The sequence below is a fragment of the Amphibalanus amphitrite genome, unplaced genomic scaffold, assembly GCF_019059575.1.
Source record: "Amphibalanus amphitrite isolate SeventyFive unplaced genomic scaffold, NRLGWU_Aamphi_draft 000155F_arrow, whole genome shotgun sequence".
Classification (NCBI taxonomy): Eukaryota; Metazoa; Arthropoda; class Thecostraca; order Balanomorpha; family Balanidae; genus Amphibalanus; species Amphibalanus amphitrite.
In genome coordinates this window covers 267,042-332,829 of record NW_024881650.1, presented here as the reverse complement: position 1 = coordinate 332,829, position 65,788 = coordinate 267,042, and the positions used below count along the sequence as shown (strand labels likewise).

General features: G+C 48.6%; 1 protein-coding gene and 1 long non-coding RNA gene across 2 annotated transcripts; one reads left to right on the top strand and one right to left on the bottom strand.

Moving 5' to 3' along the window:
- Positions 1–2,693: 2,693 nt before the first annotated feature.
- Positions 2,694–14,039, bottom strand: LOC122383101. Its single transcript, XR_006256778.1, has 3 exons — positions 13,966–14,039; positions 13,203–13,652; positions 2,694–2,759 (listed from the first exon to the last, which is right to left on the bottom strand). It is a non-coding gene; the product is annotated as an uncharacterized LOC122383101 (long non-coding RNA).
- A 27,887-nt stretch (positions 14,040–41,926) lies between these two features.
- Positions 41,927–49,114, top strand: LOC122383095. Its single transcript, XM_043369214.1, has 5 exons — positions 41,927–42,088; positions 42,377–43,209; positions 44,239–44,486; positions 45,028–46,909; positions 47,787–49,114. Exons 1-5 carry the CDS (start codon positions 41,927–41,929, stop codon positions 48,724–48,726), a joined length of 4,065 nt encoding a protein of 1,354 aa, XP_043225149.1. The 3' UTR covers positions 48,727–49,114.
- The last annotated feature ends 16,674 nt before the right edge of the window (positions 49,115–65,788 follow it).

Genomic DNA, 65,788 nt, shown 5'->3' with positions numbered 1-65,788 from the left:
CCCGTGCCGTCCAGTTGAGCGGCTCTCACTATTTGTCTGACAGGATGTTGCTCCGGTAATATTCGTCACTGATGGTGGTCTTCTGTGGCACAATGCACAGCTGGAACATCGCAAGCAGCTGAATATGCTCCAGATCTGGATCTTGGCCGGATGATTGACGCCGGTGACGGCCGGCACGTTTGAGTTACTGGCAGTCAACACAAGGCCGCTTTGACGATTCAAAGGACAATACAGAAATTGCGAACAGATATGGCGAAAAATATATGTTCGAATAATTTCGTTACACCCTAAATAGTAAATACTCTTGCGTGACATTGACTTTGGGGCGGCCTTGGACCGTAACTTTACCCGCAAATAGGGGACTGATAACGATAAGTTTTCAGCTACTTCAAAACATTTGCAAAGACTGCTTTGCAGTCGTCGAAACTTGTACGGACATTCCGTACAAGTTTTCGGGCCTTCCAAAACTTGTACGGACACTGCCCGTAGTGTCCGTAGTGGTGGCGACGCCCATGGTCATGCTCAACCTTTTTTGGTCGAAAAAAGTTGTCCACGGATATTTTTCTTTAGAAAATCAGAACATCAACTTAGACACAAAAAGTTAAACCGAAGATACGGAAGAGCATAGCAAACAAAATGCCCAACTAAAAATTTCGAAAAATGTAGAAATGTCAAGTTCTTGAGATTTTCTAACTCAATATTTAGATTTCTTGAGATACTTTTTATTCGGATAAATTTCCAACAAAAATAACGGAAAACATATCAGAGAACATCTTACTGCCTTTACACATGTTACACATGTTAGGTACACATGCTACACATGTTACTTCAACAAAATATCTCTGAAACTCCCAGAGATACAGCCATCTGAGTAACTAAAAATAATAGCAACTGTTTGTATGACGACACACTGTTTTCAGTACTTTTACTCAACATTAGTCTAGGATGACATTTATGATGCTTATCCATCTTTTCCTGACTAAAGTTGAACATTGTCGTCCCTTTTACGTGGCAAAGGTCACTTTTACGTAATAAAATGTTTGTCATTGTAAACTGGTAGTCTGAACTTTTTTGACTTTCCTATGACGTCATAGGTCCAAGAAAAATGGTAAAGGAGAGAAGTTTTTTGGTGCCTGCATATGTATAACATGCCTTCATAAATTTACAATTCAGCATGCCGTTCCATACGATTCACGAAAGTGTTTTCTGATTGATCGAGACTGACCTCTTTCGTGACTTCACGGGTAATCACCCATTCAAATGACTATCCAGATGGCAGATATATGATAACCAAGGCCCTAAATACAAGGTTGCACGGACTTATTTCTACTAAACCTACCAGAATATAGTTTCACGGTTGATTATTTAAATAATTATTCAATCAAAATTTCTTTATTATTATCTCGTAATCATTTATAAGCAATTTTATAAATCAACTTTCAATTTGCTTGCCTTTTACTAGCAAAATAACTTTTCTAGTATTGGGTTAACATAGTGGTGTAGCAGTAGGAACCACATCTGGCAAAACCCCAATGCCTACATACAGCAGAAAAGCAGCCACCAGGTGTCGCCACAGTCGCCACTTGGTCGCCACACAGATGTCGCGCGCGTCGCCAATCGCCACACTACCGATTTCCATAAGGACGCATATGTACGGATATGTATAGAAAAGTCGCCCTTAAGGATTACGCTTACATCCTTTGCTTATGAGGTCGGTGGTTGGAAATTGGGAGGGGCTCAGGTATTTTCGACCACGGATATGCCTTTATCACATGATGAGGTACATGCTGAAAAGCGTTTTATGTGTCATAACAGCACAAAAGTATTTTTAATCATTTTTCAAAAATAGCCGTTCTGCCGTATCTTTCAGTGCAAGGTGTCGTCGGTCATCCCCGACGTGACGTCACGCAGGGAATTTGCCAGATTTTCCTACTAGACTTCGACACCCCCTGATGATAACTATACAGCATACCCAGACCCACTTTAGATACCTAGAGCGCTCATTTATGACCGACCTCTCGTTGCAAATTGAACCGATTTAAACTTGTTTTGAACTGCCTGTGACGTCACAGGTCATATATCGAGGTTATCAATAGAATCTTGCGCATCTCGAAGAGCTCTTCTTTCCAATACCATTTTAATTTTTCCGATCCAACTATTGGTTCCGGAGGTACGACGGGGCGCCCTTTGCCCCCCCCAAACAGAACCTGGAACCTGCCAGACCTCAACGGGGCGTGGGTAAGATTTCTGATTTCTTACCTCAAGTAAGAAATCAAGATCACGTTCCTATTGAAAAACATCCAACGATAAAAAATTTTGCCAGGTAAGGGTCGACTTTATGCGCTTGCCTATGCCTACACTGCAAATAAATGTAGGTACAGCTTCGACACTAGAATGTGCCTGATACTGGCAAGGCATCCGTCCGTTGTAATGTTTCACGGCCAGTAGAATTTCTGCTCTGTCTTATTAGCTTGACAGAAGAACTTCTGCACTAACTTTGCCAAATTCAATTCAAACTTTGCTAAAACGGATAAAATCACTTGTAACTGTATTGAACAATTTACAGTAAGTACTGGACAACAACGATAGCAAACATAAGAAGTTTACGCAAACGCAAAACGCATCGTTAGAATAAGTCTAGATAATCTCACCCTATAGAGCCTTGATCTCACCTTAGCTAATTCGGACAGAACACGTCGGGACCTCGCGTCGTGAGATGTCTTCTCAACCTTTCCAGGTTCTGAGCGGCATCCTTTCTCCTGCAAAAGGATGCAATGATAATCAATATTTCTGCAACCCGGTACGTAGGTACCTACTACTTGGCTAGTGGGTACTACCTACTCATTGCCCACATGCATAGGCATATGACGTGTAGGCTCAACTTTTTGTCGAGACTTTTACACATAAGTATTGCTCCTGTATGACTTCAAGATCGAACGCTTTAAATCAGTCTTCCTTCAAACTGTGGGTATCTACTATTGATTTGTTTGCCTGACAGTAGCTTCAAAACAATACAGCAGAAGCCTAGTTTAGCGGCGTTTTGATCGTGTTCGACTTAAATCATCCATGACAAGTCATAAGACCCATTTGAATGTTTGGGAAATAAAGCGCCAGATTCCGCAAAGGTCACAGGGTACCGGGGAGAACCACTGCAGGCGGTCACAGGCTCTTTGGTCAGCTTTACCGGCAACTGAACCGTGCAGACTGACTGCACCTCATATCGGTGTGCCTCGCCGCAGGCTGGGTGTCTTTGTTTCACAGGTACCTACACAGAATTCTCGTCTCTCGAAATTTATTCGTAGAGCCCAAATGGTCAATTCTAGTAGGTCAACGAGCAGCCTGTCAGACCTACCACTACTATGTATATACCGCCATTGGGCTGCTGTTACGGTGTCGAAATTATTTAGTAGGGTATATTAACCACTAACCGGTCCCTTACGCAACGACAGTCGACACCGAGCGATGGTTTGACTGCCACTTGCACAAGCCAACCGCGCGAACTGCAGCTCCACACCGCCGCGCCCGACCCGCGGGGTGGAGGGGGTGTCTCTGTCCTCTGCCTGGCCCAGGGGTGGGAGTCTCTGTCCTCCGCCCAGACCCGCGCGGTGGGGGGGGGGGGTGTCTCTGTCCTCTGCCTGGTCCAGGGGTGGGAGTCTCTGTCCTCTGCCCTCTGCCCAGCCTCTGCGGCGCGCGGACCGCAGGCCAGCCCCGCCTCTGCGCCAGCCGCCAGCCGCCTCCAGCAGCGCTCCGATCCCATCCGTTAGGTCCGCCGAGGTTCGGCGCCACGTAACTACGGCACTTGGTCAGATTGGACCTCTGAGACGTGACCAGCCTGGGCCGATATCGGGAGACGGCGCTCTCCCGGCCACGCCTCCGGCCTCCCGCACCGGTGTAAGTTCCCCAGCTTCACCGCCCACCGCTCACCGTCCACGACTTTACTGTCCGCCGCCCACCGTCCACCGCCTACCGTCCACCGCCTACCGCCTACCGTCCACCGCGTCTACCGCCCACCGCGTCTACCGCCCCCGTCTACCGCCTACCGCCTACTGCCTACCACCCACCGCCCGTCTACCGCCCTCCGCCCACCGCCCACCGCGTCTACCGCCCACCGCGTCTACCGCCCACCGCGTCTACCGCCCACCGCCCGTCTTCCGCCCACCGCCCACCGTTCACAACTTCACCGCCCACCGCGCCTACCACCCTCCGCCTACCGCCTATACCGTCTACCGCCAACAACTTCACCGCCCACCGCGCCTTCCACCCTCCGCCTACCGCCTATACCGTCTACCGCCAACAACTTCACCGCCCACCGCGTCTACCGCCTACCGCTCACCGCGCTCCGTCCACAGCTTCAGCGTCCTCACCACTACCCACCGACCACAACTTCACCGCCCACCGCGTCTACCGTCCACCGCCTACCGTCTACCGCCTACCGTCTACTGCCCGCCGCCTAACGCCTACCGTCTACCGCCCACCGCGTCTACCGCCCACTGCGTCTACCACCCTCCACCTACCTTATACCGCCCACCGCATCTACCGCCCACCGCGTCTACCGCCCACCGCGTCTACCGCCCACCGTCCACAGCTTCACCGCCCACCGCCCACAACTTCAACGCCCACCGCGTCTACCGCCCTCCGTCTACCGACCACCGCTCATCGCTCACCGCCTACCGCCTACCGTCTACCGCCCACCGCGTGTACCGCCCACCGCCTACCGTCTACCGCCCACCGCCTACCGTCTACCGCCCACCACCCACCGCGCTCCGTCTGCACAGCCTCAGCGTTCTCACCACCACCCACCGGGCCTCAGATCGTACACAGTATCTGTGATAAAGCAGTAAACGGAGCGGTCTATACCTCTCGGTCGTCTGCTGCTATTGTTGGCTGATATCGTCTTTTATATTATGTGTTAGCGGCTGGGCTGTCGGCAAGACTGCATTGTGTAACTGTTTGCTGACCAAATCACGAGTTTAGAGCAGCTGGCATTAAAACATTCGACAAAATATGTACGAACGAGTCCGGAGTCCCACAGGTTGCCGAGCTACGCTAGTAATAAAACAGTTCATAACACGCCTTATAGTGACCATTTAGAGCGATAACTCCACTAAATGCTTTCATAACATTTCGGCAATGTTGAAGCATTCCAGCTTGTGTCTTATCAAGTCCTACCTAATAAGCACATAATTACCAGAGCTTACGAGCTTTCGTTATATAAGTTTAACTATATGTTTTCAAACGATACCTACTTCTGAATAGAGAAACATAAGAGTTAGGTTCGGGCTAGAACAATAAATGGTGTCGTGTCCACACTATTGAATGGACGCTAGCTTATTGAGCATAGCTAATGCACTAGCGCCAGCCTGGAGATGTATAACAAACATCAAAAATACTTGTTTTAGACTGATGTAGCTCTGACATAACAAATAGACAAGCACAATTAAATCTTTATTTATTCACTTACGGATAGTCAGTTCCCGGTTAGCAATAACCAACTAAAAATTACCACCTTTGACCTTTAGTCTAGACCACTGCACTGCACAGACTTTTGATCACGATATCAGCCGAACTTCCACACTGGAATATATGACAAACTTGGCCAGTTCATTCGATACTCTGTAGCCGGTAGATCGATACAGTAGGAAAACCAAGACTCCATCTGTGTCTATGGCCGTTGGGCTGGCTGGTTCTGTCTGGCTGTCTGGACTCTGGGTCATGCTGTGGTGATGGATTTGGCACCAACTGAGAGGCAGCGAGCTGACGAGGACCGAACGTGGCACTGTGTGAACTGTCTGTAAGTTGCTGTGGATCTAGCTGTGCGACTGTGGTCTGTGGTGATGGATACGTTCATTCGACGCGTCTCGGCAAGAGGAACACGATTCTGGCAATAGAAATGTCGTGGCTTTTTTTTAGTCAAAAGTTATTGTCGAAAAACACTTTTCGTAAAAACAGCTATTTTGGAGTTTTTGCCCTCTGGAGGCTAAACCGTTGGCCTGAGGTCAATTTTGATTATGACTTTATCAAAAGATGAGTTCAAAAGCTATCGATTGCTTTTCCATGCGTTTTTCTAGCTATTATAGTTCCTGAGATAAATGCATGTTTTCTGAAAAATATTATGACATTTGGCAAATTTTGACCTTTGATGATCTCCAGTGACCCCAATATTGCTCTAAGATGAAAAATGACCGAAATACTTTCAAACGTACGCATTGAGAGCTATCGACTGCTTTTTACCACGTTTTTCTAGCCCTCTTCGTTTTTGAAATTTGAGTTAGAGGGGGGGTGATAACATATGCCCCCCCCCACCTCTAACTCAAAAACTAAGAGGGATAGAAAGACGCAGTAAAAAGCAGTCGATAGCTCTCAATGCGTACGTTTGAAAGTATTTCGGTCATTTTTCACCTTTGAGCAATATTGGGGTCACCAGAGGTCATCAAAGGTCAAAATTTGCCAATTGTCATTATATTTTTCAGAAAACATGCCGCTATCTCAGGAACTATGGTAGCTAGAAAAACGCATTGAAGAACAAACGATAGCTTTTGAGCTCTTCTTTTGAAAAGGTCATTATCAATATTGACCTCAGGTCAACGGTTTAGCCTTCAGAGGGCAAAAACTCCAAAAATAGCTGTTTTTACGAAAAGTGTTTTTCGACAATAACTTTCGACTACAAAAAGCCACGGCATTTCTATTGCCAGAATCGTGTTCCCCTCGCCGAGACGCGTCGAATGAACTATAATTTGACCTTGAAAGGTCAACTTGAAAATTTGACCTCAGGTCAAGGTCATGACCTGACCTGAAAAGGTCATGTTGCATATCAGTCGATGGGTCTCAACAAGAAAAACACAATGAGACCATCCCCAGCGTTCTATCTCTTTCCAATCGCGAGTTATTGGCAAAACACTGTTTGTAGCCTCAAGTGACCTCAGATGACCTGTCTAGAGGCTATCAGCAAAAATGACACCTTGGTCATCACGAGTGGACTAAATCATTGTGATTCTGAAATATTTGGACTGTTCCCATGCGTACACACGGATCTAGAGGCATTTTCATTTTTCTCCATTGCCTTATAATGGTAAGGTCACGCCACTGACCTGACCTTAGGTCAGGGATATGAAAAATCCGAGATATACAAATTGTAGGCGCCCATAACATCATGCAATCCACCAAGTTTGAAACCTTTCTGGCAAACACTGCAGGCTGGACATGATTGCAAACTTTTTTAGGCTTGGTCAGTTAACTTGACCTGGTGACCTGGCCTGACATGACCTGGGGTCAAAAATTTCACACATTGTCCAAAATTGATGTACAAAAAGCTACCCCAAGCGGCGCGGCGCTACGCGCCGCGCTTTTTTATTTACACGCGAAAAACGCGACAGGGTGGTAACATATGCCCCCCCCCCCCACTGGGGCGAAGGTTAAGAAAGATCAAAAGTGAATATCTACTAAGTTACAAAGAACATATTCACCGGTTTATGGATATAAGACTGACAGATGTCGCGCGCAAGGTAGTATGTAAGTACCACCAGAGCGATAATTATCTTTTGGGGGGGGGGGCATATCTTTTGAATGCCCCATCGATAATGGGGCATTCAAATGCATTAGCCCATTAGAATCAGAAAACTGCAGGCTTTGAAGTTATTTATCTCTGAATTAAATATTTTCTCGATGTTGTGAGTGCCCAAACCGGTAATTGCGAGCCAGGGACCCCAATTTGGGGCTATTTCATCCCAAAACTAATGTTAAGGTGGGGTGGTCAGTTTAAGCGTTCACGAGAGGTCAGCCATTCACAAGCAGGGTTTAGTGAGAAGTGCTGACACTCGCTTTTTGGGCATCAGTTGCAAGAGTTTTGTTCTTTCGTACGATCGATAATTTCAGGGGTGGGCAGAATTCGAATGAAAGAAATGCAAGAGGCGCCACCGCATTCAAGCAGTTTGACCCTCGCCGGAGCCATCGGTTTTCTGAACAGGCTCCGATCGAGAGAAAGGGGTGGGAGGGCCCCTCCTCACGCAGTCTTGTCCATAATTTAGGTAATGTTTCGCAGAATAAACCAGCCTGTGTGTCGCAACAAGACGCAGCAACTGGCAACTTTTAGGCTTCAGGTCAATCGGTGACCTCTAAGGTCAGGTCTTCCTGGTCAGGGCAATGGCACTGCGGCGGGCGGCGGGGGCGGTGGCCACTCAGCGGGTGAGTTATCTCATACTCGTATGTACCCTCGTTCACATTCGTCTTTCATTTAATTTGTGTTTATGTTGGTTTGCTATGTTAGTCCCGGTGGTGTCATGTTTTGTCAGTTATTGTTTACTGTCGAGTGGTACCTTGAGTTAAGCTTCATGCTTTTGCACCAATCCTATTTGTTTTTGTGTACCTTTTTGTTTGCTTTGTTAAGTTAAAATAAATGAGTTGCTTGGAGTCAGAGTGTCCGTTTTTTATAGCTTCGCCAAGCATGGTTGCAGAACTATGACTTTTACACCATTCTGCTCCTAATGCTCAGGCGCGTCTAATGGTATGCTTGTTTATTTGGGAATTAAATCAACATAGAACGTTGCTTTGGGGTGCAAAGCAACGTCTATCAAATCCGACTATCAAATACCTATCTATCATCATCAAATCCGACTATCAAATCTTTTTTCGGTGCTCCATAAACGAAATCTAAAATGAGAACATGCCAAGCATCCCAACACAAAGTTTACTCAGCTAAACGCCAATAACATCTGAGCTACAGTCATCTGACGGACTTGAAATACACACCAATCAACTCCTTGTGACATTGCAAAAGTAGCTGCACCAGAAATAATGCATGTCTACAGTCGACTTCCCTTGCAGGAGGTGCTCCAAATGGCAACCCCTGCGCCACATCAGCATAGGTATTGGGTAATGCACGGTCTCTAGGGGCTCTGTCATTTTTTTGTGAAATCTGCCAAAACTGATCTGGATTTTTTTTTTTAGTGCTTCATGATTTATGCGCGCGGAGACACCATTGGTGTCTTTCAAAGGAGCATTCGGGTAGGTATATAGGGCCTTGAGCATGCAGACCATGCCCCCTCGAAGACCCAATATTTAGCCCAATGCGCCCATAAAGTGCATGGAAACAAATGAGCGGATGACCATTAACTTGGACGATTACCCGCATCCATTCAGCCCCAATGGGCAGCCAATAATAGACGCGGTCCCCTTACGTGTTCTTACGCAAGTTCTTGGCTGAAGAAATGATATGGGCTGAAGTCTGGAGGTGGAGAACAAGGTGCCTGATTCACATTTGCTTTCAAGCTGATGATCAACCCATGAGGAGGAGTCCTTCCTTCAGCTTATTAGTGTCATTGTTGGATGTTGTGTAATCCGGGTCGGCGTTATTGGAACGAATAGTTTTAAGCACCCATACAATGTGAACCATGTAGGTCCACATGATCAAATCTCTTTTAGGTGATCAAATCTCTGATCATGATCAAATCTCTTTTCACATGATCAAATCTCTTTTAAATCAAATCCTACAGCACAGACGACGAAAAGCGTCGAAAGATTTGCCCAAAATGAATGTCTTAATGCAAAACAATTCCCCAAAGTTGCTCGACAATCAACATCCTGAGTAACTCGGGAAAACCGATCGGGAAACGATCGAAAAAAGCGTGCGGCAGAGGAAATCATATTTTGGTGGTCAAAGTTTGGTCAAAGCTGACAAGCTAATGCTAAATGATGTGGAGTAGCAGTATTTGTAGCATTAGCTTCTAATCGATCAGCATTTGGTGGGCATAAGCTGATTAGCTAATGGAAGATAATGGCATATAATACCATTAAACGGACACTAGGAAACCCTAGCGACATTTACGCAGCACAGGAACTCTGAAAACTTTGGCGACTTCTTACAAATAAATGTCGCTCTATGCTGTTTTTATTGCCGAATGTGATTGTTTCTATGGAAGATGAATTCAGTGCTCACTTGTGTAGCATAAGGAGTATTAATAACTTGAAATTTCTCTTTGCACAACATAGTTTGCTGTATCGAATTCATTTCAACAACAACTTTCCTCGCGTTTTCCTCGTCGGACCCCGTCCGCAAACCACGGAATGTGACAGCAGCGAAGCATCGCCTCACCTTATCATTATGTCCCTGCAGTTCCACAAACACACAGTCCGACCTTCATCTGCGTCCTTCACTACCTTACCAGCGTCACCAGCGCCACAAACGTCATCACCGCTCCACAAACGTCACCAGCGCGTCACAAACATCCCCCACACGTCAAGCGCACGTCAGCACGTGTCGCGGATTGGTGAGGTCGCGCGGCACTGGTCGGTCGGGCCTGGGACGGCGGTCGGCGCGTCCTGTCGCCTCAGCTGGGCGGCCTGAGTCAGCGGCCGACCATCGTCGCCGCCGCCGCCGCCGCCGCCGCCTACTGCCGCCAGGCCCGGGCGACGCCGGCGAAAATCGATAGGGGGCCGGGCGCGTGCGGCGGCGGCGGCGGCGGCGGCGGCCCGGCCCGGCTCAGACGGCCCGCCGGCCAGACGACGCGAAACCGGAGCAATTGGCGCCGCCACCAATCAGGCGCGCCAGTCACCGCCGTGACCGTATACCGACGGCTGACGGACGGCCGCGAGCCGCGGGGCATGGGCAGCCGACGGGAGGGCAGAGACGGAGCGAGAGAGTGGGAAAGAAGGACTTACGGTGGTGGGTCGAGGCCTGCGTATACGCTTCACCTGCCTAGACATTTTGTGTTACACTAGTCGATTCAATAGACGGAATAAACGCACGTCTTGTCCTTTCTAGAAGCGTGCAGTGAAGCTCACGAGGTCGACAATGGTTACGTAATTAGACATACCTTACGGCCGTGTCATGCCTGCCATTCTGACGGTAGGTCACTACAAAGCCATCGCTGAGCCAACTACCGGCCGTCGGGCGGAGTTCAGTCGCCCGCGGACAGACTGCACGGCGAAGGTCGTCAGCGAGCGGCTGGGACCGCCGGCCGTCCGCCGGCCCAGTTAGCGGATCGGATCGGACCGGGGACAATGGCCGACCGCAGTGGAAGCCCGACTTAGCGCTGAGGAGCGCCGCTGAATGAACGAAGCCTTTGAAAACGTGCATTGTGAAACGATGTCCGCCCGCCGAGGAAATGATGCCGAAGAAATGAAAAAGGAAAGACGTCATTGACAAACTGAAGGCAATACCTCCGGTGCGTCATTCAAAATCAAAAGTCATCTGCACTCCTCAGGTAGATGACATCCACTACCTAACTCTCCGTCAGATGTTGCTGAATTTTATACGTCTTGCTCGTTTCGTTCACCTGGCACCGAATCTCTCTCCTTCCCTCCCTCCCTCTTTCCTCTGTGTCGGACACACCTGTAACCGGCCGCGCCGGTGGGTGTCTGATCGCCCGGCCCCGGCGGCCCGCTGTGTTTACCCTCACACACTTGTCGGACCGGCTGCCGGGTATCGGTGGCCGCTGGTCCGGACGGGCGCCGCTCCGCCGACCAGCACCGTCCCGGCCAATCAGACAGACACATAGTTAGCCGCGCCATCACTCCTCCCCGGCCCCTCTGCCCTATCGTTCGCTCCCTCCCGCCGCTCCTCTAATATCCTCCTTTATTGTCCTGTGTTTTTGTGTTTCTCTCTTCCTTTCTTTTCTTCTTGTCATTTTCACTTTCATTTTCCTCTAACTCTTGTCTCACATATTCTCTCTCTCTTTTTTTTTCTCTCTCTCTTTCTCCCTCTCTCTCTCTCGCTCTCTCTCTCTCTCTCTCTCTCTCTCTCTCTCTCTCTCTCTCTCTCTCTCTCTCTCTCTCTCTCTCTCTCTCTCTCTCTCTCTGTCCCGCTCCACGTCCGGATGCCTGCAGCGTCGGAACCTCGGGTCGCAGTCTGTGGTGCGGTCAATATCCCATGATCCCGGTCGACGGGGCCGCCGCCGCGGACACCGGCCTCCGAAGTTGGGGCACGAGACAGGTCCGGTCGACGGGGATAGAATGCCGCCCCAGCAGCAGCGGGGCAGGCCGGAGACAGAGCAGCAGGACAGGCGGGACACAGCGATAGAGCGAGGGAAGCACTGTGACAGGACAGACGGGACAGGGGCGGGGCAGACGGGACTTAACAGCTGAGCGCTCGGATCACAACTCCCAGCAAGGAGTCCCACTGTCCAGTAGGCAATGCAAGCGCATGGTCTTGGATGGCATATTTGGGACACTTCTTAACCCTCGCCCGTATAGGGGGGGGGGGTCGAACGGACCCCCCCCCATGGTTTTTCGCGAATAACTCGCGTAAAAAGCGGCCGATCGCAACGAAACTTTCAGTACCCTCGCGTTGATCAATTTTACACCCACCCTGAAAATTTCATGACCCTGACCCCAATGACCTTTGACCTGTGACCTACTTTTCGAGACCATGTTTGGCCGGAATCGCGATTCGGCGTATGTCGGCTCGCATTAGCCGCGCGTTTGCAGTCTTTTCGTGGTTTCAAGCGTTCAAACATGTGATATGATGTTGCCCCCATGCATTAGGGTGGGTGTCAAGGTCATCTGAAGGTCAGGTCAGGTCATTGACCTTTGGTGACCTCGGTTCACTTTTTCGAGTTTTACATGTTTCTAGGCCAGTTTTTTTAGCTGAATTCGAATTTAGTAACCATATGAACGTTTACGAAGTAGTTTTGGTACCTTCGTAACATGTTACGAAGCTGTCAGAGGCGGTTGACACCTACTAGGAATACCCGGCAGGACCCCTACTGGTTGACCTGACCTGACCTGACCCGACCTGGACTAAATGCATAAAGACATCATCTGTGATCAAAACTAACATGATATTCGTGATCGGCGCCCCGAAAACCCCCATAGCAGCCACACTTTACGACGTTTTAACAGGTCCCGATTTTCCCGACTTTTGGGTCATTGACCTGACCTGCAAGGTCAACCAATGACCTAGGACCTTAAAATTAGGTATCATCGGCTTCCTCTCGTGACGGGCAACACGCTCGTTTTTTCCGCGAAGCTCTAGCTCGATCAGGGGCGAAACGGCAAGGGGGGGGGGGGTCCAACGGACCCCCCCCCCCTTATACGTTCGCGGCTGGAAAAACACCAATACGGGCGAGGGTTAATATATGATAATATAAATCATTTATATGCCCGATAATATACATGTATCATGGCGTATGTAGGCTGGACTTCAGTTAAATATTTTTCAAGCTAAAATAAATGTTCAAAAAGATGTCCCACGTAAGAGGGTCCCTTACCTGTCGGTCGGTGTCAGTAGGGCTCAGTCGACTTGCTGACACCTCCGGAGACCCCGACCGTCGCCCTTCCCGTGGCTCACAGTCGCTCAGTGACAGCAGAGACCGGCTCTCCGCGACAGCAGCGTCAGGCTGATGGGATTGTGCGCTGGTTTGTGCGCACATCAGTTGTGTAGCAGATAGTTCCCTTTTCTCCTCATTTGTTAGCTTCTCTCCAGCGCTGGTTAGCTGCGGAGGCGATTCGTCCTTCCCCAACGGCTCGGCTGGTTGACTCGTAGCTCGTGTGCGCCGGACTGCTGGCTTTCCTGGTCTGACAGCAGCCGCGGCTAACGGCGGGAGGGATTTTCGCGGAGGTGCGACGGCCGCTGAGCGGTGTCGAGCTCGGAGTGGTAGATGGAGCAGAGTCGCCGTCTGAGACCCAGTGACCTCTGGCCTTGTTCTCTCGCACATATCCTGAGGGGATAGAAAACGTCACACGTCATTGGACTGATCCTAGGTCATGAGGCTATGAAACAGATCTTTAATAACAAGATATATATCTAACTCAGCTTGTTTAGAAGGATGTTTTCACCATCAGAAGACTTCGAGGAAGATGAAATCGGTATTTTCGTAAATTTGATCTAGCCTGTTCATGAAAATCGAAGAGCAAATATTAAAGGTAGGGTTAAAACATCACAATTAACGATGAGATTAAGGACACAGTGATAAATGACTGCATTCAATGCTGGATACCGTACCAAAAAAAGTATATGTAAACAAAACATACTTTTTTGAGTTCCTGCACTTTTTGTTCCAGTTTGCGCGTAGTTGTTGCGAGCTCCAGGTTTTTCTTTTTGAGTAGAAGCGCCTCTCGACTGGTCTCCACGGCCCTGGCCCTGGCTGCCAGCGGGCCCTGACGCTCCGCCTCGATCGAGGCCCTCTGTCAACCAGCACCGGCACTCAACGTCAGCATTCACTGTTACTTGCAAATGCATACGCATTCCTCTATTTCTAATGGCAAGGCACCGAACATGAACTGTTTGGTTACAGGCTATTTTCAGTAAGACAAGGGAAATGCATCAAATTCAAAACGTGATTGGAAATGTATTGACGTCTGATCTTACATTACGCACTGGCGGATCCAGGGGAAGGGGGCATTTGGGGCAAATCCCCCCCGCAGCGTCTGAAATCGATGAATATTTACTTGTTTTCCGAGAATAACACGAACACTAAGCAGCTTTTATTGGAAACAATTGTTTTAAACTGCATAACAGTGCGTAAAGAATCGAAAGCCGATGAGTTTTTTTTTAATTTGGAGACTTTTTGGGGAGTATGTCTCCCGCAACGTCCATGACCACCTTTCTGGATTCGCCAGTAACATAACGAACGTTCTGAAAGATCTGTTATTTCTCGTTCCTGTTTCGTTCAAGCCTCCCTTGTGCTGCCGACTAGCCGCAGCCGGGAATCGGCGAGTCAACTGACAGGTAGACTGTACCGCAGGACACCGGTGTTTTGCGGTACGGCCTACCCATCAGTGGTTATCTCCAGGGGCCCTGTTCCGCGGCTCGGCGCAATAGTGCGCTAAGCGTATCGGTGCATTGGGTTTCCATGGTAACATCAACAACCTCGGACGCTTGCTACGCTGGCGCGCCCGAGTTTGCTGCGACCAATTCGTCTCAAACGCCGCACCACACCGTAGCGCACTGTAGCGTCGTGCCGTGAAACACGACAGGCCCCAGGCTGCCGGCCGACCTCAAATTGAAATGGGCGGACGGGGGTGATCTGGGGTGCCCAATGCCCACTGTGCTGTGCGCAGTGGGCACTGCTCGTATATACCTATAGCTGGTGGGTTACAGGCAGGGGCTTTGAACCACCCGATAGCCTGTTTTCGCCCCGCGGTCGGGCCCTAAATCGACCTCCGATGTGGAGGGGACTGGAAAATTGGTGTAACTTATGAATGAAAGAGAAAATGAAGCTAACTGACAAATATAGTGGATCCATTTACCACTGCAAGTAGCACAGTTTCTATTTACCGCAGACATATACACGGCCATTTTTTGTTGGCTTTTAAATATCTTCCCAATTGTTTAAAAGTGTTGAAGCATTTATACCATGTCTGTTAGTGATGTCAATTACGGAAAATCGATATGCCGATACCAAACCAAATACCAACCAAAACTACGGGAAAATACCGAAACCAAACCAACGTGAGAAAATAAGGGAAATACCAACTTTTTACCGATTTCTTACCGATACATTAGTGAGGGTTTATGATACCAACAAAATACAAAACACATTACGATTGAAATACCAAATACTAAGTTGTTATCGGTTTGGTATCGGTATGCCAAAAAGTTGGTATCCGATTGACATCTCTAATGTCTGTATCTAATACTTATCTCCAATCTTAAACCTAATTGTAGAACATCTTATCACATTGACTCAACGAGTGCAAAAATCAATGTTTTTTTAATATTTTTGATAAGGTCTTTTATACTGTTCAGGCGCATTCACAACCCCTATCGTTTGCCCACGCCTAAGAATGCTCTGAAGCCAAATCAGAAAACATGACTACATGTCAGCGGCCCCGCCGATCAAGTCAAGATCTCTAAGACAATATCTGAAAACTTCAGACAGCCTACCGAAAAGTTTCAAAACTGACTTCCGATAGGCATGAACGAATTGAACGCTGCCTTGTTATCGTCAGTAGATCTTAATAGTTTCACAGCGTACATAGTTACACCAAAACATTACAGGAACGCTACCACGATATTCTGCTCAACCTTTATTGTGTAAATACAATGTCAATGGTCATTTTTACATAAGATGACAAAGAAGTCCTTTATTTTCAGGTTCAGTGAACGTGGAGAGACATGTTCTTTCAAATCAATTGGTGCATTTCTATAAGGGGCTTATGTCAGCTACGAAACCATTCGAGACAGGTCAGACTCGGATTTCGTCTCCATGACCAGACCGTAGCGTTAGTGCTACGTCGCGTTGTGATGGTAGAAAATACCCCAAGTAGTGATTACATATATGTATGCATATAAAACACTTTAAATACGGGGGAAATATCATTCAAAAATATGCATGTATAATAATTTGTATATTATATACGTTTATTTAACCCGCTGGCGGTTTTTCGCAGATATCTCAAAAACGGCGGCGCAAAGCGCCGCCGTTTTTGGCACATCTATTTGTGCATCTTTTCCGCACATGTTGTGAGAATTTCAGACCCAGGTCACCTTAGGTCAGGTCACCAGGTCACGCCAAGTGACCTCACCTCAGAAAAAAATAAGAATGCTCGTCTTAGCTACACCGATTGATTGATTGCCTTAAAACTTTCAGCGATTGATTGGAGTAACATTATCTATAAAATGTATATCTCGGAAATTTGATACCGGTGACCTAAGGTCAGGTCAATTTTGCGACCTCTCCATTATAAGTCAATTGGAGAAAATTGAAAAGCGTCTGTTTTGCACGAACGCTCTTCTAGACACTCTCAAACACCGAGTTGTAGGTAAAATGGACACACTGAACCGGAAAATGGCAACTGTGACCCCTCGTTATGTCCCCGAGGTCATCTCAGGTCACGAACAGAATCTAACAGTTTTTCGCTAATAACGTCTGATAGAGACGTGCTAGAGCGCTGAAAACGTCTTAGATGTGTTCGGCTCGTCGTTGCGGATCGACTGATATGCAACATGACCTTTTCCGGTCAGGTCATGACCTTGACCTGAGGTCAAATTTTCAAGTTGACCTTTCAAGGTCAAATTATAGTTAACTCGACGCGTCTCGACAAGAGGAACACGATGGTGGCAAAAATAATGGCATAGCTCTTTTGAGTCAAAAGTTATTGCCGAAAAACGTTTTTCGTAAAACCGGCTATTTTTTAGTTTTTGCCCTCTGGAGGCTAAACCGTTGACCTGAGGTCAAATCTGAGAACATTAGTCAGAAAGGTCTGTAAAAGGGCTATCGAATGCGCTTTTTCGCGGCGCTGTAGCTCTATCGGTTTCCGAGATAGCCGTTGGTAGTTTCCAAAAGGTTGAAATAATGAACATTTGACCTTTGGTGACCTCTGGTGACCCGACCTTTGACCTGACCCAAAAAAATGACCGAAGTGTTTTCGTCCTTATTTTGGACGTTCTTTCGATTGCCGCTTACCGAGTGTCGCTACGTGGCCCAGGAGCCGAGTTAGAAGGGGGGGGTGTTCAGACACCCCCCGGCCCGGCGCGGAATCGCAGAGCACCGGCCCGGCGCGGGTTAATCGTATTGCGTTAGTGAGTTTATTTGGTGAGTTTTTGCAAACACGAGTACATAGTCAATCGCCACAACATTGTTCGCTCACGAGCCCGAAGCTCACCTCGGGCTGTGTGGATGGAAGAGAGCGTTGTCTGATTCTCTCGCATTTTGCGGAGGAGAGGGATCAACATAAGCTGAGCGGCTTCACCTTCTGTCCGACCACAGAGTGACGGACGCCATATTCATGCGCGAAATGTCCCATGTTTAGCATAATGCTGCCATTTTCTTGGTGTGGCTTATTAATGCGGTCATCAGACTTTGAAGATTCAACTAGGCAAGCGGACGCCATAATCGAGAGCTTTTGTATGCTTTACTCAAGACTGGGATTTCCAGACTGGGGGATTTCCAGACTACTGAAGTTGGACTGGGAAGTGTCAGTAACTTTTTCAAAACCATTAGTTAGAGACAACGTGGTTATGGGGGAGAGTTTAGCGTCCAAACTTTTTCGCAATTTCTTTGGAAGCGGGTTTAAGAAGGCTCATACCTCACTTAAGTGCCTCGTGCAGCACCTTTCTCCAACAATAGCATAAAAACAGCATTAATTCACAAGGTTTGAATGTTGTAGACTTTCAGAGCGTATTTTGATTTAACATTATCGTGAGAGTTTGGGAAGTTCGCAGCATTCACAGTTGAGCCTTTTCCATTTTATGACCATTGACTACCTTCACCTGGGCCTGGCAGCTGTTACGCAAGCACTGCAGCTGATCTTAGAAAGTCTCCATGCGGTACATGTTGTACCTAATGGCATGCAAGCTACGCATGGCACAGCTGCAAATCGCCATCGGCGGCCAAAACATCAATGGAATAATGAAGGCTGCACGCCAGTAACACTGTGCCCGGTGCATTTTCCACTGACCAGTCTGGAGTTTTCCCGCTGCAGCTGGCGACAGCGCACCTCGAGCTGTGACAGCTGACTGCTGAGCTGGGAGGCCCGCCGCGCCAGCCCCCGTTCCCGGTCAGTCAGCGGACTGCGCTGCTGAAACAGCAGGCCACAGACAGGCTATAGGGCGGGCGGCAGTCACCGGGGCTGTCAGACAGACAGACATCAGACAGCTGCCGTGCAATGACTCATAGACACTCAACTGAAATGATAATAAAATTGATTTGTATTCGTATCATTGACGTTTGAACTCTCCGTTAGCAGAATGCTGCACTCAAAGCATGTGGTAACAAATCATTATTCATAAAAATTACCTATGTAGAATGAAGGTCAAAGACTCGATGCATGTACCACCAGGACAAGTACTCACCTGCATACTTTCTTTATTCATTAACCCGCGCGGGGCTGGGGGGGGGTAAATTTTACCCCCCCTCGCGAATTTTTGCGATATCTCAAAAACGGAGGCGCGCAGCGCCGCCAAACTTTCAGTACCTTTTCTTACATCAATTTGACACGTTCCCTGAAAATTTGAGCGAAATCCGTCGGAAAATTTTTGAGAGATTGACGTTTTAGTGACGTCATGTTCGCCATTTTCGCCTGAAAAACGGCAAAAGTTCAAACGCCGCTAACATCTTCATTTTTAAAGGAATCAAGACGTAACAAAAAAGGTTTTACGTAATTTTACTTTGTCTATCAAATGGCTATCTCGGTTTTTTGAAAATTTTGGATTTTGGCCTAAATTTTTTCAAAAAACTGACTTTTTTGGGAAAATCATTATAAAATCCAAAATTTTGAGTCTATCAAAAAAACCGGAATATATGTCAGAGAAGTGGTCTATGTGCACCTACATACCAAATTTTAGAAGAATCGGTTCAAAAATGTGGGAGTTATTCAAAATTTTATGACGTCACGACACACAAATTTTATGAAAAATGACTTTTTTGGAAGTTCTAGACCTCGTACGGAAACAAAAATAGCACCATTCGATTCGCCGTGAAAAACTGCATCAGATAGACACCTTTTTAGGCCTTAACAACCAACTTCAAAATTTGACCTCACTTGACCTGACCTTGACCTGACCTCGACCTGAAATTCATCCAGAGGTGGTCCATATCACTTATTGAGTGTGCCTATTGAATTCTATGAGTAAAATGACCCATAAAACATGTGTCGCACATGCCCTTTTCTATATTTTGTTTTTTGGTGACCTGACCTGACCTGACCTGACCTTGACCTTGACCTCTGAATGATATTGTATGCAACGAATATTGTCTTGGTAGCCTAAGAACACGTTTTGGGCGATCAGTCTCAGTCCATGACTCCATTCTTCGGCAACTACGGTGCAAGGCCGATACTGTAGAAACTTGCAATTTGTACCCTTGACCTGACCTTGACCTTGACCTCAAACTTTAAATTAAGTACATGTTTTTAGTAGTTCGTGATGAGAGCTTTCGATTGGCGTTTGAATTTTCCAAATCGGACCATTAGTTCGGGAGATAACAGGGGGGGGGGGTAAAATTTACCCCCCCCCAGCCCCGCGCGTTCGGCTGGAGACCCCAGCCCCGCGCGGGTTAAAATCTTACCGAAAGAATTACTTGTTCCGCTCATAGGCACTGGGCTAATATAGAACGAGACAAATGCCTACGCTACACTTTTGGTTCGTAAAACTCACCAACACTGGTTTATCGGCGGTGGTCCGGGCTCTGGAGAAATGAGCGCGTCCTTCATAATTGTTCCTGACGGCCGAAGAACTGGGCTGCCGTGACGCCCCGGAAGTTCCATGGCGCTCGCTCTCTGCTGCGTTTGTCATTGTGACAGCTTGAGTCGGCTTATGAATGGGTACGTGCTGCTTATCCAGGAACTGGCGTCGATCTGACGATAGGTTGGATTCTCTCTGTCCCACAGGAGAGCTTGTTTTACCGACGCCCCGACGTCTCCTCAAACTGCCGTTGCCAGAGTGGCTGGCGGTCGTCCCGGTTGGGCTGGCCGGCTGTCCCTGCTTGCTCTGGAGTCCGGTCCGCCTCAGCACCCTCCCGTTTCCCTCCGTCTGACCAGCCGGACCTCTGACCGCCGCGCCTCTCCCCCTCCCCGGTCGGCCTGTCGCTGGTGCCCCGGTCACCAGCCGCGGAGATACCCTCGGCGAGCGGTCCCCGAGAGACACCCACCAGCTACCATCTCCACCACCGGTACTGACCTCTGCTGAACCCGCTGCGGAGCGGCTCGGAGCGCTGGGGAACACATCAGCGGGCACCGAGAGCCGAGTGGCAGGGAGGGTGCCGGCAGCGCGTGGCTGGCCCGCCGCGGTGGAGGGAGCGGTGCCAGATGGCAGCAGTGAAGTCTGACCAGATGGCGGGACCGTACGGAGGGGAGGAGCCCGTGTCTGCCGGTCAGTTCTGCCAGAGTGAGAGCGGGCGGTGTCTGCTGCTGGGCTGGCAGAGGCAGCTTCATTGTAAACACCAGGCTGACTGATGACTGGAATCTCAGACGTTCTGGCGGTTTCAGCTCTGACATCAATGAGACGATTCGATGACGGGCGAAAGGACGGTGCAATGGGACCTGGAGGGTCAGTAGACCTCTCATCGGAGCTACCCTGATACACCTGCCTGTCAGTGGGACTCTGAGGGTCTCCAGGCCCTCCATTTGCACCTTGAGTTACCGCTGAACTGGAAGAAAATCTGCGCTCTGCTGAAGCGGTATTGGGTCGAGTTCGAGTCCGTAAAGGAGACCCGCCAATAGCGAGAGGAATCTTTGAAGCTGAGACCAGCCTGCGTCCAACGGACCCTCTCTGTGAAGCCGTCATTTCGCTGGGAGAATGCTTTCTTCTTACTTCAACCATCTGAGGCCCGTTCATGATGTTCTCAATCTCAGAAGATGATATGCTATGGCTTTTGCCAGGCTTGTCCGACTCTGTGGTTTTAGATGCCCAAGACCCCGTTTTGCTGCTCGTGTCGGAAACGTGCGAATCTCTGTCAGATCTAGAGGAGGCAAGAGAGTATCTAGCCCCTCTTTGCTGGCGTCTTAGACCGCTTATCTCATTTTTCGGGTGTTTGGTCTCTGACTGCATCGCCAAGTTCATTTTTGAACCACTGTCATTGCCACGATTGCTGCCGAGTTTTTCAAATATTTCCACCAGTTCCTTTCTGAGCGGAGTTTTGACCGAAGGGCCCTTGAAATATTTGGACGTGCGCTCGGCCTGCAGTCTGTTGTATCTGTCCCTGTGAGACAAAGTTTCTGAGAGTTTCTCCAGAGCTGCCGCCCTCTGCCGCCCACAATGCGCCGAAGGCCGATCGGCGAGGGCGGCGGCGGGGGCGGCCGGCCCGCAGTCATCCAGCTCAATCTCGGACTGTCCCTCTGGCTCGCAGCGGCCGCCGTGCTCGTACAAATAGCACCACGAGTACGAGTCGGACACGTCACTCCTCAGACTGACGTGCGAGCGCCACAGTCGCTGCTGGCCGCGCTCAAACGAGTACATCGCCCGACAGCGCCGGTGGTGATTGGGAGACGGGCCACCAGCGTGCAGTCCTGCAGTCCGGAACGCTGACTCAGAAGGTCGAATGGGCGTAACATCGGTACAGTCACATCCACTGCCACACAGCTGCCGCAAAAAGTAGCAAAACACACTTCAGCGCTGTGAAAAATAAATATCAGCAGATGATCACTTTCTATTTGATTTATCGACTCAATTGCTAAATTCTGAGCAGGCACGTCTGCTGCGTTAACGCCCTCTTCGCATTTCAATTATCGTCTAATGTAGTTATCAGCTATCCTGCACCACAAATCACAATGCAAGTATGTTGATTGCGCCGCACGACACAGCGCTGTGAGAGTAGATTTCGCCGCACGACACAGCGCCGTGAGAGTAGACTGCACCGCAATACACAGCGCCGCGAGAGTAGACTGCACCGCAATACACAGCGCCGTAAGAGCAGACTGCACCGCACGACACGCAGCGGTGACTGCGGCGCCCAGGCTTGTGCGTCATTTCGGCTCGGGGGCTCGACAGTGATGGCTCCTTCGCAAGTGTTCGGCTCGGCCTAGGCTGCCCAGCGCGCCCGCGTGCGACGTGTCACGTGACAGGGCGAGGTGACGCGACGCGACGTGACGTAAGGGAGGCACGCGCCGCTCGGCTCACCGCAGGAATGAATGGAACGGGGTTACGGTCGAGATCAACAGCTGAGCTGACTTTGGTACTTACATAAATGTTTGCATTGCGTAGGTAAAACGGCAACTCACTTTACCTTCCGTTAATATACTTTAAATCACTTAAGTCCAATTCACAATCTTACTTAATAAATTTCAAGTTGTCTGTGTGTGTGTCAGCCGTATGTGTCTTCTTGCGCCGGCACGGCGCCGCGTATCGACGTGAAATTTGGTGACCACAAACTTTGGGTGGGGCGGACCATCGTATCAAAAAATGGGCGCAATCGGACCACGGGTGCCGCGTCAGCGCGTGCATCTCTGCCCCAGGCTGGCCGAGGCCGGCACCGAGCAGAGAGCACGCGCTCTAAGCTCATTTTCTTCGCTTGCCAAACTGAGTGAAAACGATGAGAGCCAGCTCGGGAAGTCAACTCTGTGGATTTAAAGAATACAGGTTTTCGATTAGCATCAGGTATAGGCGCAGGTACAGGTATTAGGTTCAGGTTTCACCAGTAAATAAAATAAATTTATTACCGAGCAAGCGAAGCGAGCAAAGTGCGAGCGAAGCGAGCAAACTTTCGGATCTGCAGCGCTCCTCGAAAAGCGCATATACCTACATGCCTACCATACAGCTAAATGAAGTAAGTAAACAAACTTAACCCTACTGGCATAAACATACAAGTTTTAACAACCAAACTAATAATCCCCTTAAACATATATCTCGAATCTGTACAGTTATCGCGTAAACATGTATTCTAGGCCGGCCGGCCGTGGTCACGCTTTTGCGAGGCTTATTTCTCAGCAACCACTTGACCGATTTACATGCGGTAATTTTTGTAGGGTAGCTTCATTCTTTCTACCAAGTATTGGACTATTCCCGATGTACGTGGGTGACCACTAATGCACGTGCCACGTGCAAAACGAAGAGGTGTTGGTTTTGCAACAATTGCAATATCTCGGTAACTACTGGGCCGATTGCGCTGAAAGTTGGCATGTTGTCTTACTTAATAATGTGTCTCAATGCTTCTAAATCCTCTGCCGCTCATTCTCCGTCACTATCCACCCTAATCTGTGTTTTCATTTAAGAGTAGCGAACCAACTTTCAACACGGCATTGCCGTACAGTATGCACTCAGGCGGCTATAACCGCCAGAAGCGACATTGCGGTACAGTATGCAATCAGGCGTTCGATAGTTCTGCCATCTAGCGCGTAAAAGGAAAGGTTGGGCGGCGGACACGACATTGCGGTACAGTATGCACTTAGGCGGCTTTATTCGCCAGCACCGTCATTGCGGTAAAGTATGCAATCAGGCGTTTGATGGCTCTGCCATCTAGCGCGAAACAGGAAAGGTGGAGTGGCCACGCAATGGATAGTAGCCGGTTCACGACGGCCATCTGGTAAATACAAATTTGGTGCAGGTTTGGTGCGATTAGGTTTAGTGTGTTTCTTAGCAGCTATCAGCTAGGGTTACATTAATTGCTTATAGCTATTCCTGCCTTTTCATAGTATCAGACATTTTTATCGATCAACCCTATTACTGGTGGGGGGGGGGGGCATCGGCCCCCACCTGTAGTATTTTTGCTGTCGATGGAAAATCGCCTTAGGGGCTCGAAATTTGGCGACTTTTCCTTAGCTAGAGGCGTATCCAGAATCAGTTTCTCGGGGGTAAATCTGGTCGCACTTAAAACAAAAATAATTTCAAAACAAATGTGTCCATCTGTATGTGTGCATATGCCCTAGAGACAGTATTGCGGTACAGTGTGCATTCAGGCGGTGATACGGCAGACGCGGCACTGCGGCACAGCGTCCATTCAGGCGCTTGACGCTCCTGCCATCTAGCGAGTAAAAAGGAATGTTTGGGCGGCTATGCGAGCCGCACTTATTGGATAGGTATGCGCACACGATTACCTACCTGGCAATCTTCAAGAGAACAACCTTTCACCATTTACAGCATTAATAATATCCATGATATTGAACAAACGAATGTGATAGAATACAATTAGAGTAGTTTACAGTGCTCATGTTAACCCTCGCACGACCAGGCCATTTCTCATAACACGAACGACCGGGGGGGGGGTTGTTACGACCCCCCCTGGCGTTTCGAAACGGAAGGTCGTAGAGCTTAGCGGAAAAAACCAACGGATTGCTCTCAACGAGATCTCGCGATTGGTGGTATATTTTTTGGTCCTAGGTCAACATTTGACCTACTTTTGACCGGTCAAAGGTCAAATTTTCGGAAAAATAGACTTTTTCAACTTTCCGCGGCGATTGCGGCAAATCGGTGGGAGATATCGACTTGAAACCTTCACTATCGTGTTCCATGATCAATTCTCTATCGTTTGGTATGTATTTCGTTTCCCTAGCTCTAAAAATGGCGCGTTGGGAGCGCCGGAAGTCGGCAAGGTCACAGTCGGCGGCAGAAATTCGAAAAATCAAAATTTTAAATTTTTGAAATCTGATTGTATTTTTGGATTTGGAAGGTCCATTTGCTCCTTATAGAAGCTAATATTTCTGCATATTCCCATTGAGGTGACAAGAATTAGCAAAATAGTGGTTCGGGCGCTTTTCAAAAATAGTACCGGACGCTGTTCCTCTTATGACGTCATAACTCCGTGACCTGACCTGACCCGGTCAATTTTCTTGCACCACACGATAGCCAATGCTTGCCCCAACATGCATGGGAAGTTTCATCATGATCCATCAAACAATGTGGGTATCACCGGCAGAAAACCTAGGGATTCGGCGCACACGTTTGGTAACTGTCGGCCGGAGGCTGTATCTCTTATGACGTCATAACCCCGTGACCTGACATGACCCGATCAATTTTTTTTTCGGCAAAAGATGCGCAAAGGTTGCCCCAGAGGGTATTGAAAATTTCAGCCCGCTACAACAAGCCGTTAAGCGTGCATTTCGAAAAAACCTCAGGGGGGGGGGGGGTTGATACAACCCACCCCCCACCCCCTAGGCGTTCTAGGGTTAAGAACGTAGGTATGTTATGTTACGAATTATTACTGGTGGTTATAGGAATGCACTAGAGTAAGGTGGGAATAGAGCCTATGAGAAGGGTATGGGAAGGGTGTAGGTAGGGTATAGGTAGGGTAGGACATGTATATGGGTAGAATAGCGCTTTTTTGCGGCGTTCCCGATTGGCGGCGGGCGGGCGGGCGATGCGGGCGATTTTTATTTTTTGTGGCGTTTGCGGTTGGCGGCGGGCGGGCGGGCGCACGATGCGGGCGGTTTTCATTTTTCGAGGCGTTTGCGGTTGGCGGCGGTCGGGCGGGCGGTTTTCATTTATTGCGGCGTTTGTAGTTGGCGGCGGGCGGGCGTGCGATGCGGGTGGTTATTATTTTTTGCGGCGTTTGTGGTTGGCGGCGGGCGGGCGTGCGATGCGGGCGGTTTTTATTTTTTGCGGCGTTTGCGGTTGGCGGCGGGCGGGCGTGCGATGCGGGCGGTTTTAATTTTTTGCGGCGTTTGCGGTGTTGTTTGCAGTTGGAGGCGGTCGTTTTTACTTTTGCGGCGTTTGCGGTTGGCGGCGGGCGGGCGGGCGCACGATGCGGGCGGTTTTCATTTTTTCGAGGCGTTTGCGGTTGGCGGCGGTCGGGCGGGCGGTTTTTATTTTTTGCGGCGTTTGTGGTTGGCGGCGGGCGGGCGTGCGGTGCGGGCGGTTTTTATTTTTTTGCGGAGTTTGCGGTTGGCGGCGGGCGGGCGCGCAATGCGGGCGGTTTTTTGCGGCGTTTGCGGTATTGTTTGCGGTTGGAAGCGGTCGTTTTTATTTTTGCGGCGTTTGCGGTTGGCGGCGGGCGGGCGTGTTTTTTTTAATAATTCAATGTCCAAACCTTTGGATTCGTAGTGCTCCTCGAAAAGCCATCCCTACCTACTATACAATTAAGAGAAGTAACTACCAAACACAACCCTACTTATATAAACATACAAGTTTTGACAACCCAACTAATGGCCCCATCAACAGTATCTATCCAAACGTACAGTTATCGCGTAAACCTGTATTCTAGTCTATATTATGATTTATAAGATGTCTGTGCGTGCGTGATCCGTCATGACTTATGTGTCTTATTGCGCCTGAAAGGCGCCGCGTAGCGACGTGAAATTTGGCATGCCAAATCTGTGGGCGTGGGCGGCCTTTGTATTAAAATTTGGGCGTGATCGGACCAGGGGTGCACCGTCCGCACGCGCTCGCGTGCGCCATAGGGTTAACACGGGAAACGGTCAAATCGAAGATCGGGCGAAAACCGGCCTGCGGCGCCTGCTTCCCGGCTGTATAAGTCGGCAACGGGTGGGCGCAGCGAGAAGCGGTTTTCACCACTGGATAGAGGAGAGATGGAACTAGCGTATTGACATGGTTTCATAGTATAGCACGCGCCACGTGCAAGACAGCACCCCCGGTTGTCAAAAAATGACCGATTTCGTGCATTGTGACGGGAAAATCGATGCCGCTGGAAAACGGCTTGATGGAATTAAATCGGTGTTGTATCATTTTGCAGACAAATGTATGTGTAATCAGAGGATAGCAAACAAAAACTGATGCTCCGTACCATTTCCTTAATAATGAAAAATTAGTTTGAAAATTTGATTTGCACGGAGCGCGATGTCTTTTACAACACCAAAACGTATTGAAAACGATGATCAATCGTTATGCAACCTACATATTCGGAAAGAGCATTCTTTTCTGACCAATATCCACCCAAAATATTATCGAAAAGTCAATAAACTGTTGTGAAAATGACTCAAACGTACGACCATGTTTTGTTAACGTTACCGGTATTTTTCGACAAAATCCGATCGATGGCTTATGGCCGGCAGGCCATTCAAATTTTGACAATAGCTATCAAAGCATGGGCTGCAATGCACCGCCTGCCAAGGGGAATTCCAAATACTTGAAATAAGCGCTTACCAGTAAACAGCACATTAGTGTACTAGGAATAACTCAGCAGCTACTGGGCCGATTGCGCTGAAACTTGGACTGTGGGTGGAGGGAGCACTCACCTGGCGATGCATGGTCGTTTGTCACAGGTAGGGTGGATCGATTGCACGTGCGCACGTGAGGGGTCCGCTTCCACATCTCAAGAACGGCTGGGCCGATTTCGTTCAAATTTTGTTTACTGTTGGAGACAATTTAGAAGGGTCGCTGGCACAAGTTATCTGGAGTCACAGTTAGCGCGTGCGCACGTGCAGTGGGCCAGTTTTATATCTCAAGAACGGCTGGGCCGATCGCTCTCAAATTTGGTACGTTACTTTAATCGAGTATGAGAAGGGTAACTATGGTAAGTTATTAGTAAGGTAGGGTATGGGTAGGTTAGGGTAGGGTAGCTTTGAGTTCGATAAAGGCAAACCACGAGAAAGGCTCTAACAACCCGCAACCAGCACTAGCATACCATGCCGTTCAAACAAATATCCAACTCCGACAAAATAAGACAAATAAAAATCATAAGTTCCCACACCCAAACTAATGCCCCCTCAAACGCATCTATCAAAAAGCACAGTTATAGCGCAAAACGGTAGGGTATGGGTAGGTTAGGGTAGTGTGGGTTTGAGTTCGATAAAGGCAAACCATGAGAAAGGCTCTAACAACCCGCAACCAGCACCAGCATAACATGCCGTTCAAACAAATATCCACCTCCGACAAAATAAGACAAATAAAAATCATAAGTTCCCACACCCAAACTAATGCCCCCTCAAACGCATCTATCAAAACGCACAGTTTAGCGCAAAACATGCCATCTAGTCCCCCTATATTATGAATTTGAAGTTGTCGGTCACAGCCGAAACCTGTCATCGCTATTTGCGTGTCTAGCGCCGGAACGGTGCAGCGCAGCGGCGTAAAATTTTGTGGGCACAAAATTTAGGTGGGGCTAACCATCGTATCAAAATTTGGTTGCCATCTGCCGACGGGGACGTCGTCGGCAGCGTCTTAAAAAAGAGGTACGATCGCCATTGGTTTAACATTGCGCGCGGAAAACGGCCACCGACCGAAAAAAACGGTTCGACTCTTTTGCATATATCTCGACAACGGAGGGTCGCAGCGACACGGGGTTACCACTGATCGATGGAGCGGAAACAGACCTAGCGTATGCAACACATAGTTTTGTAAAACACTCACCACACGCAAAGAAACGGCCTATAAACTTGAAAAATGGACCGTTTTTTATACTTTTCAGGAAATGCATTGGCATTTGAAAACGGTGCAGTTGATCGACACGGGATGCAGTTCACGGACTACAATAGGATCGGACATGTTCAGAAAACATAGATTTTCGGCCATTCACTCGCACATCTTTATAATTAAGCGCTTACAAATTGCAAGTTTTACGTTTAGGCGGTATGATCATCTTTACACCGTCATAATGTACTGATAACATAGACTTATGGCTATAAATCTACCATTGCTTGAAAGAGCATTTTTTTCTGATCACTACACACCCAAAATATTTTCAAAAAGTCAACAAGGGCTCAAAGAAACCGCGCAATGATTGTACCGTTTTTGACGCACGTTTTCCGTCGTAGCGGCGGCGGGCATTGAACGCGGCGGCGATGACGGGAATACCGCCGTGTGCTTTCAATACGCGTAATACTCGCCGCTCGTCCACTGGCCGCGTGGCGGAGTGGATTGGGTGTCCGGTTGGAAATCCGGAGGCGGGGAGTTCGCGACCGGTCAGTGTCGTTCTTTTTCGCTCGCCTTTGTCCAAAGGTAGCATCCGGCCGGCCGGCAATTGCTAAGAGTGTGCTATACATAGATTCACGAGGTGGCGGAACGTGATGTTAGACTATTTAACGTTAGACGTATTTTCCGGCAAAATCCGATCGGTGGCTCATCGCCGATATGCCATTTAACTTTTCACAATAGTCAGCACAGCAAGGCCGCAATCCACCTCTCGCCTAGGGGAATTCGAAAACAGTTAACATAAACGCTGGACAGCAAATAACATAACTTTGAAACAGCAATAACTTACATGTCATTGGGCCGATTTCTCTGAAACTTGGATTGTCGGAAGGCAGGGCACTGACCACTCATCAGGCGATGCATGGTCATTACGAGCGAGCGAGCGCAGCGAGCGAGCGAGTTCATACTGAACTGAGGGAAAATCCTGAGTATGAGCGGCCGGCCGGCCGGCAGGCCGTGGGGACGCTCTTCAAAAGCTAATATCTTAGGAACGGGACATCCGATTGACAAGCGGTCTTCTTTACTGAATGTCACTTGGACGTAAAAGTTTTGTGGTGTGATGGCCACCATGCGTTCTTGCCAACCACCGCACGTGGCGCGTGGTAAAGTTTGACATTTTTAAGAACCCCCAAAATTGCAACCTCAATAACGGCACAACGGTTGGGCCGATTGATTTGAAACTCGGTACACAGTTAGATCTCCATCAGATAATTCATCTGCATGTGTTAAAGTTGGGGTGCTGCAGCACGTGCGCACGTGCAGGGGGCGCTCCCAGATCTCGAGAACGGCTGGGCCGATTGCGCTCAAATTTGGTACACGGTTGGGGACCAGTTAGTAGGGTGCCGTGCAAAAGTCAGTTTGGACTTTGGACCCCGCTTGCACGTGTGCACGTGCAGAATGCCGCTTCCGGATCTCAGGAACGGCTGGGCCGATTGCGTTCAAATTTGGCACACCGCTAGCGACCGGTTAGAAGGGTGCTTTGCACCAGCGCGTTGGAAGTACCCTCTCGCCCTTGCGCACGTGCAGGGCTCACTATCTCGCTCGCTCGTTCTTCGCCCAAAAGGCGTTTTACTGGTGTGTTACAGATGTGGTGGACCGACTGCACGTGTACACGTGAGGTGACAGGGTCCGCTTCTCCATCTAAGAAACGGCTGGGTCGATGTCGCTCAAATTTTGCACACTGTTAGGAACCATTTAGACAGGTGGCTGGGGCAAGTCATCTGGAGTTTCAACTAGCGTGTACGCACGTGTAGGGACCGCTTTTATATCTCAAGAACTAATAAGCCGATTGCACTCAAATTTGGAACACCGCTTCGGTCAAGTATGAAAAGAGTATGGGTAGGGTATGGGATAGAATATGTAGGATATTATAGAGTAGGGTAGGGTAGGGTAGGGTAGGTTGGGTTGGGGTTGGGTAGGTAGGGTAGGTAGGGTAGGGTAGGGTAGGGTTGAGGTTAAGTAGTGGCACGGGTTGGGGCAGGGGTAGGGTAGGCTAAGGTAGGGTAGGGTTGAGGTTAAGTAGTGGCAGGGGTTGGGGCAGGGGTAAAGTAGCGGCAGTGTAGGGGTAGTGTAGGAAGGGGGTTGTGTAGGGTTAGTGTAGGGGTTGAGCTGGGTTGAGTAGAGTAGGGTAGGGTAGGGGAGTGGAAGGTTAGTGCAGTAGTAGGGTAGTGTAGGGATATAATAGGCATAGGGTGTCTATTTTACTGCCCTACCTACTGCGTAGGAACGACCGAAACTTCTTAAAACATACATTAGTCAAAAACACGTATGCGTAAGTCGCAAACCTGTATTCTAGTCTATATTATGAATTATAAGATGTCTGTGCGTGCGTGATCCGTCATGACTTATGTGTCTTATTGCGCCTGAAAGGCGCCGCGTAGCGACGTGAAATTTGGCATGCCAAATCTGTGGGCGTGGGCGGCCTTTGTATTAAAATTTGGGCGTGATCGGACCAGGGGTGCGCCGTCAGCACGCGCTCGCGTGCGCCATAGGGTTAACACGGGAAACGGTCAAATCGACGATCGGGCGAAAACCGGCCTGCGGCGCCCACTTCCCGGGCCCAAAACTCGGCGACAGATTGCCGTAGCGAGGTGGGGTTGCCACCACTGAATAGAAGAGAGATGGGCCTAGCGTATTGACATGGTTTCATAGTACAGCACGCGCCACGTGCAAGACAGCACCCCCGGTTGTGAAAAAATGACCGATTTCATGCATGGTGGGAAGAAAACCGATGCCGCTGGAAAACGGCTTGACGGAATGAAATCGGTGTTGTGCCATTTTGCAGACAAATGTATGTGTAATCAGATAATGGCAAACAAAAAGTGATGATCCGTACCATTTCCTTAATAATGAAAAATTAATTTGAAAATTTGATTCGCGCGGAGCGCGATGTCCTTTACATGTCCGTGAAGTTGGCGACGTCGCCAGCGACTTTTCCAGCGACGAGCACCGATTTTAGCCAAAACCTCGTTCAAAGTCAATTGGACCATGAGGATCACGAAAATCGAGCCCATTCACCCCTAAACCTTGACCTTCAAGGTCAAATTCAAGGTCAAAGGACGGGGAACTGAAAAAGTGCCACTAAATATTGTCCGATTTTCAAAATTTTGGCACCAAAATGTAGCGCGTGTAAAGTTCTAGCCGCACATCGAAAACCATTTTCATCAAGGTCAAACTTCAAGGTCAAATTCAAGGTCAAAGGACGGGGAACTGAAAAAGTGCCACTAAATATTGTCTGATCTTCAAAATTTTGGCACCAAAATGTAGCGCGTACAAAGTTCTAGCCGCACATCGAAAACCATTTTCATCAAGGTCAAACTTCAAGGTCAAATTCAAGGTCAAAGGACGGGGAACTGAAAAAGTGCCACTAAATATTGTCCGATCTTCAAAATTTTGGCACCAAAATGTAGCGCGTGCAAAGTTCTAGCCGCACATCGAAAACCATTTTCATCAAGGTCAAACTTCAAGGTCAAATTCAAGGTCAAAGGACGGGGAACTGAAAAAGTGCCACTAAATATTGTCCGATTTTCAAAATTTTGGCACCAAAATGTAGCGCGTGCAAGATTCTAGCCGCACATCGAAAACCATTTTCATCAAGGTCAAACTTCAAGGTCAAATTCAAGGTCAAAGGACGGGGAACTGAAAAAGTGCCACTAAATATTGTCCGATCTTCAAAATTTTGGCACCAAAATGTAGCGCGTGCAAAGTTCTAGCCGCACATCGAAAACCATTTTCATCAAGGTCAAACTTCAAGGTCAAATTCAAGGTCAAAGGACGGGGAACTGAAAAAGTGCCACTAAATATTGTCCGATTTTCAAAATTTTGGCACCAAAATGTAGCGCGTGCAAAGTTCTAGCCGCACATCGAAAACCATTTTCATCAAGGTCAAACTTCAAGGTCAAATTCAAGGTCAAAAGACGGGGAACTGAAAAAGTGCTACGTCACCAGCGACTTTTCCAGCGACGAGCACCGATTTTAGCCAAAACCTCGTCCAAGGTCAACTGGTCCATGAGGATCACGAAAATTGAGCCCATTCACCCCTAAACCTTGACCTTCAAGGTCAAATTCAAGGTCAAAGGACGGGGAACTGAAAAAGTGCCACTAAATATTGTCCGATTTTCAAAATTTTGGCACCAAAATGTAGCGCGTGTAAAGTTCTAGCCGCACATCGAAAACCATTTTCATCAAGGTCAAACTTCAAGGTCAAATTCAAGGTCAAAGGACGGGGAACTGAAAAAGTGCCACTAAATATTGTCTGATCTTCAAAATTTTGGCACCAAAATGTAGCGCGTACAAAGTTCTAGCCGCACATCGAAAACCATTTTCATCAAGGTCAAACTTCAAGGTCAAATTCAAGGTCAAAGGACGGGGAACTGAAAAAGTGCCACTAAATATTGTCCGATCTTCAAAATTTTGGCACCAAAATGTAGCGCGTGCAAAGTTCTAGCCGCACATCGAAAACCATTTTCATCAAGGTCAAACTTCAAGGTCAAATTCAAGGTCAAAGGACGGGGAACTGAAAAAGTGCCACTAAATATTGTCCGATTTTCAAAATTTTGGCACCAAAATGTAGCGCGTGCAAAGTTCTAGCCGCACATCGAAAACCGTTTTCATCAAGGTCAAACTTCAAGGTCAAATTCAAGGTCAAAGGACGGGGAACTGAAAAAGTGCCACTAAATATTGTCCGATTTTCAAACTTTTGGCACCAAAATGTAGCGCGTGCAAAGTTCTAGCCGCACATCGAAAACCATTTTCATCAAGGTCAAACTTCAAGGTCAAATTCAAGGTCAAAGGACGGGGAACTGAAAAAGTGCCACTAAATATTGTCCGATTTTCAAAATTTTGGCACCAAAATGTAGCGCGTGCAAAGTTCTAGCCGCACATCGAAAACCATTTTCATCAAGGTCAAACATCAAGGTCAAATTCAAGGTCAAAGGACGGGGAACTGAAAAAGTGCCACTAAATATTGTACGATCTTCAAAATTTTGGCACCAAAATGTAGCACGTGCAAAGTTCTAGCCGCACATCGAAAACCATTTTCATCAAGGTCAAACTTCAAGGTCAAATTCAAGGTCAAAGGACGGGGAACTGTAAAAGTGCCACTAAATATTGTCCGATTTTCACAATTTCGGCACCAAAATGTAGCACGTGCAAAGTTCTAGCCGCACATCGAAAACCATTTTCATCAAGGTCAAACTTCAAGGTCAAATTCAAGGTCAAAGGACGGGGAACTGAAAAAGTGACACTAAATATTGTCTGATTTTCAAAATTTTGGCACCAAAATGTAGCGCGTGCAAAGTTCTAGCCGCACATCGAAAACCATTTTCATCAAGGTCAAACTTCAAGGTCAAATTCAAGGTAAAAGGACGGGGAACTGAAAAAGTGCCACTAAATGTTGTCCGATCTTCAAAATTTTGGCACAAAAATGTAGCGCGTGCAAAGTTCTAGCCGCACATCGAAAATCATTTTCATCAAGGTCAAACTTCAAGGTCAAATTCAAGGTCAAAGAGCGGAGAACTGTAAAAGTGCCACTAAATATTGTCCGATCTTCAAAATTTTTGGCACCAAAATGTAGCGCGTACAAAGTTCTAGCCGCACATCGAAAACAATTTTCATCAAGGTCAAACTTCAAGGTCAAATTCAAGGTCAAAGGACGGGGAACTGAAAAAGTGCCACTAAATATTGTCCGATCTTCAAAATTTTGGCACCAAAATGTAGCGCGTGCAAAGTTCTAGCCGCACATCGAAAACCATTTTCATCAAGGTCAAACTTCAAGGTCAAATTCAAGGTCAAAGGACGGGGAACTGAAAAAGTGCCACTAAATACTGTCCGATCTTCAAAATTTTGGCACCAAAATGTAGCGATTACAAAGTTCTAGCCGCACATCGAAAACCATTTTCATCAACGTCAAACTTCAAGGTCAAATTCAAGGTCAAAGGACGGGGAACTGAAAAAGTGCCACTAAATATTGTCCGATTTTCAAAATTTTGGCACCAAAATGTAGCGCGTGCAAAGTTCTAGCCGCACATCGAAAACCATTTTCATCAAGGTCAAACTTCAAGGTCAAATTCAAGGTCAAAAGACGGGGAACTGAAAAAGTGCTACGTCACCAGCGACTTTTCCAGCGACGAGCACCGATTTTAGCCAAAACTTCGTCCAAGGTCAATTGGACCATGAGGATCACGAAAATCGAGCCCATTCACCCCTAAACCTTGACCGTCAAGGTCAAATTCAAGGTCAAAGGACGGGGAACTGAAAAAGTGCCGCTAAATCTTGTCTGATCTTCAAAATTTTGGTACCAAAATGTTGCGCGTGCAAAGTTCTAGCCGCACATCGAAAACCATTTTCATCAAGGTCAAACTTCAAGGTCAAATTCAAGGTCAAAGGACGGGGAACTGAAAAAGTGCCACTAAATATTGTCTGATTTTCAAAATTTTGGCACCAAAATGTAGCGCGTAAAAAGTTCTAGCCGCACATCGAAAATCATTTTCATCAAGGTCAAACTTCAAGGTCAAATTCAAGGTCAAAGGACGGGGAACTGAAAAAGTGCCACTAAATATTGTCTGATCTTCAAAATTTTGGCACCAAAATGTAGCGCGTGCAAAGTTCTAGCCGCACATCGAAAACCATTTTCATCAAGGTCAAACTTCAGGGTCAAATTCAAGGTCAAAGGACGGGGAACTGAAAAAAGTGCCACTAAATATTGTCCGATCTTCAAAATTTTGGCACCAAAATGTAGCGCGTGCAAAGTTCTAGCCGCACATCGAAAACCATTTTCATCAAGGTCAAACTTCAAGGTCAAATTCAAGGTCAAAGGACGGGGAACTGAAAAAGTGCCACTAAATATTGTCCGATTTTCAAAATTTTGGCACCAAAATGTAGGGCGTGCAAAGTTCTAGCTGCACATCGAAAACCATTTTCATCAAGGTCAAACTTCAAGGACAAATTCAAGGTCAAAGGACGGGGAACTGACAAAGTGCCACTAAATATTGTCCGATTTTCAAAATTTTGGCACCAAAATGTAGCGCGTGCAAAGTTCTAACCGCACATCGAAAACCATTTTCATCAAGGTCAAACTTCAAGGTCAAATTCAAGGTCAAAAGACGGGGAACTGAAAAAGTGCTACGTCACCAGCGACTTTTCCAGCGACGAGCACCGATTTTAGCCAAAACCTCGTCCAAGGTCAATTGGACCATGAGGATCACGAAAATCGAGCCCATTCACCCCTAAACCTTGACCTTCAAGGTCAAGTTCAAGGTCAAAGGACGGGGAACTAAAAAAGTGCCACTAAATATTGTCCGATTTTCAAAAATTTTGGCACCAAAATGTAGCGCGTGTAAAGTTCTAGCCGCACATCGAAAACCATTTTCATCAAGGTCAAACTTCAAGGTCAAATTCAAGGTCAAAGGACGGGGAACTGTAAAAGTCCCACTAAATATTGTCTGATCTTCAAATTTTGGCACCAAAATGTAGCGCGTGCAAAGTTCTAGCCGCACATCGAAAACCATTTTCATCGAGGTCAAACTTCAAGGTCAAATTCAAGGTCAAAGGACGGGGAACTGAAAAAGTGCCACTAAATATTGTCCGATTTTCAAAATTTTGGCACCAAAATGTAGCGCGTGCAAAGTTCTAGCCGCACATCGAAAACCATTTTCATCCAGGTCAAACTTCAAGGTCAAATTCAAGGTCAAAGGACGGGGAACTGAAAAAGTGCCACTAAATATTGTCCGATCTTCAAAATTTTGGCACCAAAATGTAGCGCGTGCAAAGTTCTAGCCGCACATCGAAAACCATTTTCATCAAGGTCAAACTTCAAGGTCAAATTCAAGGTCAAAGGACGGGGAACTAAAAAAGTGCCACTAAATATTGTCCGATTTTCAAAATTTTGGCACCAAAATGTAGCGCGTGTAAAGTTCTAGCCGCACATCGAAAACCATTTTCATCAAGGTCAAACTTCAAGGTCAAATTCAAGGTCAAAAGACGGGGAACTGAAAAAAGTGCTACGTCACCAGCGACTTTTCCAGCGACGAGCACCGATTTTAACCAAAACCTCGTCCAAGGTCAATTGGACCATGAGGATCACGAAAATCGAGCCCATTCACCCCTAAACCTTGACCTTCAAGGTCAAATTCAAGGTCAAAGGACGGGGAACTGAAAAAGTGCCACTAAATATTGTCCGATCTTCAAAATTTTGGCACCAAAATGTAGCGCGTGCAAAGTTCTAGCCGCACATCGAAAACCATTTTCATCAAGGTCAAACTTCAAGGTCAAATTCAAGGTCAAAGGACGGGGAACTGAAAAAGTGCCACTAAATATTGTCCGATTTTCAAAATTTTGGCACCAAAATGTAGCGCGTGCAAAGTTCTAGCCGCACATCGAAAACCATTTTCATCAAGGTCAAACTTCAAGGTCAAATTCAAGGTCAAAGGACGGGGAACTGAAAAAGTGCCACTAAATACTGTCCGATCTTCAAAATTTTGGCACCAAAATGTAGCGATTGCAAAGTTCTAGCCGCACATCGAAAACCATTTTCATCAACGTCAAACTTCAAGGTCAAATTCAAGGTCAAAGGACGGGGAACTGAAAAAGTGCCACTAAATATTGTCCGATTTTCAAAATTTTGGCACCAAAATGTAGCGCGTGCAAAGTTCTAGCCGCACATCGAAAACCATTTTCATCAAGGTCAAACTTCAAGGTCAAATTCAAGGTCAAAAGACGGGGAACTGAAAAAGTGCTACGTCACCAGCGACTTTTCCAGCGACGAGCACCGATTTTAGCCAAAACTTCGTCCAAGGTCAATTGGACCATGAGGATCACGAAAATCGAGCCCATTCACCCCTAAACCTTGACCTTCAAGGTCAAATTCAAGGTCAAAGGACGGGGAACTGAAAAAGTGCCACTAAATATTGTCCGATCTTCAAAATTTTGGTACCAAAATGTTGCGCGTGCAAAGTTCTAGCCGCACATCGAAAACCATTTTCATCAAGGTCAAACTTCAAGGTCAAATTCAAGGTCAAAGGACGGGGAACTGAAAAAGTGCCACTAAATATTGTCTGGTTTTCAAAATTTTGGCACCAAAATGTAGCGCGTAAAAAGTTCTAGTCGCACATCGAAAATCATTTTCATCAAGGTCAAACTTCAAGGTCAAATTCAAGGTCAAAGGACGGGGAACTGAAAAAGTGCCACTAAATATTGTCTGATCTTCAAAATTTTGGCACCAAAATGTAGCGCGTGCAAAGTTCTAGCCGCACATCGAAAACCATTTTCATCAAGGTCAAACTTCAGGGTCAAATTCAAGGTCAAAGGACGGGGAACTGAAAAAAGTGCCACTAAATATTGTCCGATCTTCAAAATTTTGGCACCAAAATGTAGCGCGTGCAAAGTTCTAGCCGCACATCGAAAACCATTTTCATCAAGGTCAAACTTCAAGGTCAAATTCAAGGTCAAAGGACGGGGAACTGAAAAAGTGCCACTAAATATTGTCCGATTTTCAAAATTTTGGCACCAAAATGTAGGGCGTGCAAAGTTCTAGCTGCACATCGAAAACCATTTTCATCAAGGTCAAACTTCAAGGTCAAATTCAAGGTCAAAGGACGGGGAACTGAAAAAGTGCCACTAAATATTGTCCGATCTTCAAAATTTTGACACCAAAATGTAGCGCGTGCAAAGTTCTAGCCGCACATCGAAAACCATTTTCATCAATGTCAAACTTCAAGGTCAAATTCAAGGTCAAAAGACGGGGAACTGAAAAAGTGCTACGTCACCAGCGACTTTTCCAGCGACGAGCACCGATTTTAGCCAAAAACCTCGTCCAAGGTCAATTGGACAATGAGGATCACGAAAATCGAGCCTATTCACCCCTAAAGCTTGACCTTCAAGGTCAAATTCAAGGTCAAAGGACGGGGAACTGAAAAAGTGCCACTAAATATTGTCCGATTTTCAAAATTTTGGCACCAAAATGTAGCGCGTGTAAAGTTCTAGCCGCACATAGAAAACCATTTTCATCAATGTCAAACTTCAAGGTCAAATTCAAGGTCAAAGGACGGGGAACTGAAAAAGTGCCACTGAATATTTTCCGTTCTTCAAATCTTCCTTTGACCTTGAAGTTGACCTTGAACTTTGACCTTGATGAAAATGGTTTTCGACGTGCGGCTAGAACTTTGCACGCGCTACATTTTGGTACCAAAATTTTGAAGATCGGACAATATTTAGTGGCACTTTTTCAGTTCCCCGTCCTTTGACCTTGAATTTGACCTTGAAGTTTGACCCTGATGAAAATGGTTTTCGATATGCGGCTAGAACTTTGCACGTGCTACATTTTGGTGCCAAAATTTTGAAGATCGGACAATATTTAGTGGCACTTTTTCAGTTCCCCGTCCTTTGACCTTGAATTTGACCTTGAAGTTTGACCTTGATGAAAATTGTTTTCGATGTGCGGCTAGAACTTTGTACGCGCTACATTTTGGTGCCAAAAATTTTGAAGATCGGACAATATTTAGTGGCACTTTTACAGTTCTCCGCTCTTTGACCTTGAATTTGACCTTGAAGTTTGACCTTGATGAAAATGATTTTCGATGTGCGGCTAGAACTTTCCACGCGCTACATTTTTGTGCCAAAATTTTGAAGATCGGACAACATTTAGTGGCACTTTTTCAGTTCCCCGTCCTTTTACCTTGAATTTGACCTTGAAGTTTGACCTTGATGAAAATGGTTTTCGATGTGCGGCTAGAACTTTGCACGCGCTACATTTTGGTGCCAAAATTTTGAAAATCAGACAATATTTAGTGTCACTTTTTCAGTTCCCCGTCCTTTGACCTTGAATTTGACCTTGAAGTTTGACCTTGATGAAAATGGTTTTCGATGTGCGGCTAGAACTTTGCACGTGCTACATTTTGGTGCCGAAATTGTGAAAATCGGACAATATTTAGTGGCACTTTTACAGTTCCCCGTCCTTTGACCTTGAATTTGACCTTGAAGTTTGACCTTGATGAAAATGGTTTTCGATGTGCGGCTAGAACTTTGCACGTGCTACATTTTGGTGCCAAAATTTTGAAGATCGTACAATATTTAGTGGCACTTTTTCAGTTCCCCGTCCTTTGACCTTGAATTTGACCTTGATGTTTGACCTTGATGAAAATGGTTTTCGATGTGCGGCTAGAACTTTGCACGCGCTACATTTTGGTGCCAAAATTTTGAAAATCGGACAATATTTAGTGGCACTTTTTCAGTTCCCCGTCCTTTGACCTTGAATTTGACCTTGAAGTTTGACCTTGATGAAAATGGTTTTCGATGTGCGGCTAGAACTTTGCACGCGCTACATTTTGGTGCCAAAATTTTGAAAATCGGACAATATTTAGTGGCACTTTTTCAGTTCCCCGTCCTTTGACCTTGAATTTGACCTTGAAGTTTGACCTTGATGAAAACGGTTTTCGATGTGCGGCTAGAACTTTGCACGCGCTACATTTTGGTGCCAAAATTTTGAAAATCGGACAATATTTAGTGGCACTTTTTCAGTTCCCCGTCCTTTGACCTTGAATTTGACCTTGAAGTTTGACCTTGATGAAAATGGTTTTCGATGTGCGGCTAGAACTTTGCACGCGCTACATTTTGGTGCCAAAATTTTGAAGATCGGACAATATTTAGTGGCACTTTTTCAGTTCCCCGTCCTTTGACCTTGAATTTGACCTTGAAGTTTGACCTTGATGAAAATGGTTTTCGATGTGCGGCTAGAACTTTGCACGTGCTACATTTTGGTGCCAAAATTTTGAAGATCGGACAATATTTAGTGGCACTTTCTCAGTTCCCCGTCCTTTGACCTTGAATTTGACCTTGAAGTTTGACCTTGATGAAAATGGCTTTCGATGTGCGGCTAGAACTTTGCACGCGCTACATTTTGGTGCCAAAATTTTGAAAATCGGACAATATTTAGTGGCACTTTTTCAGTTCCCCGTCCTTTGACCTTGAATTTGACCTTGAAAGTCAAGGTTTAGGGGTGAATGGGTTCGATTTTCGTGATCCTCATGGTCCAATTGACCTTGGACGAGGTTTTGGCTAAAATCGGTGCTCGTCGCTGGAAAAGTCGCTGGCGACGTCGCCAACTTCACGGACATAACGTATTGAAAACGCTAACCAATCGCTATGAAACCTTTATATTCGGAAAGAGCATTCTTTTCTGACCAATATCCACCTAAAACATTTTCGAAAAGTTCATAAATTTCCGTGAAATTAACTCAAGCATACGACAGTATTTCAGTGACGCCACGCTGCTTTCCAACGAATTTCTGTTGATCGCGTCGAAGGAGAAAAGTTCCTCGGCGCCCCCGGGACTTGAACCCGGTACCTACGTCGCTGGAAACCGACGCGCTATCAACTGCGCCACGGCCGACTTGATACAATCGGCTCAAATATTGTTATACTTTAAAATTAGGTGAGGAAATGACTGTGAACTCTTAATACAGAGCGGTCATAAATGCTTTCCGTTATTCAGTTTGATGCTTCGTCCTTAAGCATTTGAAATATTAAAGTGTACTTTGAACAGATATTTGTGTTTGCATTGAGTGAGATATTCATTTATCCCGGCTTGCGTTCACTTTTTTGCCACGGCCTTGATTTGTCGCATAGCAACGGGATACGCAACAATAGTATAAACAACTTCAGCAAAACAGGCTCGGGTGATAGCGTTCGCTGTGGGATCGACTGTTCGACGGGCAATCGTTTGAGTGAAACTGAAATTTTGCGCATTTTTGCGTATTATCTTTGCTCACCTGATTGTTGATCGTCTCAGTAAGCCCTGCTGTGAATTCGTTTGCTCGATCGTTCAAACGCTGAGGTGTTTGATTGATAGTATTTCGGGTACCAGACCTGTTAATTGCTTAATTCCTCGTAATTTTCCCAAAATTATCACCTGCCTTCTGCACTTTTCCCCATCTAAATTAGATATCCATGCCGCGCCATGACCGGGGCAGTGCGGCTCGGGCGGCCAATGCCGCCGCTCAGCGCCGGCGCCGCGAAAGGATGGCCCAGGCCAGGCGGGAGGCTGAAGCTCTCCGTGACGCAGAACGGCAAAGACAGCGGCGGGCGGCCTTCGATGAGGCCGAAAGAGCAGCGCATGCTGAACGTGAGCGTCAGCGGCGGGCGGCCTTCGATGAGGCCGAAAGAGCAGCGCATGCTGAACATGAGCGTCAGCGGCGGGCGGCCTTCGATGACGACGACAGAGCAGCGCACGCTGAACGTGAGCGACAGCGGCGGGCTGACATGCCCGACGAGGTACGTGACGCAGAACGGGCGGCCGACGCGAGGGGCCACATGGAGGGGCGCCGCAGGGCCGACCGGGCCAATCGAGCCGCCTGTGACGCCGACTCTGTGCTGTCCGGTCGCCAGCCGGTGGCCAGGCTTGACACGGGGGCACGCGACACGGTATGTCCGCACTGCGGCGCCCTCCTCTGGCGAGAGGAGCGGGCCACTATCTGTTGTTCGGGGGGAAAGGTAAACCTTGATCCCCTGCCGGCCCCGCCACCGCTGCTCCGTGACCTGTGGACGGGTGACACGCTGGAGGCACGCACATTCAGGCAGCACTCCCGGCGCCTGAACACGGCGCTGTCTCTGGCGTCTATGATGACGAGAGAGGTGAGGCCGGCGGACGGTGGGTACGCACCATCAGTGATCATACAAGGTAGGTTGTATCACCGCGTCGGTCCGCTGCAGGCCAGAGACGGGGAGCGGCCGTCGTTCGCCCAGATTTACGTAAATGACCCAGACTGTGACGACCCGGCGGCAGAGGCCGCCCTTCGCCTCGGACATGTGCCGCTGCCCCGCGGCACCCGCGAGCCAGAGCGGGCGCGTCTACTGACGCTGCTCGAACAGCTGCAGGTTCTGCTGCGTCAGGTAAATCCCTATGTGCAGGACTTTATCCACGCCGCCGAGCTGCCGGAGGAGGAGGTTCAGCAGCAGAGACTGGTGGTAAGTGCCGACGCCCGCCCGGCCGACCAGCACCCCCGACGGTACAACCGCGCCGAGGGGTTCCGGGAGGTGGCCGTGCTGATGGACGAGGAGCCCGTCCACCAGGACATCGTGCTGCGTCGCCGTGCCGATGCCGAAGGTCCGTTCCTCCAGACGGTAAATGAGACGCACCGGGCGTTTGAGGCACTGCACTTCGTGCTCCTTCTGCCGTTTGGCACAGACGGCTGGCAGCCGGACCTACGGCAGGCGGTAGCAAACGGGCGCGGGGACGTGAGGGGCGTGACGCTGATGCAGTATTACGCTCATCGGCTGCAGCTGCGACCCGATCTCGATGACTCACTGTTCCGCGCAGGACGCCTGTTTCAGGAGTACGTGTGCATGGCTTTTGCGCGCGTAGAGACACAGCGTCTGCTGTATCTGGCACGGAACCAGGCCGGCCTGCGTGCAGAGCTGTACCAGCGCCTCCAGGACGCGCTGCCGGGGGACGCCGAAAGGGAGCTGGCCGGCGGAGACCGCGTCGGTCAGCGTGTCATCCTGCCGGCCTCCTTCACCGGCGGGCCCCGGTACTACCAACGCAGGTAAGCTATTTACGAGCGCATTGCATTGTTGCTTATTATGTACAAATCAGTTGTTGAATTCGATGATTAACCCGTGCCCTGCCGGGGAATAGGGAGCGTTTGAACAGCCTACTGCGGTTTTGGGGGAGGGTTGGGGGGGGGGTGAAAACACCCTTTCTAATTCGGCTCCTGGGCCACGTATCAATATCGGGTAGGCGGTGTTTGAAAGAGCGTCGAAAAATCAATTTTGCGACCAAAACTGTTTCCGCTTAAAAAAAAAATCGCCTATTTTGGTGGTTTTGCTCCCTGCAGGCAAAACTGTTCACGTTTAGTCAAAACTGAGGAATTGCCTGAAAGAGCGTTAATAGGACTATCAGATGTGCTTTTTCGGGGCACTTTGCTTTATTGGCTTCCGAGTTGTGCGCCGGTCTGCTTACAATTGTCGACTTCCGACCTGAAAATCGGCGAAATTTGGTAGTTTATGACCTCTGGTGACCTGACCAAAAAAGTGACCGAAGTAATTACGTCACATTTTTCGACGCTCTTTCAAAGACCGCCTACCCGATATCGATACGTGGCCCAGGAGCCGAATTAGAAAGGGTGTTTTCACCCCCCCCCCTCCCTCCCCCATTTGGGCGTTGAAATCCAGGAGCCCCAGCGGAGTGCGGGTTAAGTCACATAATGCGCTCAAATTAGCGTTTTTCAACACTTTTTAAACGTATATGACTTGGACTGGCTATTTTGATCTTTCCCTTCCTTGCCCGAATATGCGAGATTGTTTGTTTTCGAATTTGAACGGTTGCATATATTACCGTGTTGATGAACTACGGAAATTCCGGGTTCTCGAGAACGGAAGGAATGTATTTTGAATGCTGATCACGTCATATTTGGGACGTGAGGTCACGAAAGGTCACAATTCCAAACATCCACACAATGCCATCTCCCCCCCCCCCCCCCAACCAGTTGGTCGCGTTGTGATAGGTATAGATGTCAGCCTTTGGATATGATTTTTATCCTCATTAAGTGTTTTACCGTATCTCAACGTTTCAGGTACCAAGACGCCATGGCCATCGTGCGAGTGTACGGGCGGCCGACATACTTCGTCACGTTCACCTGCAACCCAAACTGGCCGGAGATCCAGGCGGCGCTCCTGCCCGGCCAGGATGCGCAGTCCCGCCCCGATCTGGTGGCCAGGGTGTTCCACCTGAAGCTGAAGGCCCTGCTGAAGGAGCTCACCACCAGCGGCATCTTCGGACGCTGTGTCTCCATGCTGATGGTGGTCGAGTTCCAAAAACGAGGTAAGCACTAAATGTTTGTATTTGTGTGCGTGTGGGGGGTGGGGAGTGAGAAAACCGAGCTCATCATGCATCAATTTTACATCGTGTGCATAACCTTAGCGCTCAGTTCACTTACGGTCAGGTCGAGCTTACAAGTTACACCGCAAGATATTTTAAGAATCGTAACATCTTTACCTATCTGCAATGGGCTAAGTGCAGTTAATAGCTAGCAGTGACTCGAAAGGTCATGCTGGGTCATAAGAAGGTCACCGCTGTGTTTTTTTCGACGTAACCTTTTCCTTGATGCATGGCAGAGCATTGAAAACACCTGGGTTGTGTGAAATTCACCATCTCTGATCGATTGATAAGTAACAATGTATTTTTCCGTTAGGTCATGACCTTGACCTGAGGTCAACTTTTAAGGTCATATATTTTATCTCATGCAACGCGTTGTATTCGATAGGTTATGACACGTTCGGTCATCATCTCGACCTGAAGTCCATTTTTTCATGTTATATTCTATCTCAATCGACGTTTGAAACATTATTTATTTTTCCTGCAGGTCTGCCGCACGGCCATATCCTGGTCATCGTCCGGCAGGAGGACCGCCCGCGGACTGCCGACGACGTAGACGCGGTGATCACGGCGGAACTGCCCGACCCAGCCAGGTCAGACCAGGCGCGCCGCCTGCACGAAATCGTGGTGAGTACCATGGTACATCGCCAGTGCGGCGCCGCCAACCCGACGGCCGCCTGCATGGACGGCGGTCGCTGCTCCAAGGGCTTCCCCAAGCCGTTCGCCAACGAGACAGAGTGGCGGGATGACCATCCGTACCCTGTCTACAGGCGGCGACCGGCGGTCGAGGGCGGCCAGGAGTTTGTGCGTGACGGACGGCTCATCACCAATCAGTGGGTGGTACCCTACTGTCCATACCTGTCCCTAAAATATGAGGCACACGTGAACGTGGAGGTGTGCTGTTCGGTGCAGAGTGTGAAGTATCTTTTCAGATACATCTACAAGGGCCCGGACCGCCAGATGGTGCGCGCTGACAACCTGATCGGCGGCGATGACGAGATCGCCGAGTACCAGGACATGCGCTCGATCGGCGCCAGTGAGGCCTGCTGGCGTCTGTTCGACGTGCCGATGAGCCAGCGGCAGCCGAACGTGGTCGCCCTACAGGTGCACCTCGAGGACCACCAGCTGGTGTACTTCGAGCCGGGACAGGAGCGGCAGGCGGCTCAGGCCGCCCGACGCACCCACCTCACCGCCTGGCTGGAGTATAACCGGGAGTCGGCCGCCGCCGACCCGGACTGCCGCCGACTGCTCTACCCGGACTTCCCGTCCCGGTACACCTGGCAGGCCGGCCAGAAGGTGTGGCGCAAACGGCGCCAACAGCAGGCGGCAGAGGCCATCGGCCGCGTGGTGAGCCTCTCACCGCGTCACGGCGACGTGTTCTACCTGCGCGTGCTGCTGCACCACGTCGCGGGGGCGGCGTCCTTTGAGGAGCTACGCACCGTGGACGGCGTGGTCTGTGCCACCTATCGTGAGGCGTGCTGCCTGCGCGGCCTTCTGCAGGACGACCGCGAGTGGGAGGTGACGATGGAGGACGCGGCGCACGCACAGATGCCGGCTCAAATCCGGCGCCTCTTCGTGACGCTGCTGCTCTTCTGTGCACCAGCCGATCCGTCAGAGCTGTTCCGGCGTCACCTGGACGCCATGTCTGATGACTTCGGCCGTCGTCATCGCGACCTGCCGGACGAGCTGCGCGCTGCTCTGACACTGGTGGACCTGGAGCGGCAGCTACAGCAGGCCGGCAAAGAGCTCCGAGACTTCGGTCTGCCGGAGGTGACGCCCGATCAGCGGGCGCGGGCGGCTGAGCTGCAGCAGGCCGCCGAGCTGCGCCAGCTGCCGCGGCTCATTCAGGAGGAGCTGGAGTATGACGCAGCAGCGCTCAGAGACCAGGTGGCCATCCAGCTGCCCACCCTGCTGCCGCCGCAGCGCCACGTCTTCGACCTGGTGATGACGGCCGTCGACGGGCGGCGTCCGCTGGCCGTGTTCGTGGACGCCGCTGGCGGCACCGGAAAGACGTACGTCTTCAACACGCTGCTGGCGGCGGTGCGCTCGCAGGGTATGGTAGCGCTCGCCGTGGCCTTCAGTGGAATCGCTGCCACTCTGCTGGACGGCGGGCGCACATACCACTCGCGTTTTAAGGCACCGCTGCAGGTGGACGCGACACCAACGTGCGCCATCAGCGCGCAGAGCCCGCTGGCGGAGCTCATCCGACGGACGGCGCTCATCGTGTGGGACGAGGCCCCCATGGCCCACCGTCACCACCTGGAGGCGTTCGACCGCACGCTGCGTGACGTCACTGGCAGCGAGGAGCCGTTCGGCGGAAAAGTCCTCGTGCTGGGCGGGGATTTCCGCCAAATTCTCCCAGTCATCAGGTAACTAACAACAACAGGCGTTCAGTGTGTATGAGAAAAAAGTATATACAAAAATAGCTGTGGTACGTTTGTTGTTATAAATGTGCAATTGAATACGACTGATATAATGCTCTTCGGCGCAATCACATTATTGCAGTTTAACATGTGAAATAAGTCGTAGCCATGAACATTCAACCGCTATGCCTTCAAAACGTATTCACTGATTTATATCGATGCCAGCGTCGTAAACTCACTGCCGCAGCGGATTGATCGTAGACCGCATGCTTTGTGGTTTCTATAGCTTCGCCCTGGTGGGAGGGGCTTTTTGACCACACTCGCCAGTTTACACTCACACTCTTCCACACAGTGAGCCCAGTAAAGAAAGCTGGGCTAAATTTGTTATGGCCGAAAATAAATCCATTGTGCATCGTGTGAGTTATTTCTTACATCTGGTCACATAAGGTCAACGGATCTCCAGATTAAGATTAAAACGGGTCATTCAGCAGTTTTTTTGCGATAACTTTAGGTAAATATGCTAGAGCGATGCAAACACGTTAGTTAGATGGATTCAGCTAAATGATACAAATCGACAGTTATGACACGTGACCTTTACCGGTAGGGTCACGACCTCGACCCTAGGTCAGATTTTGTAGTCGGTCTTTTGAGGTGAGATTATACTTCATTCGACGCGTCTCAACGAGCGTTATGCGTCGCTGATAAAATCGACAATACAATCTTGATGAAAAAGGTTCGCAGAAAAACGTTGCCCGAAAAATGTTAACGCTTTAGTGTTTCCCCTGTGGCTTAGGCCCCCACCAGGGCGCCGGCTAAACAGCCATTTCTGAGCATAAGTGGCCGTATCGGCGCGTTTTTACATGCATATTTTTGTCCGTTTCAGGCACGGTACCCGCGCACAGGTGGTGGACGCCTGTCTGCGGCGGTCAGCGCTGTGGCGTCACTTCATTGTGGCGCCGCTGCTGGAGAACATGCGGGCGCGGCGGGCAGCCGGGCCGGACGGTCCAGAGCTGCGGGCGTTCTGTGACTGGCTGCTCGAGCTGGGAGAGGGGCGCGCAGAGGGCCCCGAGGATGGGTTTGTTCAGCTGCCCCCGCACCTGGTGATGGACGCCGATATCGACGCTGTCATTGACTGGGTGTTTGATGACCTGGCAGGGCGACACGGTGACCGGGAGTGGATGGCGTCGCGGGCGGTGCTCGCGCCGCGAAACACTCGGGTCGACGAGCTGAACGCCGCAGTCACCGAGCGCTTCCCCGGAGAGGCCGTCCGCCTGCTGAGCGCCGACAGTCTGGTGGAGGAGGCCGAGCAGCTGGATATTCCACATGAGTATCTAAACACTCTGTGCGCTCCCGGCTTCCCACCTCACTGCTTGATGATAAAGCCAGGCATGCCACTCATGCTACTTCGTAATCTGTCCGCCACTGACGGACTGTGCAATGGCACGCGACTTATCGCTGGTCGTATCATCAGCCCGCGACTCATGGAGGCCACTATCGCCTGCGGCAAAAACGCCGGAAGGCAAGTGCTTATTCCACGGCTCCCACTCCAGCCCCCGGATGACGCGTTTCCCTTCCGCTGGGAGCGTCGCCAGTTCCCCGTGCGGCCAGGTTTCGCCATGACGGTGAACAAAGCCCAGGGGCAGACGCTCGGTCGGGTCGCGGTCTTTCTGGAGGAGCCAGTGTTCAGCCACGGGCAGCTGTACGTGGCTGCATCGCGGGTCGGCCGGCCGGCGGATCTGAGGATCGCGCTGCCCAGAGGTGGCCAAGGCGCAACACCCAATGTGGTGTACACGGAGGTGATGGGCCGAGGTGATGGCCGGTAGATCAACGGGTCGCAGAGGCGACGGGTAGCCAGAGCGCTACGAGCAACGTGGAGAGGAGGAGCGAGGAGCAACGAGGAGAAAACGGCCGGCCGACCGTGATGCAGGACGGATAAATCCTGGCGAGCCAATGCGCCGTCAAGTGGAAAATTTACACATTAACATAATCCCGCAACTGGCTTTGGTGACCTCCAATGCGCGAGCGCAACTTATATTTTGAGGATAAATCAATGCATTGAGTGGCATGTTTTAAAACATATTTGATATGGTCTGATGATATGTTTGATATTTGATGATATATTTCGATATTTGACAGCACATCTAACAATGGGCGTTTGCCCCCAGCTATACAATCGGCTGCGAGTAGCACACACCGAGTACTTCTCGGGGGGCCTTATTGCCGCTGCCCACGGCCGCCGTGTCTTCCCTCACCAGAGGTGTGCGCTCTGCACCCGGTGAGGGGTCTCGGGCGTTAGCCCTCGCCCGCACATGGGGGGGGTGGTTGCCACCCCCCCCAGGCAGTCTTTCTGCTCTGCACTCAACATTTTTAGAGCTAGAGGGCTGATTTTTCGTATAGCTGCTCGTCTATCCTTTCTTGATGTCCACTGAAAATTTCAAGTTTCTGTGATTTTCGGTTTCGGAGATATGACCTTGTTTTTCAGGTCATGTCATGACCCAAATGGCCAATTCTCAACATCTTGCGTTTGCCATGGGCCTTGTGAGCTTTTGACACCCTGATTTCGGCCTTTTTTGCCAGTCTTACCTCCCACCTATCATGGAACATGTTGTTCGACGATGTACAGGGGTCAAGGTCAGGGTTAAGGTCAACCTAGGTCATCTAAGATAATTGCGTTTTAGGCAAGCTGAATTTACTTTTTGTGAAGTTTTTTGACTGCATTTTTGGTAAAAGCTTCTCAGATCATGATTTCATGTGATATGGACCCAAAAACAATCGGTGCACACATCAGTATACACACAGACACACACAGACATACAAACACATATAATTGACCTTGACCTAACTTGACCTGAAATGACCTCAGCAGCAAAATTCTGGTCGGATAGTGTGACAAAGAGGTTCTAGCTGGCTTGGCACCAGAAAACAGCATCGTCATCGGTATTTGATAAGCAGCGCACTTGATATCCAACGGTGACCCAAAACAGCAACATTTTTTAGTTTGACCTGACCTGGAAGGTCAATGACTGACCTGAGAAGGTAAAACTGGGTATCATTGGATTCGTCTCTTCCCAAAGAATCTTTTTGGTCTTTACTGCTAAGCTCTATCTCCAACAGGAACGAAATGGCGCGGGGGGGGGGGTGGCAACCACCCCCCCCATGTGCGTTCTAGGATGGGAAAATGGCATGTGCGGGCGAGGGTTAGATAGAGACGCAACCCGATGTGGCAGCCTCCACGTGGCGGGTTGCGGGGTAAAAGCTAATAGCCACACAGAGCGACACGTAAGTATTTCACTGTTGTATTCACTAGATTTGATTGCGTTGCAGAAACATGTCATGTGCTGTCACCTGCCCACTGCATCTGCTTCCACTTCTTATCACGACATGACTGAGTGTCAGCCCCGAGGAAGGCAAGAGGACGCACGAGCGCTGCGCTGGATTCTCCGACAGCATCTTCTTAGTCGCGGTGGTGACTGATACAACCAGCGTCTTACGGGTAAGGCAAGAAGTAAAGTATGGTTTGGTATGTGTTGAGTAGAGCTTCCGGGTAGGGTAGGATAGTGTAGCGTATGGCAAGGTTGAGTGCATAAGGGGCCAGCATGCGAAAGACTCAAACAACCCGTAATCAGCACCAGCACACTTTAAAGTATCAAATTTCACCTAACTTATACGAATGAAAATATAACCTCATACATCAAACTAATGGCCCCATGAACAATAGCCATCGAAACGTACAGTTATCGCGTGTGTCCATCCATCCATCCTGGGTAGGGTAGGGTATTGTAGTGTATGTTAAGTTTGAGTGCATAAGGGCCCAACATCCGAAAGACTCAAACAACCCGGTAATCAGCACCAGCATACCATACAGTTCAATTAAAACCAAATGTCAAACTTCACCTAGCTCATACAAATAAAAATATAACCGCATACACCCAAACTAATGCCCCCTCAAACGTATCTATCCAAACGTACAGTTATCGCGCAAACATGGCCATCTAGTCTATATTATGAATTATAAGTTGTCCGTCCAATCTCCATCCGTGTGTCATGTCTTATGTGTCTTATTGCGCCTGAAAGGCGCCGCGTATCGGCGTGAAATTTGGCATGCCGAATCTGTGGGCGTGGGCGGCCTTTGTATTAAAATTTGGGGCTGATTGGTCCAGGGGTGCGCCTTCAGCACGTGCAAAAGGGTGCACTCATAGGGATAGCATGGTGTCGGCGAGAGCGGCGGTCGGCCGAAAATCGGGCCGACACGGCTCGCTTTCCGGCTTGATATCTCGGCAATGGGTGATTGCAGCGAGAAGCGGTTTACACCACTCGATAGAGGAGAGATGGAACTAGCGTATTGACATGGTTTCATAGTATAGCACGCGCCACGTGCAAGACAGCACCCCCGGTTGTGAAATTTGACGGAATGAAATCGGTGTTGTATCATTTTGCAGACAAATGTACGTGTACTCAGAGGATAGCAGATAAAAAGTGATGATCCGCACCATTTCCTTAATAATGAAAAAATAATTTGAAAATTTGATTCGCGCGGAGCGCTATGTCCTTTACAACATCAAAATGTATTGAAAACGATGATCAATGGCTATTAAACCTACATATTCGGAAAGAGCATTCTTTTCTGACCAATATCCACCCAAAATATTATCGAAAAGTCAATAAACTTTTGTGAAAATGACTCAAACATACGACCGTGTTTTGTTAACGTTACAGGTATTTTTCGACAAAATCCGATCGATGGCTTCGGCAGGCAGGCCATTCAACTTTTCATAATAGCTATCAAAGCATGGGCTGCAATGCACCGCCCGTAAAGGGGAATTCCAAACACTGAAAATAAGCGCCTACCAGTAAACAGCACATTATTGTACTAGGAATAACTCAGCTACTACTGGGCCGATTGCGCTGAAACTTGGCCTGTGGGTGGAGGGGGCATTAACCTGGCGATGTATGGTCATTTGTGACAGGTAGGGTGGATCGACTGCACGTGCGCACGTGAGGGGTCTTCTTATACGTCTCAAGAACGGCTGGGCCGATTTCGCTCAAATTTTGTTCACTGGTGGAGACAATTTAGAAAGGTGGCTGGCACAAGCTATCTGGAGTCTCAGTTTGCGCGTGCGCACGTGCAGTGGGCCAGTTTTATATCTCAAGAACGGCTGGGCCGATTGCGCTCAAATTTGGTACATTACTTTAATCGAGTATGAGAAGGGTAACTACGTGTAGGTTATTAGTAAGGTAGGGTATAGGTAGGTTAGGGTAGGGTAGGGTGGTTTTGAGTTCGTTAAAGGCAAACCATGAGAAAGGCTCTAACAACCCGCAACCAGCACCAGCATACCATGCCGTTCAAACAAATATCCAACTCCGACAAAATAAGACAAATAAAAATCAAAGTTCCCACACCCAAACTAATGCCCCCTTAAAAGCATCTATCAAAACGCACAGTTATAGCGCAAAACATGCCATCTAGTCTATATTATGAATTATAAGTTGTCCGTGCGTGCGTGCGTGATCCGTCATGACTTATGTGTCTTATTGCGCCTGAAAGGCGCCGCGTATCGGCGTGAAATTTGGCATGCAAAATCTGTGGGCGTGGGCGGCCTTTGTATTAAAATTTGGGCGTGATCGGGCCAGGGGTGCGCCGTCAGCACGCGCTCGCGTGCGCCATAGGGTTAACACGGGAAACGGTCAAATCGAAGATCGGGCAAAAACCGGCCTGCGGCGCCCACTTCCCGGGCCCAAAACTCGGCGACAGATTGCCGTAGCGAGGTGGGGTTGCCACCACTGGATAGAGGAGAGATGGGCCTAGCGTATTGACATAGTTTCATATTATAGCACGCGCCACGTGCAAAACAGCACCCCCAGTTGCGAAAAAATGACCGATTTCGTGCATTGTGACGGGAAAATCGATGCCGCTGGAAAACGGCTTGACGGAATTACATCGGTGTTGTATCATTTTGCAGACAAATGTATGTGTAATCAGATAATAGCAAACAAAAACTGATGCTCCGTACCATTTCCTTAATAATGAAAAATTAACATGAAGATGTCCTTTACAACATCAAAACGTATTGAAAACGCTGATCAATCGCTATGAAACCTACATATTCGGAAAGAGCATTCTTTTCTGACCAATATCCACCCAAAATATTATCGAAAAGTCAATAAACTTTTGTGAAAATGACTCAAGCATGCGACCGTGTTTTGATAACGTTACGCGTATTTTCCGACGAAATCGGATCGGTGGCTTCGGCAGGCAGGCCCAGGCAGGCCATTGAACCTTTGACAACAAGCGGTAGCGGAAGGCACCTCTCGCCAGGGGAATTCGCCAGTAAATAAAATGAATTTATTCTTGCAATAACTCAGCCGCTACCGGGCCGATTGTGCTGAATTTTGGGACTGTCAACGGGCACATATCGAACGACACATTACCATATGTAGGGTGCTAAATGCTAATGCACGTGCACACCTGGAAAGGAGCAGTTTCCTATCTCAAGAACGGCTTGGCCAATTTCTCTCAAACTTGGTACACACTACAGAACCCGTAAAATCAATTAGATACCATACAGTTATCGCGCAAACATGGCCATCTAGTCTATATTATGAATTATAAGATGTCTGTACGACTGTCATGCCTTATGTGTCTTAATGCGCCGGAACGGCGCCGCGTATCGGCGTGAAATTTGGCATGCCGAATCTGTGGGCGTGGGCGGCCTTTGTATTAAAATTTGGGACGGATTGGCCCAGGGGTGCGCCGTCGGCACGTGCAAAAGGGTGCTCCCATAGGCTTAACCGCTCGCGTGCGCCATAGGGTTAACCTTCCAGGCGGTGGGGGGGGGCAATTTTTTGCCCCCCCTTTACTTTTTTCGATATATCTCGAGAACCGCTGCGCCGATCGTCACCAAACTTTTAGTACCCTCCCGGGAGCAGCTAGCGCACATGGTGACCAAAAATTTTTCCAAAGGCTATGATAGGTTGGCCGCTAATGACGTAAGAGTGACGTCATTTTTGCCATTTTCGACCCAAAAAAAAGTTTCGCGGGAAGAGCTGTCAGGCCTACAGCTTTAGAGATACAGAAAAATGTTTTAAACATAAAAGGTGTGGAATCAAAAGGGCTACAAAACTGCTATTTCGGTTTTTCAAATTTTTTGGATTTTGACCCCCAAAAATCAAAAAATAGATTTTTTGAATATAATAGCCAAAAAATCCAAAAAGTTTTTTGAATTTCGAAAAAACCGGAATATATGTGATAGTCCCTACCGCCTTCTATCTACATACCAAATTTGAGATCGATACCTCGTTTTTTGGCCAAGTTATAGCGAAAAAACTGTTCAAAATTGATGACGTCAAATTTTCAAACTCAATTTTTAGCAATTCTAGACCTCGTAGCGCAAAACAAAGACCACCATTAGACTCCCCGTGACGAGCTGCATCGAATCGATACCCATTTTGTGCAAAAATATCAACTTTGAAATTTGACCTTTTTTGACCTGACCTTGACCTGACCTCCACCAGAAAGTGACCTAAACCGTACCTGATGCTCTTATAAACAACACCATTGAGTTGGAAATGAAAAACTGGCCATAAAACATGCATCACATAACCTTAGTAAAGTTGGGCTCATGTGGTGACCCTTGGTGACCTTTGGTGACCTGACCTGTGACCTGACCTGGTATGACCAGTGACCTCTAATAGCAACATATGTACTAGACAACTGACGCCTTATCGCTGATTTTCGACAAAATGCGTTTTACTCGGTGTTATAGCGCTTTCCCTAGAAGCCCTGTGAACGGTGAAACATTTTATCTTTGACCTGACCTGTGACGTCATCGGTGACCCCGAGGTCAATGAAATTTGGTTTCCCTCAACAAATTTGACAGGGCTATCGAACGCCGTTTGAATTTTTCGGATCCGTCCAGTAGTTTCGGAGATACGGGGGGGGGGCAAAAAAGTGCCCCCCCCCCACCGCGTGGAAGGTGGCTGGTAGGCCCACCGCCTGCCGGGTTAACACGGGAAACGGTCAAATCGAAGATCGGGCGAAAACCGGCCTGCGGCGCCCACTTTCCGGTCCCAAAACTCGGCGACAGATTGCCGTAGCGAGGTGGGGTTCCCACCACTGGATAGAGGAGAGATGGGCCTAGCGTATTGATATGGTTTCATAGTATAGCACGCGCCACGTGCAAGACAGCACCCCCGGTTGTCAAAAAATGACCGATTTCGTGCATTGTGACGGGAAAATCGGTGCCGCTGGAAAACGGCTTGACGGAATGAAATCGGTGTGGTACCATTTTGCAGACAAATGTATGTGTAATCAGAGAATAACAAACAAAAACTGATGATCCGTACCGTTTCCTTAATAATGAAAAATTAATTTGAAAATTTGATTCGCGCGGAGTGCGTTGTCCTTTACAACATCAAAACGTATTGAAAACGCTGATCAATGGCTTTGAAACCTACATATTCGGAAAGAGCATTCTTTTCTGACCAATATCCACCCAAAATATTACCGAAAAGTCAATAAACTTTTGTGAAAATGACTCAAACATGCGACCGTGTTTTGATAACGTTACGCGTATTTTCCGACGAAATCGGATCGGTGGCTTCGGCAGGCAGGCCCAGGCAGGCCATTGAACCTTTGACAACAAACGGTAACGGAAGGCACCTCTCGCCAGGGGAATTCGCCAGTAAATAAAATAAATTTATTCTTGCAATAACTCAGCCGCTACCGGGCCGATTGTGCTGAATTTTGGGACTGTCAACGGGCACATATCGAACGACACATTACCATATGTAGGATGCTAAATGCTAATGCACGTGCACACCTGGAAAGGAGCAGTTCCCTATCTCAAGAACGGCTTCTCTTAAACTTGGTACACACTACAGAACCCGTAAAATCAATTAAATACCATACAGTTATCGCGCAAACATGGCCATCTAGTTGTATTGTGAAAGTTAGGTATTCGCAAGATATTTTTGCCGAACCTATATGTGCATACTGTATAGGTATAAGCTTATATGTTAACGGCACAATCTAAAAGGAAAACACAAATACAAAATCGAATATCTCTCACCACCCGCCATTCCTTCCATCCTGTCTCCGCGCTGACGGATCGTGCTGACTCTGAGCGCTGACCCACTGGTCACTGGCGCGTGCCGCGGGCCGCTGACGGTCGCAGCGTGGCTGACCTTGTGTGGGAAGCGGGCGGCCAGGGACCACGCACTCGCACAGCTGCGCCGGAGGTCAGCGCCGCCGCTCGCGTCTGACCCCGCTCGGCCGCGGTAGCGTGACCCGATATCACGGCTATCGACCAGATCCACGGTAGATAATATGCAGGCGTGCAACGTGCATCTCCCGGGGTATACAGCATGGTCACTGGGATCCACAGCAGTCTGGCTGGGGTCCCATCGGCACATGGCGCTCCCACCAACCGGTTTTACAGGCAGCGCTTTATATGTCTGTTGTGATTTTAGTCATTGCAATATTCGTTCCATATTTAGGAATAGAATCATCTATCCGCAGTGAAGGTTGAGCGAATACAATACAGAGACAGCTGTTTAGGTATCGCGCAACGCAATGGTAATCAAAAGCCAAAAACAAAGTACCAAACACCTAAAGGTTACTATCAAAGTAACGTTGTACGACGATTTGGATGACAATTGACAAAGATGGGTAATGAATCAGTATCCTTATATACATACCTATTAGTGGTGTCAATCGGAACTTGAATCTTCGGAATTCCGATTTTGTCCAACGTCCAATTTGGAATTCGGTTGGACAATGACAGCAGGCTTTGGACAACTTTGGACAATCGCTTGCTACACCTCAACATTTTTTTTTATATAAAGTAATGGTGTTTAACATTGATTGGCTATTAGAAAGCTCAGTTTTCGATATGATTAACACTTTTCAGCTGGTAATGGTACATTAAAAGCAAATTAAATAGCAGTGTTGAGTGTAAACTACTGCGTAGGCGTCGGACATCTTTGGACAAATGGCTGGCTTGGACTGTGGACATTTTTGGACGGACAATCGACGTAAGTATTGGACATTGGACGGACATTGGACATGCGTTTTCTGAAATTGACACCACTATTATATATGTAGAAGCCTGCAGGCTCATCGGTAGCAGTGACCCAGGGCTGCGGCCTGCACTCTCCGTGAAACCGGGTGCCAATACGCAAATGCCCGTAGATGCCTAATGCAGTAGGCAGCAGTGGCGGCACGGAACTTTCCACTCGCACGGCACTGCTCGGAGTTTGGACTTTACAGCTATCTTTACCGCCTAGGGACGGGAAATGTGACGCGACAGACGCAATTCATAGAATCATTGAATCAACGTCTGACAGCTATGGGAGCCATCACGGTCATATTAATATGATCCGAAACATTTAAGCTATTCAGCAATTACGTGAGAGCAATTGCTGTTTGCGCTCAGTGCAGAGCGGCACGTCGACAAACTACCTGCATGTGTGAAAGGCCAGGCTGTGAGAGCTGGCAGGAGACGAGTGTGAATGTTCTGAGACAGCAGACAGGGAAGGGACGATAAGATTCTGCACTGCCATACCCATATGCACCCGCACCTGTGCAGCATAGTTACTGACACCGCTTTTTACAATAGACTTAACCCTCGCACGACCAGGCCATTTCTCATAACACGAACGACCAGGGGGGGGGGGGGGTTGTTACGACCCCCCCCCCCGGCGTTTCGAAACGGAAGGTCGTAGAGCTTAGCGGAAAAAACCAACGGATTGCTCTCAACGAGATCTCGCGATTGGTGGTATATTTTTTGGTCTTAGGTCAACATTTGACCTACTTTTGACCGGTCAAAGGTCAAATTTTCGGAAAAATAGACCTTTTTCCACTTTCCGCGGCGATTGCGGCAAAACGGTGGGAGATATCGACTTGAAACCTTCACTATCGTGTTCCTTGATCAATTCTCTATCGTTTGGTATGTATTTCGTTTCCCTAGCTCTAAAAATGGCGCGTTGGGAGCGCCGGAAGTCGGCAAGGTCACAGTCGGCGGCAGAAATTCGAAAAATCAAAATTTAATTTTTTTTTAAATTATGATTTATAAGTTGTCCGTGCGACTGTCATGCCTAAACTGTGTTATAGCGCCGGAACGGCGCAACGTAGCGACGTGAAATTTGGCATGTCGAATCTGTGGGTTGATGTCACCTCTGTATTAAAATTTGGGACGGATTGGCCCAGGGGTGCGCCGTCAGCACGCGCTCGCGTGCGCCATAGGGTTAACACAGGAAACGGTCAAAACGAACATCGGACGAAAACTGGCCTGCGGCGCCTGCTTCCCGGCTGTATAAGTCGGCAACGGGTGGGCGCAGCGAGAAGCGGTTTTTACCACTGGATAGAGGAGAGATGGAACTAGCGTATTGATATCGTTTCATAGTATAGCACGCGTCACGTGCAAGGCAACACCCCCGGTTGTGAAAAAATGACCGATTTCGTGCATTGTGACGGGAAAATCGATGCCGCTGGAAAACGGCTTGACGGAATGAAATCGGTGTTGTATCATTTTGCAGACAAATGTATGTGTAATCAGAGAATAGCAAATAAAAACTGATGATCCGTACCATTTCCTTAATAATGAAAAATTAATTTAAAATTTTAATTCGCGCGGAGCGCGACGTCCTTTACAACATCAAAACGTATTGAAAACGCTGACCAGTCGCTATAAAACCTACATATTCGGAAAGAGCATTCTTTTCTGACCAATATCCACCCAAAACATTTTCGAAAAGTTCATAAATTTCCGTGAAATTAACTCAAGCATGCGACCGTGTTTTGTTAACGTTACGCGTATTTTCCGACGAAATCGGATCGGTGGCTTCGGCAGGCAGGCTCAGGCAGGCCATTGAACCTTTGTCAACAAACGGTAGCGGAAGGCACCTCTCGCCAGGGGAATTCGCCAGTAAATAAAATAAATTTATTCTTGCAATAACTCAGCCGCTACCGGGCCGATTGTGCTGAATTTTGGGGCTGTCAACGGGCACATATCGAACGACACATTACCATACGTAGGGTGCTAAATGCTAATGCACGTGCACACCTGGAAAGGAGCAGTTTCCTATCTCAAGAACGGCTGGGCCAATTTCTCTCAAAATTGGTACACACTACAGAACCCGTAAAATCAATTAAATACCATACAGTTATCGCGCAAACATGGCCATCTAGTCTTACTTAATAAATTACAAGTTGTCTGTCCATCCGTCAGCCTTATGTGTCTTCTTGCGCCGGCACGGCGCCGCGTATCGACGTGAAATTTATTGGGCAAAAACTTTGGGTGGGGCGGACCATCGTATCAAAAGATGGGCGCAATCGGACCAGGGGTGCGGCGTCAGCGCGTGAATCTCTGCCCCATGCTGGCCGAGGCCGGCGCCGAGCAGAGAGCACGCGCTCTAAGCTCATTTTCTTCGCTTGCCAAACTGAGTGAAAACGATGGGAGCCAGCTCGGGAAATCAACTCTGTGGATTTAAAGAATACAGGTTTTCGATTAGCATCAGGTATAGGCGCAAGTACAGGTATTAGGTTCAGGTTTCACCAATAAATAAAATAAATTTATTACCGAGCAAGCGAAGCGAGCAAAGTGCGAGCGAAGCGAGCAAACTTTCGGATCTGCAGCGCTCCTCGAAAAGCGCATATACCTACATGCCTACCATACAGCTAAATGAAGTAAGTAAACAAACTTAACCCTACTGGCATAAACATACAAGTTTTAACAACCAAACTAATAATCCCCTTAAACATATATCTCGAATCTATACAGTTATCGCGTAAACCTGTATTCTAGGCCGGCCGGCCGTGGTCACGCTTTTGCGAGTCTTATATCTCAGCAACCACTTGACCGATTTACATGCGGTGATTTTTGTAGGGTAGCTTCATTCTTTCTACCAAGTATTGGACTATTCCCGATGTACGTGGGTGACCACTTATGCACGTGCCACGTGCAAAACGAAGAGGTATTGGTTTTGCAACAATTGCAATATCTCGGTAACTACTGGGCCGATTGCGCTGAAAGTTGGCATGTAGTCTTACTTAATAATGTGTCTCAATGCTTCTAAATCCTCTGCCGCTTATTCTCCGTCACTATCCACCCTAATCTGTGTTTTCATTTAAGAGTAGCGAACCAACTTTCAAAACGGCATTGCCGTACAGTATGCACTCAGGCGGCTATAACCGCCAGAAGCGACATTGCGGTACAGTATGCAATCAGGCGTTCGATAGTTCTGCCATCTAGCGCGTAAAAGGAAAGGTGGGGCGGCGGACACGACATTGCGGTACAGTATGCACTCAGGCGGCTTTATTCGCCAGCACCGTCATTGCGGTACAGTATGCAATCAGGCGTTTGATGGCTGTGCCATCTAGCGCGAAACAGGAAAGGTGGGGTGGCCACGCAATGGATAGTAGCCGGTTCACGACGGCCATCTGGTAAGTACAAATTTGATGCAGGTTTGGTGCGATTAGGTTCAGTGTGTTTCTTAGCAGCTATCAGCTAGGGTTACATTAATTGCTTATAGCTGTTCCTGCTTTTTCATAGTATCAGACATTATTATCGATCAACCCTATTACTGGTGGGGGGGGGGGGGGCATAGGAATGCACTAGAGTAAGGTGGGAATAGAGCCTATGAGTAGGGTATGGGTAGGGTGTAGGTAGCGTATAGGTAGGGTAGGACATGTATATGGGTAGAATAGCGCTTTTTTGCGGCGTTCCCGATTGGCGGCGGGCGGGCGGGCGATGTGGGCGATTTTCATTTTTGTGGCGTTTGCGGTTGGCGGCGGGCGGGCGGGCGCGCGATGCGGGCGGTTTTCATTTTTTCGAGGCGTTTGCGGTTGGCGGCGGTCGGGCGGGCGGTTTTCATTTTTTGCGGCGTTTGTAGTTGGCGGCCGGCGGGCGTGCGATGCGGGCGGTTTTATTTTTTGCGGCGTTTGTGGTTGGCGGCGGGCAGGCGTGCGATGCGGGCGGTTTTTATTTTTTGCGACGTTTGCGGTTGGCGGCGGGCGGGCGCGCGATGCGGGCGGTTTTTATTTTTTGCGGAGTTGCGGCGTTGTTTGCGGTTGGAGGCGGTCATTTTTACTTTTGCGGCGTTTGCGGTTGGCGGCGGGCGGGCGGGCGCACGATGCGGGCGGTTTTCATTTTTTTCGAGGCGTTTGCGGTTGGCGGCGGTCGGGCGGGCGGTTTTTATTTTTTGCGGCGTTTGTGGTTGGCGGCGGGCGGGCGTGCGATGCGGGCGGTTTTTATTTTTTGCGGCGTTTGTGGTTGGCGGCGAGCGGGCGTGCGATGCGGGCGGTTTTTATTTTTTGTGGCGTTTGCGGTTGGCGGCGGGCGGGCGCGCGATGCGGGCGGTTTTTTGCGGCGTTTGCGGTGTTGTTTGCGGTTGGAGGCGGTCGTTTTTATTTTTGCGGCGTTTGCGGTTGGCGGCGGGCGGGCGTGTTTTTTTTTTTTAATAATTCAATGTCCAAACCTTTGGATTCGTAGTGCTCCTCGAAAAGCCATCCCTACCTACTATACAATTAAGAGAAGTAACTACCAAACACCACCCTACTTATATAAACATAAAAGTTTTGACAACCCAACTAATGGCCCCATCAACAGTATCTATCCAAACGTACAGTTATCGCGTAAACCTGTATTCTAGTCTATATTATGATTTATAAGTTGTCTCTATATTATGAATTATAAGATGTCTGTACGACTGTCATGCCTTATGTGTCTTAATGCGCCGGAACGGCGCCGCGTATCGGCGTGAAATTTGGCATGCCGAATCTGTGGGCGTGGGCGGCCTTTGTATTAAAATTTGGGACGGATTGGCCCAGGGGTGCGCCGTCGGCACGTGCAAAAGTGTGCTCCCATAGGCTTAACCGCTCGCGTGCGCCATAGGGTTAACACGGGAAACGGTCAAATCGAAGATCGGGCGAAAACCGGCCTGCGGCGCCCACTTTCCGGTCCCAAAACTCGGCGACAGATTGCCGTAGCGAGGTGGGGTTCCCACCACTGGATAGAGGAGAGATGGGCCTAGCGTATTGATATGGTTTCATAGTATAGCACGCGCCACGTGCAAGACAGCACCCCCGGTTGTCAAAAAATGACCGATTTCGTGCATTGTGACGGGAAAATCGGTGCCGCTGGAAAACGGCTTGACGGAATGAAATCGGTGTGGTACCATTTTGCAGACAAATGTATGTGTAATCAGAGAATAACAAACAAAAACTGATGATCCGTACCGTTTCCTTAATAATGAAAAATTAATTTGAAAATTTGATTCGCGCGGAGTGCGTTGTCCTTTACAACATCAAAACCATGGGTGTCGATTTGTATACCTTTGGGGGTGCTGCAGCACCCCCAATGCTCAAATGAGCACCCCCAATGGTTTTCCGGGCACCCCCAATGATTTTGTCCCTCAATAACTCCCACTAACTCTGCTTGAGGAAAATAATTGTTCTGCAGTATTTCACTACTAAAAATAAATCAATTACGCAATTTACAAGGCATGAAATAAAGATGTAAAGAAAAGAAAAGTTAGTTTTAAGAAGAAGGGCGAAAAAAGACGTTAAGTTGCAAAGACACTGGTGTGGGTCCGTCGTACACGTGTGTCGGACCCTTAGAGCTGCTGGCGCGTACTCTTTACAAGCCGGCAGGGGGCTCCAGAGACCGGCGACGGGCCCTCAGAGGCCAGCAAAGGGCCATCAGAGGCCGGTGGTACCTTCAGAAACCCTGTGGGGTCGTCTTTAGAGACCGGAACGGACTCAGACGCCGATGGGGCCCTCAGAGTCGCCGGTGTGGGGTCTTCAAATGTCACCGGTGGCAGAGTGCCGTCACATACGCACTTGTGGGGCCTTCAGAAGCTACGATGTTGGGCCCTCAGAGCCACCGATATAGGGCCTTAAGAGGCACTAGTGGTGGGGCCCTCAGATATGGCAATGTGGGGCCCTCGGACTGGAGGCGCCGGTGTGGGGACTTCACAGTCGCCGGTGACGGCCCTCACACTTCACAGGCGCCGTTGTGGGGGCTCTCTGAGACACTGCTTTAGGGCCATCACAGGCGCGCGTGGGGCCCTCAGAACTGCTGTCACGGAACGGACCCTTCATAGGCCGACAAGAAGATATCAAGAGGTCACCGGTGCCTTCAGGAGCCTTGTGGGGTTCTCAGAGACTGGCATGGTGCGCTCACGCCGCTGGGACCCTCCGAGTCACCTGTGTGGGGCCGTCAGGGTCGCTGGTAACTGACAAGGGCCCTCAGAACCGCCCATGTAGGGTTTTTTAAGGCATTGGTGTAGGGCCTCAGAGTTAGGGGTGTGGGGCCATCAGAGACGCCGGTGTGGCGCTCAGGGGCGCCGGTGAGGGCCCTCACAGTCGCCGTTATAGGGGCCCTCAGAGACATAGGCGGCGGAACGGGGGGGGGGCACCGGGGCACCGTGCCCCCCTTGAATTCTGCAAGGGGGGCACCAATAGCAAGGTGCCCCCCTTAAATTTGATGTATTAGTACCAGGGGCGGATTCGGGAAAACTCCAAGGGGAGGGTCATGAATCGAAGTGGTGCCCCTACCTATGCCCAAAATTAAAACCTCAACGGATTTCGGCCACTTAATTTTGGTGGTGCCCTATTTTCAGTTTTTTTTTCTATTTTCTTTATTTTTGGTTAGTCATGTGATGACTGGTGCCCCTGCTAGGCCGCTGGTGCCCCTGGAAAGACTGTGGTACCTACCTACCCTGCCCCCTGACAAGCCTACGGTGGGCCCTGACTTGACTTAGGTGCCCATGGGCCCTGACAGGCCCGTGGTGCCCCCGACAGGCAGTGGCGCAGCCAGAACTCTGGCGACGGGGGTGAGAGACGTTCGCGATGGGCCCCCCAGCAAAGTGGGCCCCCCTCAACCAAATGGGGGCCCCTTACCAACAACGAAAGTTCAGATCATTGTCATCATTACCAGTCAAATCGGGGAAAAGGACAAATATCTATTGATCTGAAGAGGCACGTAAAAAAACAACAGCATATTTACAGAAATACGACCATTCTGCCCATATTTGATGGACAGCGTGCAATTGATGGCCAGCGGCCACTCAAAGGGTCGGGCTGGATCAAAAGGCTTTTAAAAAAGTTCAACATCAGTTTTTCGACTGTTACTTTTGATATAGGAGAGGATGTAGAGTTATGACATTGTCTTGAAGGTGTTGAAGTCAAAATGGCGGCGCTAGATATGGAGAGAGTTTTTCTCGAATAACTTTCGAATTAATCAAGATAGGAACAAACTAAGGGCATCATCGTGATCCTCTCGTCAATCCGCATCGAATGATATATATATATATATATATGTTGACCTCGAAAGGTCAAGGTCAAAGGTTGACCTCAGGTCACGTGACCTCGAGATCATCATGTATATCATTCGATGCGTCTTGACGAGCTGAACACAATGAGACCATCCACGCGTCTGTATCTCGTTCCTGTACGGAGTTATTGGCCAAAAACCTTTGGTGACCTTTGATGACGTCACATGACCTCACAGCTGCCCAACAGCAAAACAGACCTCAAGGTAGTGATGGTTGATCGTATATGAAGTCATGTAAAGTATATGGGGCCATTCCGACCCGTTTTAGTGGTAAAAACAGGGAGTTGATTTTTCTCCCATTGACTTATAATGGGGAGGTCGCGAAATTGACCTGACCTTTAGGTCACCGGTATCAAAATTCCGAGATAAACAAATTGTAGCTACTAATGACCTAATAACATCCTGCGACTTTCAAAGGCCTCCGACATCTACTGTAGCTGTGGCACGGTGACAAAGTTGCAAAAAAGTGACTTGAGGTTGGGTCATTCAAAGTGACCTGGTGACCTGACCTTAAAAGGTAGGAAGTTCAAACTTGCACACCATGTGTAAAATTGATGAGGTTATAGTCATACCAAATTTCGCGGGCTACGCGCCGCGGTTTTCCCGCTATTCGCGAAAAACCTCAGGGGGGAGCGGATATCCGCCCCCCCCCGTCGGTGCGCGGGTTAAAAGCGAAAGCGTTTTGAAAGGCCTATCGAATGAGTTGTTCCGCAAAGCTCTAGCTCTTTGGTTCACGAGTTATACGATTATTTGTGAAAAATATAAAACGGCCGTTTTCACGACGGAATAGCAGGCATCTATTTAATCCCCATTTGATCCTTAAGTTCCTCAGGAATTTTAGTAGTTCTTTTTAGTAGGTTCCCCAGCTTTCGAATGAATGGTGCGTTAGTTTGCTATTTTTCTATTAAATATCACATCGATTTACTTTATCTAAGGATTTATCACTAATATCAACATAAAGCGTAAGCACAATTATAAAATTATGAAATTATTAAATACTAGTACAATAGTTAAAAAAAGATACTGAGTTGCCAGGCTACAAAGAATATATTCATTTATGGCGCACGACAGACATTTAGAAAGCAGCGCCCTGTTTTATTGCACGCTGCTAGCCGCTTCCATTGGGTTTTGCAGGCCGTCGTCATTGGTCGTTACACGTATGATGTCACGCGACTTGTGGCCTGTCACGGCTCTTTAATGATCTCCACTAAATGAATGCAACAATGGCCTTTTAAGTTGATCTCTGTGGCCATCTGTCTATGGAGCGACCAATATGAAAGTTGGGTGAATTTACCGGGGTTACATGACTATGAGCAAGCAAATGTGTATCAGGAATGGATTTAGGTGGAGAATTGCGCTGGACCATGAGTGCTCGAACGCTCCCAATTCCACGCCGGTTTGGCTTTGGAGCCGAGACAGACGATGCGGGTCAAGGTCACCGCTGGGGTAACGGTGGATTGGGTGCGCCCGAGCACCCGTAACGCGGCACAATTCTCCATCTATGGATTTTCCTATTCGCTCAGCATTGTGATAGGCGTTCGTAATAGCATTT

Bases quoted from the DNA above. Each gene is read 5' to 3' on its own strand.
- LOC122383095 (XM_043369214.1), top strand. From the start codon at position 41,927: ATGCCCGACGAGGTACGTGACGCAGAACGGGCGGCCGACGCGAGGGGC. The intron at 43,210-44,238 runs GTAAGCTATTTA...TCAACGTTTCAG, and splicing joins CCCCGGTACTACCAACGCAG to GTACCAAGACGCCATGGCCA. The intron at 44,487-45,027 runs GTAAGCACTAAA...TTTTTCCTGCAG, and splicing joins GGTCGAGTTCCAAAAACGAG to GTCTGCCGCACGGCCATATC.